The sequence below is a fragment of the Corvus moneduloides genome, chromosome 7 (assembly GCF_009650955.1).
Source record: "Corvus moneduloides isolate bCorMon1 chromosome 7, bCorMon1.pri, whole genome shotgun sequence".
In the NCBI taxonomy this organism is placed as follows: domain Eukaryota; kingdom Metazoa; phylum Chordata; class Aves; order Passeriformes; family Corvidae; genus Corvus; species Corvus moneduloides.
In genome coordinates this window covers 34,083,903-34,155,991 of record NC_045482.1, presented here as the reverse complement: position 1 = coordinate 34,155,991, position 72,089 = coordinate 34,083,903, and the positions used below count along the sequence as shown (strand labels likewise).

The 72,089-nt window shown below is 41.7% G+C and overlaps 1 protein-coding gene across 1 annotated transcript; it reads left to right on the top strand.

Annotated features, from left to right (window-relative positions):
• Positions 1-25,030: 25,030 nt before the first annotated feature.
• On the top strand, positions 25,031-60,439 carry NXPH2 (neurexophilin 2). The gene is made up of 2 exons (XM_032114756.1): positions 25,031-25,296; positions 57,641-60,439. Exons 1-2 carry the CDS (start codon positions 25,243-25,245, stop codon positions 58,382-58,384), a joined length of 798 nt encoding a protein of 265 aa, XP_031970647.1. The 5' UTR covers positions 25,031-25,242; the 3' UTR covers positions 58,385-60,439.
• Positions 60,440-72,089: the final 11,650 nt, after the last annotated feature.

Below are 72,089 nucleotides of genomic sequence, written 5' to 3'. Positions count from 1 at the left end.
CGTGAACCACACAAGAGGAGCAGGAACAGAGGGATCATCTTTGTGTATTCCAAATTGAGAAAATTATCAAAGTAATGCAGAATAATTTATAGGGGTGAACATCAGCTAAGAAGTGATGAACAGAGAATATGTTTTTTCTACCAGCTTACTTCCATAAAGACACTGACACTACTGCATCCCTGCTGAACGAGACCAGCCATGCACAGGGAGGAGGAGCTGGGAAAGAAGACTCTCTGCTCAGTGTGTTTGTTCCTTTTTCCACTCCCAAGACACAAAATTGAAATGCACATTTCACTAACTTAGCTGAAAACAGCACGTTCTGCAATTTCCACCAAGCGGGTCCCCAACGCACAACTGCTGCTCCACAACCAAATGTCAGCAGAGCAGCTGAGCCACACGCAGGCCTGGGAGGGAAAGGGAGAGCTCAGGAGCCTGGAAAGAGAAGGGAAATCTCAGCGCAGAGAAAATAACAAAAACCCTTCTGTTTGGCTACTTGATGACATGTGGTTTGAGCTTCCTTGTGAATCCCTGTCAGGTCAACTACCAAGCAGAATTGGAATATCACACCAGCTAATGTCTCAATCCCAATACTTTTTTCAGGAGTGGTACTCCATTATTCTCCCATTTTAGGCAGAAAGGAAGCCTACAGCCCAGTTTGCCTCAATATGTAAGGATATGTTTCTAATAACTCTATGTCACCTTGGAAAATTAAAATAGTACCTCTTGTTCTGATTGTATATGAAAGTATAGCTAAAACAAATTTCACGGCACTGATTAAGTGTCGTGTTCACTAAACTTTCCAATCCCATTATGGATCTTTCTATATTGGTGTTTGCGTAGGCTGCACGGTGAGTAAGAAAAATCAGATTTCAGGTGCTCACAAGCATGACAAATAGGCACTGAAGTGGCCTTGAGCACTGTGATGTAGTAACAGAGAGGAAATTGAAGCATTCAATATTCTGAGGTGCCTGAGCCCTCTGCAGATGGCTCTTGGATAGCTGTTTGTAATCTAGCAGGAAGAAATCATCTGGTTTTGTGAGGGCTTTTTTTTGTTTGTTTTGCTTTGACGCTGCCAAAATAAATAATTCTAATGCAGGCAGCACAACGTGCGTAACAATAAGACACACACTAACTTGCAGCTCTTACTTTAGGCGCTCATCTCCAAATGAAATCAGTGCAAGATTTAGCAAGTCCTTTGTACAGCAACAAATCTCCAGTTCCAAGAGACTACTGTACATTTCTGTGTTAATTAGGAGCTTTGTGGAATTTAATTCAAGGTTGCTGACAGAAAGGCTTGTGATGAGGAGTATTTTAAACCTGTGACTGACAGTAACAGCAGTGCTGCAGTCTATTGCCTTAGTTGGACTATGTGTTCTGCCCATCTTCATATCCCACCATTTCATGAAATAACTTGATGCTTAATAGCTCATGAAAAAAATAAATATATTTCTGTACATTAATCTTTGTATTATTCTGCATTTTATATTTGGATATGTAATTAAAATGAAGAAATTGAATTATATGCTTTTATTTTGGGGCCTGTTTCTGTCTGGCAAGTAGACCTGTGGAAAGAGATGGATTCACAGATGAATAGATGATCTGAAAATATTTATATATTATATAATCCATTTAGACATTGTCTTTCAGTGAATGAAGACAATATCAGCAGGTATTTGATAATCAGATATCATTAGTTCATGCATAAATTTTAATCTGTTATACTGCACTGAAATTATGGAGGTTTAATAGTTTTAAATTAAGAGCGTCACTGTTTTAGATTTTCATATATATGGAGGTACTACAATTCTGAAATAAATTTTAGTATTAAAAAAGTCACAAAATAATAGAATAGTGATATTTCCTCTTAAAATTGTCAGGCACTTTTGAGTCCCAGCAAAAATTTCTGATTTGTTAACACAAGCCTCCCTGATCTTCCAGCAAAAATAGTTCTGTATCTTCAAATAAAATTAACTCAGATTAGGTTGCAGGTTTAATCAAACATGTAGAACACATAACAGATCAGAGCAACAAATTGGCTATTAGTCAGTAGTATGCACAGGTGTGACCCTACAAAGGTCAACAGCCAGGCACTTTGTTCAAGTATGGAAAGTTAAAAATAGCCTGTGCAAGTGGAGTTTATATAAATTGGTGATGTACAGTAGCCTTTGAAGGCGAGTAAGAGTGACAAAGTGTATTTAATTACCTAAAATTTAATTGACTTGTACAGGAGAAAAATATGAAATATGAACAACCCAGCAGCTTTATGAAAGAAGAGGTACTTTATAAGACTATTAGAATTTCTATTGATTTTGTGAATAATTGTGTCCTTGATTATTTTATCTCTCTTTCCACACATTCAGCCATCCCCTGCAAATGAAATTTAATTATTGTTTAGACAGAATCTGAGCACATCCTCAAGCAAAATAGTACAACCAGCAATGGCACAACAATTCGACAGCTCCCTGCAGCAGTACACAGAATCCATCCAAAATTGGATTGTGTCTCAGCGTGCTGCAAAACTACACATTGCTGGCTCTCCTTGTGCTATCAGACAAAGCCAAGTCAGCCAAAGGATGAAATTAGGTAGCTGATAGTTGAATTCCTGTTTCTCCCTCAAAGCCAGCACTCGCATACTTACAGTGCCTTAGGACCAAGCCTGCAGACCGTACCAGGGCAGTGACTCCCTACTGGTGGCCTGTCCTTCACAGAGGGAGGAGAGGTCTCTGTCCCTTGTCACCGAGGAAGAACTGAATTAAATGACAGAAGGAAAGCAGCATGTGGAGGATGTCTGGCTTGGTAGCAAGCAGGACACCCCAATATCACAGGGATTGTGCAATGCAGGTCACAACATCGAGCTGATGGTTCAGACTGGCTGAAGACTCAGGCCGATATCACAGCACCAGTTATGCCTGGTCCAGAGTGGAAAAATCCACTTAATTTTGAGATATTCTTCATGCCTCCTTTCAGAGGAAGAAGGGTTCTTTCAAAGTCACCAAACACTGTGCCCAGCCATGACATTTCTGCAAAGGTTGCAGGAGTACAAACAAGAGCTGGACTCAGCAGCTGCCTGTCATCTATGCCAGGCCTGGATGCCAGCATAGAAGACTGATTTAAAATTGCATGATGTGGTACATTTAAAATGTACATCAAAAACCTGAATTTATACAGGCTGGATTCATCCCTAATTTTATAAGTACATCTTGTCATATTTTCCAGGCAGCTTAACCTTTTGAAACTACTGCCTATTACCGGGCCAAAAACATCTTTTAGGTTTAGAAGGGGTTTAAATTCAAAATATACTTGTCACTTCTGCTTCAAGTAAAGATTAAAAGCTGGTAAAAAAGAGTCTCACACTGAGCTAAACCCACCCCAGGATGATGTTATAAATATGCAGAGACTATGGGGAATAAAAACAAAAAAAGACCTTTCTTTCAGCAAAGAAAGCTGCTTCCTCCTCAGGATCAAATGTGATCCAAGAGAAAATGGTGAAAACTATAAAAAATTACACAGAATGAGAGTCTGCAGCAAAATTTAGAAATATTCTTCAGTAATATGTAAGAGAACAAGGAAATAAGCATCAGTTTAGAGTTCTAGATTGAGTCACCCAAGTTAACCTCTGAATACTCACCAGCATGACCATACTCAAGGTCTGAGTAAAGCTATTGACCTGCAATGAGACTGAGGAATGGATGTTTCCAAAGGGAACGTAAAGCTTGATGTTCTCAAATTGAACATGTCTAATAGTCACCATTAATAAAGTCTGATAGCATGATTTCTCTAATAAATCTAATTCAGGCTTGAAAAGAGAAAACACACTGTGTGTGTTTTAAAAGGTTGAGTGGAATCACTTGGAAGCTACAAATTCATGAGTCTGACCTCAGTAGTCTGTGAATCTTTAGAACACACTTCGAAAGGTTTTATAAAATGCAGATATAATGCAGACAAATGGAGACAAAAAGGATGGTCCTGTACAATGGCCAGAAGAGCTTTTGCTTGTGCACTTTCTCAAGAGTGAAAATACAAAGGGAAAAAAATAAAGAACAAGAAGAAAAAAGGAAAAGCAGAACAAGACTCTACCCGTATTTGTAGGCAAAAGAGCATATGGAAATGGAAGATGGAGCCCTGGTGTTTTCTGTAATATTCCATGTGCAGCTGTGAATGCTCGCACTAATGCCAGTTAATCTGCAGAGCCATGGAGTGAGGGAAGGCAGTGTTGGCCACAGCACTGGAGTCATCTACTACTCTTCAAACACTGAAACTGAATCCTTCACATCCTCCTGGACTCCGCCAGAAGGGAGCAGATGGAGCCTCGCTAAGCTGCTCATTCAAACACAAATGCATAATAAAGCAGTAAACATTAGGGGTTTGACATGATACCAAAGCAGAGGAACAGCAATAGTTTTACTAAAAGTGCTTCTCACTTAAACCTTTCTCTGATGCTTCCAGTAGAGTGAAGACTTCATGGCTTAAATCAGGACTAGCAACAAAAAATTAAATCTGAGTAAACCTGGTTTATATTAGAAAACAATTAAAAATGAAGAAAATACTCTTTGCAATGGCACAGTCTGACTTTGCTTTTATGTGACACACCAGTTTCAAGCAGCTCTGCAATTTGCTGTTTGCATCCTTGCAATTAAGGCAGAGATCATCCCTGACATCCTGCACTAAGAGGATGCCTTTCAGCTTGCTTTCGGTTTTTTTTTTTTTTTGAAAGGTCTGACAATTTTCTCTTTCATTCCTACTCCAGCTGAAATATGGATTTTTTTTTCTCTTTCCAGCAGTCAAAGCTTTAGAGAACAAATAAAATAAGGATGAAAGTTCTTCTTGCTCAGCTTTTTAATTTAAAGGTTTTTCTGCTTTAATTTTCTTTCTTTCTTTCTTTTTTTATTTCATTGAAATCTTATGGTCGGTAGTAAATGTGCCATCCAAGTATCTCTTTTTCCTGAAACCGTGGCAGAAACCATCCATCCCTTTGGGATAAACAAGCTGAAAGAAGACTTTCTTTTGTTCTCTTTCCCATGACTGAAGTGAAATTGCTTGTACCACTGGATTAAAACTTCATTTAGAAGGGGTTTTCTTAATAAATGCAAAGTATTATTCATAGAAAGATAGACAGGACAGAAAAGAATAAGGGATCCACAAGAAGAATAAACTTCAAAAGAGTTTTCTCCTACTTTGTGGATATCTTACTTGAATTCTGACATCCTTCCTCCTCATAGAGCAATTCTGACTGCAAACCTTTTCAAACCATCTCTTTTGAGTTTAGGAACATTTTCAAATCATGTGTGATCTGATGCATTCCAGCCACTCACATGCGGCATTCTGTTTTGTCTGGATGCATTCCTGTCTCACTTTATTAAATACCTTGAGGACAATATTTGTTGCAATACCATTAGGCAAAGAAGAGAATGTGAAACAAAGTCTGGATTCTGAATTCCCTGACCAGTCTTGTCATTCAAATAGAAATAAAGAGTATGGAATAAATCCAAAGAGGAGAAGGAGAACACAGTTTTCTGTGCTTATTTGAAGGATAATGATGTCCTAGGGGAGACAATAAAAGAAAATGAAATTGTACAAAGGACACCTCCAGCACATCTAGTAAACCTTGTAGGAAAACACAACAACAAAATCAATAATAAAAAACTATTTGTGAGGATGCTAAATAAAGCAAGCAAGGAACAAGACCTTTGAAATGCATGTATTGTAAACTGAGTTGTAATACTTCAAAATAATTATTCATAATCCAGGCTGAGATTCAATAAGGATATTTACCCAGTGCTTGTCTCTTCTTTTGTGCAACCTGACTTCTTATAAACAATCAGGGAAAGAGAAACATGGCAAAGCTCTTCAGCATAGTGCACACCATGTACTGTTCTGCTCAAAACAATGCCTGCATTTGCCCAAAATGTGTGGTCATGTTTAAGGAAGAGAGTTCATGTGCTGTTGTGTTCCATTTGCATGGATGGTTACTCCCCTTAAACCTTGCTGATTCTTATGTAAGAGGAACAAAGTCTCATGCTGCACTGCTTCACAAATACAGCAGCTACACAAAGTCCAGCAGTATCCCAAAATCAACATTTTGTAGCAGGTATAACAGTGTATTTTATATATTCTACTAATTTAAAAGGGATAATCAGATTTTCATCTGATTATTACAATTATCTCTTTGTGCTGAAACTGAGCACTATAAAAATAGTCTAAATGGGTTTTGGGAAGAGTGGGATAAAGTCACTGAGTGAACTGGAGTAATGCTTGACAGAATGGCAGGGATGAATCTACAGGTGTGCTATAAAACATATGTATTAAAAAGAAAAGAAACCAACAAACCAACCAGAATACACATATACTTCTAGCCCAGTAGTTCTGCATATAAAACAACTTATATTCATTAATGATCACAAAGCACCTCTCTCTGTTTTAAGAGACAAGTTCCTAAATACTTATGCAGTGCTTTGAACACTGAAGGTCTTTTAATTGAAAGAGACCTGCACACTTCAGCAGTACTTAAATGTTTTCAGGGAATCCAAAATTCATCTGAAAGTTCAAAGAGATTCATACATTAAGTATTGGCATTTCGAGTGGCCAACTCTTAACCTGTCAAATGATATATCTTAAAAACTACAACAAAAATCTCTTTTTAGAATACTTTTGGTCCAGTCATGCATTGCAGTTTATCAGTAGCAGTAAAGTTTGGCAAACACAGAGGCTGTGGTTGAAGTTCATATCAATATAGCACAAGGTCCAGGAAAAAAAGCTTTTTTGTCTCACTAAAAGCTTTTCTAAAGATTTAACTAGAAAAATGCTAATGCTATTGTAAGGTTTCTCTGCACCCACATTCCCCCTGCAAGAGTTTCCCGCACATTGTCACAGATATTAAACATAAATGCAAGTAATGAATATAAAACAAAAAGTCCTTTTGCACTACTACAATAAGCACAGCATTTACATTTCAGGAACTACTGAATGATAACAATCATAACTCTGATATTATTTACTGCAAAATTTTGTTCACTAAAATAACTTACTCTAAATATGCAATTCTCAAGTACAGGAAAAGTTTAAGGAGAAAAACCCCAGGTTCTTATTTTTGCATCATATTTTATAAATCAGAAATTAGCTTTATCCAAGTCTTAGGACATTTAATAATTACATTTACACCTTCTATTTTTCCCTGGAGATGTGCTTCACTACACAGGTACACAAGGGAGTAGGGATGCTCTGACTGACCTCTCCCTTCTCTTAAAAGTCCAAGATGAATTCCCACTTACTATAAATGATCAAAGTTTTATGGAGTAATGACAGTTTAAAATACTTTTTTTCCCTACTTTTACTGCAGTCCTGTCATTAAGACTAACAATCTAAAGTAGCTAAGAGAATGAGTAAGCAAGATGATTTACACAGATGATCGTGCAATGGTAAGATCCTTTCTGATTTTTTTTGTAGCCGAAGCATTAAAAAGATTTACACCAAGGTCTTTAAGTGAAAAGAGAGCATTGCCAAAGAGGTCTGGCAAGCTCTTCTATCAATAAAACACTCTGCCCCATAAATTTAACCAAACCCTCAGCTTAAAACCTGATTAGCACTAGAAGGAGCTTGCCTTGTTACCAGAGAAGCCCACCAGGCCAGTATCCAAAGGTTCTGATAAAAATCAGACAAGATAGCAACACTTGTATAAAATTTTCACCACCATGGCATCTCTTATACTTTTCTTTTCTTTTTTTTCCCCATGAAGCCACATACAAAAGCTGAGAAAATATTTAGCATGAGAAAGCACAGGCTCTAATACAGAACAAAGTCATGTTGAAATCATTTAGGGCTGAGCACAGTAGTAAAACCTTACATGTTTCTATACCTGGCTGATCTGTACCTTTATAGCAAGACTTACAAAAATCATGGCATAGGGTTTAACTTCTTTCAAAATGTTCTTCAGTAAGAGGTCAATTTAGAACAAGCTTGTATCTTTTTCATAATCTAACTCTTACTATTTTGTTCATCAGAAATAGCCTGAATCAGACCTGAGTTCAGGTGTAGGGCAGGTTCAGATCAAGGCTTAATTTTATGACTGTACCAGTATATGCATTTGACATTTAAAAGCAGCAGTACTTGATACACCTCACAGCAAAATTCCAAGACAAAATCACAGAAAGAAAACAGAAGGTTTGCTGTTGCTCAGTATAACAGAACACTATTTGTTTGGTGCTAAAAATGGGCTTAAGGTTGTAAGCCATGAGTGTTTTGACAGTCCTTGCTTCCAGATCAGCTGTTCATGACATTTCCATCAACTATCAACTTGGATTGCAGCCCATCCAGATCTAGAAAACAGGTGCCACCCAATTTTGGACTTCACCCAAAAAGAGTAGGGAAGATACTCGTATGTCCTCACCCTCACCCTGAAAGTCTGAATAAAGTGATAAACTTTATATAGGCAGCTCCAACCTTCAGATTCTAGCAGGAAGAAAAGCAAGGGCCCAAAGGGGTGGACAAGCAAAAGGGTCTGTTGGTTGCTTGGTCTTTTTATGCCATAGCAATGCAGCCCTCTGCTGTCTGAGGGCAGCAGGTTGCCCCCATTCAGACATCTCTGAGCCAAATCCTTTAACCTCCAAACAGATACAAACAAATACATAGAAAGAAATGCACCTGGATGGCAGCCAGGTTTGCCTGCTGACCAGTCCACACGTCCTGTGCAATTCTGAAACTGAATCAGGACACAGCCTTGGATAACTGGTCCATCACAGCAGTGCTGAGTTTCTATGGAAAAGTTTGATAAGCAGCTGGATATCATTCAGGAATTATAGTGCTCCTTTAGCCAAACAAGGGTGGAAGAGAAAGCCACCGAAAAGGGAGGAACCTTCCATAACCAACACCTTTCCCAGATCACTGCTGTGATTTGGCAGTCTGTAGGCAGCCAGAAGTGTCAGGAATTTAAACAGCTCTGGTTACAAACCTTGCTGGCAGCATTTACAAACACAGAACCACAGAACACATCCCTCTTTCTGCTCAGCCTTTTCCCCAACCAAACTTGAGCACATGGAAGTCCAGTTTCCAATTCTCCAGCTTTTGCCCAGGTCTCAGGCTACACACTGGACACTATCAATACCCAGTTGTAAAGTAGTGTTACAAAATCCAGGTATTGACATGGTAAAATAACACCAAAAAAATTAATAGGGAGCCAACATGCATCAAAGGAAAGTCAGCCTACAAGTCTTATTCCTAATCTTTTATCTGCATCAAAGAATTTACTCCTCTATCCAACCACAGATATTACCTACTGCTGTCTAAAATATAGTTAGTGTTTCTAATGGTATTCTGATAGAGACAAGGAAAAAAAATACTGAAGGTTACCCATGAAAGTGCTTGCCAGTGTTCCTTGTTGGTCAGAATTGTAAGTTTTAGCAAATAAATTCACTATTTCAAATTATAGGAGAACCTGTGTCAGCATTGCATGAGTTCATTCAAAAACATGCATTCACACGTGCATAGGAAGCTCCAGAAATGGATATGTCCTAAACAAGAAACAGGACAGAATGTGACCTTCATGACCACAAATATTTAACTGAACACAGAGATTTTAAGCTGTTTTAGGAAAATGCTTGTTTCACATTCACCAGTTTGGAGAGAGATTCCTCTTCTGCAAATGCAACTACATCAGCTCTCCAATGGCAGATGGCAGCAGTGATCATAAACAGAAGGATTTTATTCTCTGGTCAACATCCAGTTGCCAGGATTTTTATATAGGTTCCTTTATCGTTGAAATGAAGGAAGACTTGCATCTTTTTCTTCATTCACATACAAAATATTTAGGAAAAATTAGCAGGAAACTGTCATAGAAACACAGCATCTTCCCCCCTGCTCCCTGCCTTAGCATCTTGTACAGCAGCCTGGGAAACCAAAACAGATCATGCATTGAAAAACAGTTTTCAGAACAATTCATTAAAAGAAGTGAAGAGTGCTTGTTGCTTTCATGCTCTCCCCAGATGATGTGTCAACTGCACATCATATATGCAAGCCCTCATTCCTTACAGACCTGGTCCCAAGAGAGAGTTAAAAGTGGGAAGACACATTACTCATCCAAGTATGAGAAGTTAAAAACGTTCAGAGGGGATTACAAATGTCATTTTTCCCACCGAACCCCTTCCAAGCTAAGTCCTGTTTACTGTACACGTTCTCACAACCGTCGCCTTTGGCTCCACTGTTGTAGAACCATCTCAACCTCAAGTACCTTCCTTGAGGGAAATGCAGAGTATTTCTCTTGTTTTTAGTGCACTAGGAGAGACACGAAACTTATTCATAAAGAAATTGTTTCTTCTCTCCCGTATATTTACTCCCACGTGAAATACAATTTTACATCCTGCATATTGAGGAGTTGTGTAGAATTGTGATTTACAGCACTTGTATCACCCACCTTCGTTGAAGTTTTTTTTATTCCAAACAATTTTTTTTTGTTCTGTTCGACTTTTTATTTCAATTACTGGGTTTTCTCCTGCAGCATATGAATTTAAAGAAGTTCTGGAATTCTGTGGCCAGTATCTGTTGCGGAGGCCTGCTGTCAGTAGATGGCAGCATGTGGCTGCTTAGCTCACAGGCTCTGCCAAAATTCATACAGGGGAAACAAACTTCCAGACAGAAACAGCTGGGTCTTTGTAAGCCCTTATCCCTACATGTCTTTCCCAGCAAAATACTGTACTGATGCCTCTTACAAAATCCTTCAGGGCCTGATTCAAACTGTGACGTTTTCCTTGGTTCCAGGTTTGGTGTTTGGTGGAGAATTTTCTTTTCCCAAACAAATGTGCAGCAGAAATTAAAAGATTTTTGTAAAGCGGAGATAATCTGGACAAAGTTTCTTGGTACAAATATTCAGAAAGGTTTGTAAATTTGGAATTCCAGCCCTGTATCTGAAGTTCAAGACATCAGTTCTACCAACAAAACCAATTCTTTTATCCCTGCCTGTTCACAGTTCTTGACTACACAAGGTGCTTTTTTCCTGCTATCAAATAATACACACGCATACACAATATTTTCTCACTTTCCTACCTGTATAAAAGGATGCAGCAGTGTTTCCAGGGGTTGAACCTAACAAAATTTAAAATAATGAATTCCAAAATGTCACTGCTCTCTCAAGTGGTTTTCATATGATAATTTAAAAGGAAACAAATTCCAAGTAAGTACCACGTACAGATTTCAGCCATTCTAAATTCCTAATTCTTTACATTCAGAAAACGAAAATGGGCTTGAGAAAATGTGCACTGCTATTTGCACTTGCAGTCTACAGTTTGCATCTCTGAGTAAGTATATTGGATGCTGTGGGCAACATAACAAAAGTGCATTTCTGTATGCAAGATTTATTTCAATTTATGTGATATGTTTCTTTCACGTTAGGAAGTTTAGGGTGTATTTATAACAGTTTTCACAGTGGATAGAAACCTCCTCTCTCCTACCTGGATACATCCCTTTCAGCTTCTGACAATATAGAAGTTTAACAGTGTATTTTTTCTGAAAATTTTATAAAACTGCAAAGAATCCACTAATAGCTCACTCATCCCCTGTGTCCTGTTGGTTGTACAGCCAGAATTACTTGGTCATTTCAAAATAAATGCTAAAGAAACAAGAACCTATTTTTGGTTTCTGGTGTGTTTTTCTTATCTGACTTGATTTCATTAGCCTTCTTCTGTCCCACAGAAGCAGCTAAAATTCCACTTTTCCCATGTTGCAAGTATGAGCTGCTTCAGCACTGTGGGGAAAGAAAACCCTTCTGTGAAGCAATGTCATGCTTTCAAATTACAATATATCACACAAGCGATCTTAATAAAACAAGGCCTCAAAAGGGCCTTGTGACAAGTGAGAGCTCATAGATGTTTTTAAAGCATCAAGTCCATCTGTTTTGAGCTTGTGAGGGTAGTGGACATGGCTCCCACGCCGGAGGCTGGGTAGCTGGAGTGCACAGCACTGATGGAAGCACTGCCTGGGAATCCTGTGCTCCTGGATGGGCTCATGTGCTTGAGCCACAGGGTCCTCCAAGCCTCTGAGCTCTGGGCACCCAGATCAGGGCCTCTCCCTACCCAGTCCTGCTGCCCCAGGACTCTCAGTGTCTGTCAGGAGGAGCATGTGCTCCCCCAAGCTTCCCCTGGCAGCTCCTCAGATTATTTAATCTCCAAAAGTCCATCTGTCAAGGAACAGAAGTTGAAACCAGCTGCTCATCCATGGAGAGCATCACTAGGCAATTATTGCCACAGATTATCTCAAAAAATCCAAATTTCAATAAGCCTTTGAAGTTCAGTGTGCTCTGAATTGCAACAGATGAACTACAAAGAAGGATGCAAAAATCCTTTGTATTGCTAAGCAGTATTAATGGAGTAAAATGATGATGGGATTTAAGGATCTCAAGGTAAAGACAATTTAAAAGGCATCAATTACAGTGAAGAATGGCAGTAAAAGGTCTGCATCAACCTGAAACTGTAACCACAGGAAAACACAGGACATTTTCCACTTCTCCAGGTTCCAATGCTGCCATAATATATCCTACTTACAACTATTGCTTTGCAGTTTCTGAGCACACCTTATACTCAACATGGCAACTGACAACACAATTCTTTATATCTTTGATAAATATTCTTCCCATCCTCTGATTTCTTTTTTATGACCTCTTTTTCCTTATTACCTTACCATCAATCTCTATTTCCCCCCAACTTCTCATTACAGGTGTTTTCTCCCCTGTTTCTTCAGGTCTTAATAAATTCAATGTATCATAACACTGGGGGGAGGGAAGAATCTTCTCTGAAGCAGCATTTAACAAAGAGAAGGTTAAAAGAGGGGCAACAGGATCTAGTGTCATTATATATTTAAATAGTGCTAATAGTGCCTGAGCAGGCATGCCAGAATTCACCAGCTGTCCCTAAAGGTACAAGCCAGCTTTCTGCCTCCTCACATTATAGCCCAGTTTAACCTCTGCTGGAACATATCTCAGCACAGATAGATTGTAAAACCTCCTTCACTAGAACCAGTCTAAATCATCTGCCCTCAGAAATGTTGAGAGGTTTTCTGTAGAGTTAGAAATTCAAAGATTAAACTCAGGGTTACAGAAAACTAACACAGCAGAAGTAGAGTTGATGAAGTTGCATAACAGAAGAAGGTTCTTCACAGATATCCATATGTATATGGAAGATATATCTGTATAGATATTTGTATGTATATATAATATACACATTATAGATATTTACATAGATACATATAAGTATGTATCTATATCATAAATCTGATATGTAACTAATATTTTCTGTATGGACAAACTATGATACCATCAAAATAAGCAGAATTTGGCATAAATTTGAATGGGAACCCCTAATGGGGAAATAGTTCTGGACCTAGAAACATGCAAGAAATTAAGGCACAATTTAGCAGAGGCAATAAGATAATCGTGCTGTCTCCAGTTAAAAGAACAGCCATTGAGTTGCAGGTAATGATATCTGATCTAGACAGTTTCAAATGTTTAGGTTAATTGTCACCTAAATGCAGCTAGAAAACAACAGATCAAAATTTATGAGGAGTCACATTCTCACTCTCTGACCTCACTGTTAAGAAGCAAAACTAGGATCTACAAATTAGAAAGAGAATGAATTTCTAGAGAAGTATGTGAATAGGAAGAATCTGTATATTTAATTTTGGCAATCTTCATATGGATGTGCAACTTCTAGTGTCTGAAATCAGCTTTTTTAGGCTACTACATGTAACATTTTTCTGAGTCTGTGTCTGGAAAGGATTTAGTCTTGTCTTGGATAACCTTCTGGGACAAAATCTCTGGCAGCCTGCTGTGCCTGTATCTCCCAGTTTTCCTTCAGACCTTCAGCAAAAGAAGCTTGGTATCATTAAAAAGTTCTCTTAAATTCTACTCAGACAAGCTGGTATTTAGTTACGGCTTTTTTCACTCAAGAGGCATTATATGACTGCTCCCTTACAAGCATCCTTTAGCTCCACAGTCCTCATAATTTGTTTAGGTTAATAACATATACAGTGTACCAGACCTTCAGCAAGCTTCCACAGTTGTGCCAGATGCCATCAGTGGAAGATTTTGGCAATGAAGCACCTTCAGTTCAGCAGTCCAACCAGACCCAGTAGTGAGTGCTGTCCAGATGAAGTCTCTGTTACAGACACAGAAACCTCAGGCAAGATTTAACTTTGGAAAATTGTTGGAAACCTGCTTTTTGTGGCAGTGCTGGAGGTGGAAATGCACTTTATACACCATATAATCAACATTACCACAGCTAGAAGGTTAGAACTGTTTCACATCAAGAACAAAATACTTCACTCTTCTGTTTAAGCCTTCCTAATTTTACTGTTAAATAAAACGTCTCAGGTTTCATCCAGTCTTTCACAGTGTACTATCTGACACTGCCTGCATTAGGCAGCCCTTGTCCTTATGCAAGTTCTTGTACCTACAAAACTATTTCATTTAACTGTTTATAAAGCAACTTCTCAGTCCTGACACTGCCAGAAAAGTTTCAAATACGGCATCTGTCCCTCTTGTACTTTCCCTGCATTCACCAATGCTTTGGAAATGAAGCCACACCTCAAAAATCAGGCCTGGCTTACAAAGAGGCAGCGCAGATGCAGAAGCCAGCGGTGATGCACCGAGCTTCAAAACCACAAAAGGTCTGAAGATTGTTTTTAATAACCTGGCCTCATCCTGAAGGAGAAGTAGGAATTAAAAAGGAGGAAAAAAGATGAGGCATGAGATAATCAGCTTAGATAAACCAAAGGCATGATTTGATTCAGTTTGCTCTGCAGTCAAATTATTGGGTACATAACGCACTCTGGGTCACTTTAGGCAACTTCTAACGGGCACAAAGAGATTTGGGAAGCAGGGGACACACCATGTAAAAGTACAAACCAGTTCCTTATTGTCTGATACACAAAAATGATTGCTAGGATTAATGAGCTACCAATCCAAGGCTTGAGAATCCAAGCCAGAGATGGCTTCAGATGTCTGCTGCAAGCAACATTTGCCAGCCAGGTAGATCATGTGAGGAGGCTTTTCTCTGTCCTTGGGACAGGTTGAACCTTGGTGCTGCAGAGCTGCCATCTTAGGTCTCCTTGTTTTCTTCTTAGAACTGTGTGGTTTTCCATGGTTTTTTATCTTTTGAATCCTTGAGCTGCCAATTATGCCCTTCTCACCAACCTTATCTCTGCAGTTTCACCTGTGTTTCTTTGCACAACTCTATTCTGTGTAGGCTTTTCCAGCTCTCGCCATCAGGTCAGCAGGTTTCTCAGAAGTCTGAACTGGGGCTGCCCAAACATTGCTGTGCGCATGCTGGATCTTGGATGACAGACAGCTGAACTGCTTGGAGGAGGGTTACAGGGACAACAGGCTATTCTAGAAAACTACTGACATTCTCTTATGAAGAGCCATCACTTTTATTGTCAGATCCCGTTGCGCGAGGGAGCAGAGAGCAGCAACACACGCTTAATAAAATAAAAGAACCTCTTCGCATCTCATTCAACTCTGACACAGCAGTGAGAGCAGCAGAGGATTCACTGCTTGGGAGCAGTGATCACACAAAAGCAGAGTGAAGTACGTAACAGACCTCTCCATTTGCACTAAGAAGTTAAGCAACAGTAAATCTACTTAGGCCTGCAGATGGTTCAGTGCCTATAATGCCTGGCTTGGGTTTTAATGCAGAAATATCAAAAGCTGTTAGTGGCAATGCTGAATGACCTCCTGCCTACAGTCAGTGATTCGCTTTTAATACTGAACACGATCTACAGAGCGGCTGATCACATTTTGAGTCTCATTAGGTAGTCACAAATGGAAGGGAAGAGGCACTAGCTAACTCTCTCTGCCCTGGTGAGCAATTGCAGGATAAAACACTGCCAGCCCTCGTGGATAAGAACCTGCACACTCTGGGAATGCAGCAGCAAGAAAAGTTTTGTGTGTGCCAACAGCCTAGGCAACATGTGTCAGATGTGACACTGCAGGAAAAGCACAGGAAATAAAAAAGTCATCATGGATATAACAACCTTATGTGTGACACTCTCTCTTGTGAGATGAAGAAATTTCCCTATCCTACCATGTAATCACATCTAACTGCATGACCCCACTGCTTTGTTCAGTTGCACAGCTAAAAAATTGTTTTCCACCTTTTCTTGGATGGAAAGCTCTAAAAACGTTCCAATATTTCAACACAGTAAATGTAAGCCAACTTCTAAATATAACTTCTATGTTATCCCAGCTATTCTTCTTGACCCCTGAAAAGAAATACATAAACCTCTGGACAACAGGTCAGACAAACAGAGCAGACATAAGCCTCCTCACCAAAACTATTTTTTCTCTTTTTAATGTCCCAGCACCCATCTACTCCTTACTGTAAGGTTTGTCTTGCAAAACCTATTCTGTTAAGCACTTGTATCAATTGATTTTATCCTGAATATTGGTTGTCACAGAAAATTAATTATGGCAAGTGTTTCTAGAAAACTGTCACAAACGCTGTCAGCTTGTGGAAATTGCAATTACTAAACAAGGATCCCTGGTAACTTCAAAGCTTTCTGACATAACCTTGAGGAAGTCGGTGTATGTCAGATTCCACCTGTCTATATTTATGTCCACTATTGCTCTGAAATGACTGGAGCATCACTACTGATGAGAAAGAACAGAGCACTACCTGTTTATACCAATGGGTTTGACTCCTATAAGGAATTTTGAAAACACTATTGAAAATTTCCACTTGCTACACCTAAATATTTGCAATCTGGCTACAAAGTGCTTTCTGTGATGTGAGAATCAGGAGGGAATTGCATGATTGCAAGAAATCCCAATCCTTTCTAAATAATTTAATCCCACAAAGTTTATTTCCCTTAATCCATTACTTTACTGATGACATTTGCTGGCTGAAAAGTTACAGTAGCTCTTGGCTCCACTCATCATCAGATCAAAGATGGATGTTATGGTTTTAATTTTGGTAACACTTCTGAAGATTGTCTTTTGATTTGAGCCTAACTTTTCTTATCCACCTAGATATTTTCTTGTCTTCTTCCCTCCTGATTCCACTCTCAAAAGAAAAGAAAAATTGATCTGTCAAATCTTTCTTTCTATAACTCTGAAACTTTTAAAATTGGCAGAGGCTTTCACAGGTCTTTTCAACTTAGTTTTACAACCATAAAAAATTGACAGATCTCTGCAAAAAAATGAGAGCATGATAGATTTGTCAAAGATTCAGTGGATAAAAATGAATGCAACAAGACATATATATGCCTCTTTCTGCTGTAAGTGAAAGAAAAGCTCTTCAGAGTCACCAGCAGGAACACTCTGTTCCTCATCCCCCTGTCACACCAAGTTTACAGCTTTGTCTCCAGTGAGCAGAGGGAGGATATGTCCTGTTCAGTCCAGCAGCATCAGGCCTGATGATATTGATGATACCCCATGATGCAATTTCGGACACCTGTAACCTCGAGGCCATCCTAGGCTGATTTCTACCACACTTTCCAGAACTGGGGAAACTTACTCTGCTCCAGTTCTCTCTCAGGTTATGTAACATTCCCTGCTGTATTACAATTTTCATACAGGTTGTCTGTGTACTCAGCTGGATGGTGAAGTCTGAGATCAACACAGAACTTCAGTGTGACCTTATACAGGAATTCCACAGGTCCCTCATAAATCACTGCTGTTTTCCTGAGATAACCCAGCTGGTCTCCCTATAACGTTTTTAGACATCTTGCCCTTATTGAGATGAGGTTCAGAGCAAAAGGCAAAGCAAAACAGCATTGACTGGAATATGGAATATGTGCCAAACTTTACTGCAAACCCACGGGCCTGCCCTGAGTTTCTGGTCAAATAAGAAACCAAAACAATTTCTCCAAGCCAGGTTTCCTTAAACCCCCATTTTTTTTAATTTCAACCACCTGGTCTCCAGAGATCATAGACTTTTTTAAAAATATCCCAGCAAATGAAAACCAAAAAAACAACAATATAAACTACCTTGTTTCAGGGAAGACTCCAGAGGCTCTCTGATTTATTCCAATGCTGAACAAACCTTTGCAGCATCTCTGCCAGTTCTCCAAAACAACTGTGCCAGAAACTAAAGTTTGCCTTTCTCGCACTCTTCATCCCTAGAGGGAAGCAGTTTCTCCAGAGGGTCAAAGCATTGCTTCATCCAAAGATCCTCAGTGGTTCTGCTCTGGATTCTAAACAAAATGAGGCTTGTATTGGATTCCCCACTCCTGAACAAACCTTCCAGAGTTCCCTCCTCCCCCAACAGCTCTGATCCCACCCGGGCCACAACTGAAAGGGAAGGTGGAAGGAATTGTGCTGACTCTCCACCTCAGCTGCCTAGATTACAGGCAGGATCTGGGAAACACAAATTCCTTCAAAGTGGCCTGACATGAGGAAATCTCAAAAAATTCCATTTCTCCGGCATACAAAAAATGTCTTGTGAATAATTGCTTTGGCTTTGTGGAAGATGATAAGGAAAATAAAGAATTTGTGTCAATTTTCAAAAATAACCAATTATGTACTTAGCCTAAGAGCTCCTGCATTTGTCAACCTGCTCTAATTGTTCTGATAACAGAAGGCACGTTCTGGATGTTTTATGAACAATTTTATCTCTCGAGGCATGAAAGGCCACTGGGACATGTGCTGTGCTCTAGCCTGGGTAGGTTTAGAACAATAAAAAAAGAGTAACACAATCTGACATCTGCTGATAAACAGTGTGAAAATAGATGCAGAGCACAATGTCTTCATCGGTGATTCAAGTCACTTATGTTGGAAATTATGTAAATAAAAGCATTCCTATTTTGGCCAATTTGGTTTAAAAACCACATGGGGTCTCTTTAAAGCATAATGTGATATGTTTTTCTCTATCTTTGAAAAAAATTAGTTGGGCATCTTATCATCCCTTTAAGCTATTTCTATCCCTTGCACAAATTATGTTAAAAATAGTATATTTGAGTTGTCTTTTATAACGAGCCGGTGTTCACCTTGATATTAGTAATTGTACATGTTTTATATCAATATTTTCTTATCACTCCTTATATGAAAGGTGCCAATAAAAAAAAAGCATCTTTTTATATAGAGATTATGACTTAGAAATGTAATAAAAATGAAAGGGAAGTGGATTTGGAAGCATCAACTGAAGAGTATTTTTTTCAATACTAAATGAATGCAATAGCAAATTTAATCTCTCAAGTCACAGACAAAATTTTAGCACAGCTCTGAGACTTTTTTTCCCCATATTATAAAGCTGTATTTTTTTTAATAGAATTACACAGCAAATATTTTTGTCATAATGCAGATTTGCATCCTTGATCTGTTGGGTTAAATATAAAACACATGGCACAGGTTTATGGTTTATCCATATTCTATGGGAAAAGAAATAGTTAAAAAATTAGATTCTCAAAAAAACCCTGAAAACAAAAACAAAACTTCAAAACTAAAGCAATTTTAGAACTTAGAACCTTAGAGATAAACTAAACAGGGTAGCCACAGCATAAATGAATCTCACATGAGGGTTCATTCTAAATGAGAAAATGTTCCTGTGCAAGAAATTAACTGATTAAATAATGTATCAATTTCTGATGAGCAAAACATATTACAAATTTTGAAGGTAGAGAAAAAGCCCTAAGGGTGTTAATGCAGTCACCCTGCCCTCAAATGCTGTGATTGCTTTCTGTGAATATTTAGCAATGCAATAACTCTAGCTAGTATGACTTTTAAAAACAATTTTATTTAATAGTTCTCTTTAACCAGTTACAGACAACCCATTCTCCGTGAAAGCAGATTTTTCATCATTACTTATTCTCTTTAATGTACCTTCCAAAATCTTTCCCATTTTCCTGTTCTGACATTTCTAGAATAGTTTATAAAACTTTGGAAGTTTAATTTGGGTTCTTAATGTCTCAGTGCCAAGTGCGCTGGGCCTAACTAGATAAAAAATAGCTTAGCATTTAAAGATAAGCACAGACCACCAAAGTAAGGCAAAATATTGACAATCAAAGTTAATGGATTTATTAGAGGTCAGAAAGTGTAATAAACTGAGAGTCATAAAAAATCACATGAAAAAGCAGCCAGGACTCTTCAGCCTCATCCAAAAGTACATGGAAAGGGAAAAACTCAAGGCATTCTCTCTTTGGAAGGAAATCAATCTCCCTCAAATTAATCTCCAACTTTAGTTTTCAACGTGAGTGAATATCCTGAATCTTAGGGCAAATATTACTAATCAAAGAGCAGGAGAAAATGGAAGTTACAACCCCCAGGTAAAATGGAATTCCAAAGGCTGATGTGCTCAGACAAGCAGAGATGTGGAAGTGGACAATCCTCACTCCTGAACTCTGAAATAACCAATGTAGGCATCTGCAAGTCAGACAGAGGAGATCAGTAATAAAGCTATGAAATCAGGAATGGTATAAATGTAGAACAGCAAATGCAAATCTAATCCCTAAGAATATGAGGAGAAACACAGTATCAGCAAACATGAGCTTTAGAAATATGCAAAGCTGTTGAAAGCAACCTGAAGGAGAAAAAAAGGCTTGGAAACACAGAAATAGAATATGGGATAGATTCATCTGGGTTTTGGGTTGTTTTAAGGGTGTTTTTTCAGAAAGGAAGATTATTCTAGGATGACAAATATTTCATTACCTGCCTTTGATTAGGTTACTAATTTTATAGAAAAAAGAAATAGAGTCATTTATCAGCACTTCAATCAAAACGTGATTGGATGTCATGAAGGGAAACAGATAGGCTGGAGAGAGGGTGATTAGGAAAAATTGTGAAGAGAGTAAGGTATGGTTTAACAGGTTGTGTTCGAGGTCTGGAAGGAAACAACTAATAGGGTTCTTCAAAGATTGTTCTTTGGGACCACTACTATTCAATAAATTAATTAGCTATTCAATAAATTCATTAGCAATTCCAGAATAAATGGTAGGACCTTGCTATTGAAATATGCTACTCACACAGAGGCAGCAGGCAGGCAGTAGTGTGAAGTAGAATGGATAACACATTGGAACAACTGGAATAATCAAGAGAAAATAAGATGGGGATGCATTCTAGACAAGGAAAATACAGCCACACCATGTATCAAACATTCTCTTTCCAACACAGAAAAATGAGGCATTAATGATGTTCCACAAGACTCCAGCATCTAAATCTGGATGCTCACCCACAACTAACACAGGAAATGGAGTGCTATTGCCTGAGAGAGACTGCCTGGCTCACATGATTAATAAATTTTGAGAGGGATTCTATACCTTATAAATTTTTTGGGTTACACATTGTCATAAGGAGGAAGAGGAGCTCATTAACATAAAGCCATTGACTGAGAGAGGAGACAGATATCAAACACAATATATTTGAAAACTAAAGGTTAGAAAAAGGTTTTCAAATGCCAGAGGTGTTAAATTTTTGGAGCATGAAACTCCCCTACTCCTAACTAGCTAATTTAGAGGTTGATCTTAAAGAGTTTCCAAAAAACCCCACACTTCACTGTCTGACATTAAGGAAGATGGACTGAATGACACAGGCAGCTCTTTCCAGTCCACTGTTCCCAATAGCTGGAAACAGAGTGAGGAGTCTTAGGACTAAGAGAAGTAAAATTTGATGTCAATGGTTTAAATTAACTCAGAGGAATGAGATCTGAGACTTGAATTGAGGTTGAAAACAGATGGGTTTGATGCTAACTAGAGGTTTAACTTGTTTGTGCAGACAAATTACTTCATAAAGGAATAAAAATTACTACTGACTTTTTGCACAAGCATTAGAGATCATGTGTTAATCAGATATTTTTCAATGTCTTGTAGCAGCCAAGATGGTTTAGCAAGATCCTGAGCTTGTAGTTTATTTTTTCCACAGCTGGCTCATCAATCCATTTCTAGAGAGGTTAGGATTACTTCCTGCAGTATGCAACCATTATTTCCTGAGATGAAACAACTATCAGTTATTGTGCCTTAAAATTAGACCAGAAAATTTGTCCATCCCCATTTAAATGATATTTGAAGATCATGCTAACACGGCAAAGCAGGGAATGCAAAGCACAGGCCTTACATTCTCTTCTTAGCCAGACTACTGTGACTTTTCTGCAAAGTAATGCAAATAACAATAATACTTAGCACTTACTGTGCATGATGCTTCTCATCTTCAAAGCGCTTTACAATTATTTATTGCTACTTAATCTGGAAAAAGTATGATTTCAGGCCGGCTTCTGGTAGCTTGTGTGACAAAGTTAATGTCATTTGAATCGACTCCGTTTGTATTTAATAGGATATAACTGCAGTACTTTAGTTTAAACACTATTGTTCCATTAAAAGCCAATTACAGAAACTCAGCTTTCCCTGAATTTATAGAGCGCAGATTTTCTTTCTTTTTTTTTTTTTTTAAAGACGAGATCTATCTAAATACTTCATCCGAATTTAGCCTTCACAATTCTGACTAATGGCTTAGGAGCCTTTTGAGCCGCTGCACAAAGCGATTCGCCACGAGCGGGGCCGCGGTACCGCCTGCGGGCGGCAGAGGGCGCCCGAGATGCGTCCATTCGCCACAGGACCCCGGGATCGAGTGCGAAAAACGCAATTTCGGCGCCACGGAAAAGTACCATTTCTCAGTGTTAAACATACGCTTAGCAGCGGTTTTATATTCTATACGGGTAAATCCTAACATGTTTTATTCTGATCAGTATGTATTAAACAGGGTATCGAATGGTGGCACAACAGATCGAAGACCGCTAAAATAACCTCGGGGCAACCCCACGCACAGGTACAGGCTGGGCGGAGAAAGGACCGAAAGCAGCCCCAAGGAGAAGGACTGGGGGGCGTTGGTTGATGCAAAGCTCAACATGACCCAGCAATGTGCTCTGGCAGCCCAGAAATTCTCCCGTGTCCTGTGCTGCCTCAAGAGCAGCGTGGGCAGCAGGTCGAGCAAGGGGATCCTCCCCCCTTCCACCCTGGTGACACCTCACCTGCAGTATCACATCGGCTCTGTGTTCAAAGGTACAAAGGACACGGACCTGTTGGAGCAAGTCCCGAGAAGGCCACAAAGATGCTCTGAGGACTGGAGCAGCTCTGCCCTGGAACCAGGCTGGGCGAGCTGAGGGTGCACGGTCTGGGGAAGAGAAGGTTCTGGGAAGACCTCAGAGCCCCTTTCAGTGCCTAAAGGGGCTCCAGGAGAGCTGAAGGGGGACTGGGGACAAGGGTCTGGAGTGACAGGACAAGGGGGAATGGCTTCAAACTAACAGAGAGCAGAGTTAGAGTAGAGATTAGGAATAAATTCTTCCCTGTGAGGGTGGTGAGGTCCTGGCACAGGTTGCCAAGAGAAAATGTGGCCGCCCCATTCCTGGAAGTGTTCAAGGCCAGGTTGGACGGGGCTCGGAGCAACCTGGAGTAGTGGGACACGTCCCTGCCTGTGGCAGGGGATGGAACAAGATGAACTTTAAGGTGCTGTCAAACCCAAACCATCCTGAGAGTCTATAATTCTATGAAAACAAACTTTTGAATACTGCTACAAAAAGTAACTACATTAATTCCATTATAATACATTGACTTGTGATCACAACTATTTCAGTTTTCACTAAATCTTTGAATCTACTGCAAATGAACTCATTTGAAGTTGTTCCCTTTATAGGTAGATTCCTTTGCTATAGATAAAGCATCTTGTCTAAACCCAAATGAGTGATTGTGACTTGTGGCTCAATCACACCCACATGATACATTTTACAAGACACTTTGCAGCAGAGCTAAGAAGGGAACCAGTGGGATATAACCAAACAACCACAATCACTATCTGGTAAAATCATGGCTGCTCTCAAGTGCCACAAGAGGGATTGCACAGCTGTTTCCACTGACAAGGATTTTAGCAGTTGAAAATACAAGGGTTGTCAAAATGTAACCTGAACACAGACCTAGTAAGATGAGGTTGAGAATTAAGAGGAAAGTAATCTGCAAATGACAGGCAGGGTTTGGAAACTGAAACTACTACCTGCACTTCAGCCCAGCGGCAGAGAGCTCACATATCACATCATGGAATTACTGACAAGCAAACAGGGCATTGCCAGACCTGACACAGGTGTACCTGCTGTGGTGGCACTGCTTCAGTCCAGGCTGTGTGCGTGGCACGTGTTCCAAACCTGCCTCCTGCCATCCCACCCAGCCTCCTGCGCCCAAAACTTTATTTCCCCTTTCGAGGTTGCCACCTTACAAAGGTTGTCATTCCTGCAGCTCAAAAACACAGGGACAAAGTGCTTCAGCCTGCTCATGGCTATCTCAACAACGGATCTGGCGAGTATTCGTTAAATTATGCTATTAAATGGAAGTAACCTCAGTGACTTCTCTGGAGACGGGTCCTGCAGCCCTCTGGGCTCCCCGCAAGCTCGGACACCATTACCCAGACCCCGCGGCCCTGCACAAGGAGCCCATTTGACCACGACCCTGTGCCTGTGCCCGCTCGAGGGAACGCCGGCCCCAGGTGACAGGTGTGTGCTGTCCCTAGGGCGGGCTCAGTGCCCCCAGGACAGGTTCAGTGTCCCCGGGGCAGCCTGAGTGTCCCCAGGCCGTCCCGCCGTGTCTACTCACATCTGGAAAGCAAGAACACGTCTGGCTTCCCCACAAGGACCGTGGCTGCCCAGCCGCCTGTGGGTGCCGGGGGGCAGATCCCTACAGAGGAAGGAGCTGTGACAGGAGTGCACTATAAAGCCGGGACCGGGGGTGGCCGTCGAGTGTCTCTTCAGCTGTGTCTGCTTCCCTACAGCGGCGGGGCCGGGCAGCTCAGGGCGGCTCCCAGAGGCGCACCCAGGCTCGGCTGGGCGGCCGCGGGCGGAGGAGGGGCCGCCGCCTCTTTAAACTTGCCGTGAGGGCCGGGCCGCCCCGCCCGGGGCAGCGGGGTCCGCTCGGGCGCCCCCCCCGCACCCCGGCACCGCTCCCCTCAGCTGCGGCCCGGGCGGGCGGGTCCCTCCCGCATGGAGGGCGGCGGGGTGGCGGGGCCCGGCCGCTGGCTGTGAGGGGGCCCCGCCGTGCCCCGCGGGGGGAGCCGGGCAGCGCCGCCGCCGCCTCCCGCCCGCCTCATCCCGCCTCCCGCCCGCCATGGCCGCCCGCGGAGCCGAGCAGCGCCGAGCCGAGCGCCGCGGCAGTGCCGGGGTCTGGCCGCTGCCTGGCAGCGCCCCGTGAGTGGGGACAGCGGGCGGCGTGTCCCTGCGCTCGGTCCTGCCCCCCGTCCTCCTCCCGGAGCGGCGATGAGCGAGACCCGCGCCGGGGGAGTCGCCGCCTAGACCGGCAGCCAGGATGGTGCCCCTGCAGCCCCTGCCCCTCGTCGTGGTCCAGGGCGTCCTCCAGCTCGTAAGTCTCTATCCCCGCGGCCCCCGACTCTCACGGGGGGCTTGGGGGACACCGGTGCTTTCCGCCGGGGAGCGCGGCGGGCGCGGTCCCCTCTGGAGCCCGGTTCCGAGCAGACCCCCCCAGACCTGCCTCCCACGGCCCCTAATATATTCTTGGTTTTCTCTTTATTTTTCCTTCCTTTCCTTCTTAAAAAAAAAAAAAAAAAAAAAAAAATCTTATTTTATTTTAATTAAGCGGGTTTGCTTCTGTTCGCCCCGTTTTGGGATGCGGGACATTCTCGTGCCCGAGCACTGCGCGGCCCCGGGGCCGGGATGCGCTGGGAGCCGCAGCGGCGCGGGATAATACCGCGGGCAGGGATGGGAGGGATGTGCGTGTGCCGAGCATCGCCGAGACTGCCCGCTCCCGAAAAGTTTTCTGCTGGCCTCAAGCGCCTTTTTTTTCGTGTGCAAGACATAGCTGGGTGTGCAGGTAGAGTCACCTGCGCTCGGGATGCTCCCCGGTTACTTTCGGCTTGCTGCAGCGCACCCCAGGCGTTTCCTTAGTTTTTATCAGAAACTATGGGACTTGCTGGTGTTATGCTGAGAATATTCCTCTGCATGCGGTGGGGGAATGCGGGGACTGACGTGGTGGCAAGGTGAGATGCAGACTGCGAAATTCGGAGATCTAAAGGGAGGGAGGCAAGGCAAGGTGCGTGGCTGGAGACGGGCGAGGAGCTCAACTTCTCCTACGCCAGCACAATGCCTCTCGTTCGTGGGGCACTGATGGTAGGAGACAAATGGATTGATGCTCGTGTTCATGAGGCGGGAGAGATCAAAAAGAGAAAAAAACGTATTTGCAAAAGAGTTTGGCCATCTTCACTTTTATTTCGAAAAGACATTTTAACTGCGCTTGCTGTTTTGAGGGGAGTTTTGGTGTTACTCTCATAAATACCTTTGCTGCAAAAGTTATGCCTTTCTTCTCCAGCTGCCTTGGAAGCGAAAGTTTGTCACGAAGTAGTCAATAGGGAGTGTGTAATAAACCTTGAAGGGATTAAACACCCTCCTTTAAGAACTGGAGTCTAGTATTACAGCGTGAGGTGATTGATTAGTTTTTGAGGAAGCTTATGTCAAATTCTAATCCGGTTTTGGATTGTGCTTGTCGTGTAATGTTTTTTGCTCCAGCACTTTATCATAGCAATGAAGTAGCGAGCTGCAGCCCTGCGATAAGGCGCACATTTCTTTCACACTCTCATCCTTTTGGACAATAAAAGGCTGTTTACATTCTTCAGATTCTTGCAGCCCCGTTTCCAACTAAACAACGCGCAGGGGTGAGAGATGGGAAAGGAGAGCAGCAAATGGATTACAAAGTTGCTGAGCAGAAGGGAACTAAATAAAAACTCCTTCCTCACACCTACAACCTCTCTCACTCACTCGCACCCTCCTTTTATCTTCTTCTCTCTCTCTTTTTTTTCTTTTTTTTTTTTTTTTTTTAGAGCTATCAAAGGGATCAATTGAAACTTGTACCATCAGGGATCGGATTTGTTATGCAACGTTTTATGGATGATGTTGGGAAGTTGCTTGCTGTAGTTTTACATGCTGTGAGTGAAGGCTGACTGAAAGAAGCAAAGTTGCTGCCTTGAATCAAACAAAAATCATAAATAGCCACTGCAGGTTCTCAGGTGAACGTGGCACTCAGCTCACCCAGAAGGATTCATTTTTTTCTGCATTCTTTAGATACAAACCAACAAGGCTTTGGAGTAAATTAGTTTTATAGTTTATATAAGTTAGTTTAAATGATAAAGTAAAATGAGAATGTGTGAGATTTTTGAGGCATTTTAGGTGTACCTTTTAATGCTAACCTACTACTGAAAAGTTGTGTAAATGCATTTTGGCATGGTCTTGCCAGAATATCTAGTTAAAGTTACAGCTTATTATAAACTAAGAAATATTTGATGTTTGTGGTAATGCACTGAATGCAAGTCTGTGCTATTCTTTGTTCTCTGGCCAGAATTTGGAGGTACTGGTGGCTTCCTGGAATCTGATTAGCAGGTTTAGAAATGAGGCATTGGTTATTACTGATTCTTGACTTTTTCTTTTTTTTTTAATCAAAAATCAATATGGATAATATTAATACTACAGTGAAGGCTCAGCATTTCAGCCAAGAAAAAAAAAATCCCAGATTTCAGTGTTGCAATACAGCAGCATTTTAGTAAGCCAGAAATGCTACCATCAAACCCTTCCTGATGGGACAATCTAATTTTTTATAAAATCAGAGGTATTGGAATGGGAAATATTTTGGCACTGCATTTCAGTGAAGAGAGAAGTGCTTTTTATTTTAATACATTGAACTTCAAATGCTTGCCTTTCAAATACTGAAGTGTGCTGTCTACTTACCTGCTTCTTAAAGATGTATAAATTAGGATGAAATCCATATGAAACCTCACAAATTTGAGGAGATTATGTCAGAGTGTCTCACTGAATTTCTGAAAGCAATGTTAGTGATTCTTTGTATGTTGTATCTAATGTTCAGTCAGAAGTTCATGTTTAGTACTTTTAATACAGCATAGATGTATTTTTGTAGGATGCTTCTAGATTATTATTTTGATCATTAGATGGGGTACCAGAATGCATGCAACAATAGCACATACATATTTCCTAAAATATTTTGCATATCTAGATATATTAAGCAGTAAGGAAAGCTGCTGTTGAGTCAGGTTAAGATGCTAACTTGCTCCTGTATAAATACATTCATTTTTAAAGTCAAGTTTACCTTCTGTTGACAATATGGAGCAAAACAACAATTTGCAATGCACAGTCAATGCATGTCTGGGCTGTTATTGATAAGAAGATGAAAAATTGCTGTGTTGTGTTATCATTAATAGGTACTCTTGCTTTACTATTAATTTTCAGTAAGCTTTTCCAATTGTCACATAATTGCTGAATGCCCTGTTAGTTATCTTTTCAGAAGTAATGGAGTTCTACATGTTGAGAATTGAAGTGAGTGAAGCATTAGGATAGTGCAGTTTATAAAATGCCTGCTAGTGTTTTGTTAAGTCAGCTTTAAATACCTCTAAGGAAGGGGGGCTGCTTCTATTTCCCTGGGAATATTACTTGTCATTTAAAACAATTCTTGTTGGGAAAAAAAATAAGCTGTCACTATCCCTGTGTCTAGGCAAGGTGTAGTTACAGACACACACACTCCCAGGCAGGACCTGTGGTTCTGTAGGGTAATCAGGCACTGTAACTATTGGTTTATTCTTGCTTCTCTGTGGTCTGAAATTAAGAAAGGATCACAGCAGCATTTTCCAGTACCTATAATCAAAGTTGCTTCAGCATTCTATCAATAAACTCTATTCTAACATTAGTGTTGGGCAGAGTTGTTGCTGCATTAGAAACCTAGGAATCAATCATTTTACAAACCCTTCAATGCAGTTGATTTTTTTTTCCCCAACAGATGAGAAATAATTAGGAAAAAAAAAAAAAAAACCCAAAGGTTGTTAATTTAGGATTTTTCTCCCCAGGTTTGAAGTATAGCATTTGACAAGAGTGAAATTGAATGACAAGTTGTTTGCCTTGGAATTTCAAGGGCTGAAATTAACTATAACCAAAACAGTTTTTGACAATGAAACAAAATTTTTGCAGAGTTTTGTTGGGTTTTTTTTTTTTAACAGAATTTAAGGTTCTGCTACAACTTGAGCTGAAAGAATATTTGCTATAGTACAAGGTACCACTTCATAAGAAGAAATATCTTAGAAGCTGAGCTAAAGCTGCCTTTGCATTTAAAATAGGCGCACCCTGTGAGGTGTAGAAACACAGAGATATGTTCCTTCTGGCTACTTTAATTTTGTCTCCATAACCTTGCAAATGTGGTCCAGGTAGCATGCCCTTGCAGTGAGAATCAGAAATAGGCACCATGCAAGACTCTCAGCTCCATTTCAGAAAGGTAAATGCTTCCCTCTGGTCATCTTGAAATGCACAGATGAAATTCCATCCCCCCTTAATTTCAGGGAGAACTTTGTCATAAAATGTATTGGACCCAACCTTTCATTTGGCTTACTTTGGTAATTTCTTTTTGGTGCTGTAGGCATTGTAAGCCTATGTCTCTTTCTTGGGTAATAAAGTAATGTAGGTAACCCAAGAATTGCAGGTAATTTGCAGCTGGAGACAGATCAACAATTGCTGGTTTCAGCAGATTGGGAATTTATTATCCTGAACGAGGAGTTGTGTCTTAAGGTGGATGGAGCCAGGTTTAGTTTACATAGGAGTTTCACAAGTCAACCTGTCCTTACATCACATCTTTTGACCTAGTTCTGTGAAACTGGTAGCTGATATTTTTCAGTTTGTTTGTAGGTTGACCGGGGCACAGGAAAATTACAGATCCTGTGTAAAATCTGTACAGCAAGACTTGTTTGACTCATGTCCAGTAGGCCACAGGATACCCCAGACTTCCCCAGCACAGGGCTCATAAAATCCAAGTCTCAATCTTTCCATTTGTAACACGCAAGGAATTTTTCTGCCATTGTAAAGCACTTTGAGAGATATCAGAGCTGTGTTGTAAGTGTAACAGACAGGGAAGTGAAACGGAAAGATTGATGAAGCCCCAGTGCTAAAATAGGATGCTCTCATCACTCCCACCTTTCTGGTTTTCCTCCTGCGCTTTGGTTTCTGCAAGAAGGGAACTCAGGAATGGGAGTTGAAAGGGGGCAGCAGAAACCAGTCGCTGACCTGGACATTAAGAGCATCAGGGAAGTGCAACTCTGTCCCAGGTACACCGAATTCCTCCTGCATTGTTAAAATTTTTACCTTTAATCAACACTTTGCAAACAAAACTGTACAAGGAGAAGCAAGAGCTGCTCCACATGACACAGGAAATTTGCACTGGGGAGCCAGCAAGTTGTTTGTGGTCTGCGGGTGAGGTGTTGACCTTTATTTGGTCCAAGTGTTGAATAAGGCGTGGTAATTCTTGGGCGCTTCTGGTAAAGAGCTGCAGTAAGGGAAGATCAGTGCTACTCTGTGCTGAATGGTTTCAAGACAAAAGCTGTGATTCCATAGGTGGGGATTGCGTCTTGGTCAGAAACAGAGTGAGCTGTTCTGGTGCTCAGGGAAAGCCTGTCGCTTTGGATCTTTCACACCTACTTCTCAATGAATCAAAACCAGAGGCAGTGGCAAAAAAAGGAAGGGGGTTTTTGGGGTTTGTGCTCCGCCCTTCACAGGACAGTGCATTTGCTCTGCTAATCTGTCGTCTTGTCCTGATTTTTGCCCACGTTAACACACCACTTCACTGTAGCCGTTATAAAGCACAAACACCGGCTGTAAAATCTTCCCTAGATCATATCTTGGAGAACTGGATCAAATCTAGCAGAACTGGAAAACAGGAAGGTGAAAGTTCCCATTCACATGGCTGTTATAAATTCATCCTGAACGTGACTTCCAAACACCCTATTTTGAGGCAGCTTTGGCCTTTCACTTCGAATCTTAAATATGTTTGTTTATTTCCCCAACCCCATTCATCGTTCCCATTATGTTTCCATTTGCTCAATTTCCCACTGTGTTTGTAGCTATAGTTTGTGTAGTGTGTTTAGGTACTTAATGAATCAGAATTAAAGAAAATAAGGGGCAGACCTGCTAGGCAGTTTTAGCTTCCAGCAGAGCATCACTACTGTGTATTAAGTCCACTCTGCAGGTCAGGACTTGGAAAACAATGCTAATTCCTTTCCTGTAGGGAATCTCTTTGCGGGCTGGAGTTCTGTGTCGGCTGGAAGCTCAGTTGCACCTAACAAAGAGATTCAAGGAAAAAAGTTAGGAGTGGGGAGGAAATGAACAGCTATGAAGTTGGGTCAGCAGTTAAGACCGAGTTGTTTTGTCTTTGCAGCAGGGATTTCAGTGCTGGTGTGATGCTCTGCTCTCCCTGGAATGGCTTACTGTAAATATAGAATTGGAACGAGTGATTATAATTTAAGGTAGATTTAAAGAGCTGTAAGAGCTGTAGTTCTTGAGATAGGTTTTCTCTTTGTTCCAAATGACTGGTAGTAATAGAAGCTATTACTAGCTGGGAAGTGAAAATGAAAGAATAGGGAGAAATAAAAAAATAAAGCGAAGAATCTAATGTCTCTAAAATCAGGTTTTATGTGCATTGGGGCCAATTATGGTTATTGTATCATTACAGTGCAGATTTGAGGCTACTCCAAAAGCCCTCATTCTGCTTCTCCAGATCCAGCATGTTTGGTTTATGTTTATGATCAGTTGCGAATTTCTTGACCTTTTAGTACTTGTTTTAGGTGATGACCAGATATTTCTAATATCATCAATCACCACTATAAACACAACCTTAATTTCATCTTACTTCACCCATTATCTAGGAAAATAAAACACTGTGCATAGAAGTGCTTCTGTATTTGTTCTGCTATTAAGTAGATTTAAGAGGTTTTAATGGAGAAGGAGCTGGCTGTGCTTGAGGCTGACCTGGGGGGAAAAACGCCCTGGGACTTTGCTGAGGGAATAAGAGGTGCATATGAGAGAGAAAGATGATGAATGTAAAAGAGCCCTGTGGGCAGGTGGAGTGAGCCTGAGAAGTTACTGCAGGATGAGAAGGACTGACAGACTGACAGTAACCAGGAATATTCCCACAATAGCAGAGAGCGTGTGAAACCCAGGAGGGTGAAATATGGGACCTTGAAGTTTTTTGTCCTTTAATGCTGCCTGTTTCTCTTTTCCTTCAAGCACTTGCTGGTTGATTCTGTTGTTCATAACATGTGTTTACAAAGTTGGAGTTCCTGTTCCCAGTGGGAATTTCAGGGTCTCATTGCCAGTGGTTTGTTCTCAATCCCGTAGCTGTAGCTGTTACTAGTGAGTGTATTTCTCTGCCATTGGGAGTCTAAACCCAGACAAGGTGTTCCCAAGTTGAATTTTCTCCTTACTCCAGGCAATTGGGTGGTTCCTAGAAGAAAACCTATGAAATTGTACTACAGGAATAGGCACATAACTAACGTTATAATGCAATGTAATGTTCATGGCACTTTACAGTCAAGATGTGTTACATGTTTGTCATCATTGTTTTGGGAAACCAAAGAAACAAAATCGAGCCTAGAGGAAAATTTCTTAATCTTCACCCCAGTAGACCAGAAGAATATTCTGCATACCGACTCTCTCCTTCCCTGGCCCATCTCGGTACAAAGGCAAAGAGCTGCTGAATCTGATCTTAGCTCGCTGACAACAGGAGCATTTTTGGAGTGACATAACGTGGATCAAGGCAGGAATGAAGCCCAGTCCTTCAGTTTCTGGACCAACAGAAACTGTGTGGCAGGGAGAGGGCTAAAGCCTGTGTTGTTTTCTGCTCATTAACAAAATGCTAATCAGCTTTGTGGAAAGATTCGCAGTAGATGATGTTACTGTGGCACCACTGACTTACCGGGTGTGTTAGCCTAGGGCACTTCAAATTAGGTGATTGAAAAACATCTGACTCTTTTGAAACCAATTCAGTTTTGCCCATTGACTACTTTCAATTCTGTCACCATTTAAGGCAAGGAAAAGAGCGATGCTAACTCCTTGTGGGGCTGGGACAAATCCTGTGGTACAGCCGCTGCTGTGTGCCAGCCCCTGCTGCCTCCCTCTGCTGAGCCGCTGTGTCGATTTCCAGGCATCGAATTAGTCTTCCAGTGCTGGAAACATCCATTTTTGAGTTACTTCTGAATCAATCTGCACTGTCTTCTGTGCTGAATGACAAATCCATCAGTCTTCTTCGCATTCCCCTGGCTTGGGTCTGCTCACTGCTGTGAAGAAGTTTCTGGCCCTCCAGGGAGCTTTTCTAAGCTGCATTCTGCTGTGAGCTTGCTCCCTCTGTTTCTCTCTCCCTCCGTGCTCCATCTTCCCAAAGTTTTTTTTTCCGTGCAGAGGATGCTCAGTTCCTCTGGGAGAACCAGCAGCTTCCTTGCTTTCCTTTTCCTCCTGGAGATTGCCCCCTGATCCAAAGTACAGCAGCCCAGGAGCAGGTAGAAAGACTGCCTTTCTACTACTCACCTTCAATTTTTAAAAATTTAAGTATTTTTTAAAATATATTTTAAAACATTTTATTTAATTTTTTTTGCAGGAAACAAGTAGTTAGAGCTACCTTTCCAGAATCAATAAGTGGTCATCCGTTCACCCCTCGCTGATGGCTTCTGTCCAAGCTCTCTGGTAGCAGTTCAATCCAAAGGTTTATCAGCTTTGGGTCCTAGGTTGTATAATGTATTTCCAGAGTGTTTCCATTTCAAATTGCTCATTTTTTAACTCATTTGTCGCGATTCCAAGTCTGAGTGGATATCCACTTTTAAAGCACATGACTGGAATATGATGTGGGGATTGGTTTTTAAGGAGCAAGTTTTATAGAACTGTAGATGTTGTAGATTCTGCCCTAAGAAGCATTTGTCTCTAAAGGGCATCTTTTTCCCCTCTGTGTAGGGACGCCCTCTCCCTGTGAAGGTCATCTTGTGACAGTGAGCTGTGGTGTGTAGAACTTAGATCCAGACCAAGAGATGCAACAAACTGCATTTCTACCACGTGACCATCGTGGGGGCACAGAAGGTTTTTTGTTTCTTTATGCTTTTTCTTCTTCCCTCTAGAACCCATAATCCCAGATTTTTTTTTTTTTTTTACATCAGTTTTGGTGAAATCACAGTTAATGCATTTCCTTAAAGCTCTTAAAGAGTGGGAAAGCCATTCTCATCCATCTCACTCTTCAAGTCTCTTCTTGTTTTTCTTCTCACTAGAATTCAATGTCCTGTTCCTGGCACCAAGCTAGGATAGCTTAAAATAATACCAATGTGTTGAGTGTCTGACAGGAGAATAAATGCATTGTTGAGTTAGGACCTATTTGATTTAAATTAAATAAAATGCCTCTAAATGTAAGAATGAAAAAACATGACATACCTCATTCTCAGATCCATTTTATGGTGTTCACCCCATAATCCTTTTATTCAGACACGCGTGACATATGCGTTATCAGCAATGGGCAGCCTAACGCTGCAGTAACCAGGGAATTTAAACTCCATATTTTATTTAACAAAACCTTTTTGTGGGTGTTGGATGGGATCTGTTACTCTGCTTGCTTAGACTGAGGGTTCAGTGTTGCTGTTTTTAATACTTTATGTTGAACAATGAGGGAAGGAATGAATTTAAAGCAGCAAACTTTGTATTTATGATGACTAAGGGCACCATTCTGCAGAAATTTGCCTTCTAGTGAGTTTGCAATGTTCTTTTAATGAACAGCACAGTTATATTTTTTGTGGAATAATAAGATTAATATGGGGACAAATACAAATATAATGGTTATTGTATCTTCCTTGTGTTTTGATGGATTGGATTATCCTGTCCAGTCCAGAGTAACTACTAGATTTATTTTTAATTATTTTCAATAATGCTGGTAACTGTGAGGGAGCTGGAACTTTGTTCTGTTTAGATGTTGAAACTGTAGTCCCGATAATACAACTCAGTAGTCATTGACTGACTTGTCCCACACCAGTGATATCCTTCCATGCTTTCAGGGAGTGTTGAGATTAAACTCAGTCTGTGATCAGTTATTAATAAAGCCTGCTGAACATGTGCCCTACGTCCCTATTTCTGACTCATCCACTACAATTATTTAACAGAAATTTAATTATCCTTGGATCGTCAGCTCTGATCCAACCGAAGTGTGCAGAATGGCTGAACAGTTATTTCAGTGATGGGCAACAGCATCACAGGAAGCTTGATTTTCCTAGGAAGTGGGCTAAAATAATATTTGAAATAGAAACAAGTCTGAAAGCCAAAATATACCTCCATTGCAATCAGAAGTTCACCAGGACTTCCTGGGGTGGCCACATTTTGGTGTTTCGGGCAGACATGTAGAGGCTGCAGAAGAGCTTTTAATCTTTCCTTGGCTGTAATGGAAACACAGGCTGTTATATAATTCATTTGGTTCAGACTCCTCCTCAAAATACCTCGAAAAGGAGTGGTGATCAATTTTAGTGGGGCAAAGAAAACCTACATAAATTAAGTTGGTTTGGGTTCTTTTCCTTGTTTCTTCAATTTGAGAATAACATCTTTAATAAATGTGGTCAGGAGTTTTCTACACATGCTTCTGGAAAATTCAGTCATTAAAAGATAACACAGAGGTTATCGATATCATGACTTTGAATTAAACACCTGCAGTTTGTGTATGGTGCCAGAGAATGAAGTTCAGCCAGCTCCCCACAAAGAAGGAAAGGTCCAGAATGTGGATTGGAGGGATGCCTGCTTTCACTTGGACTAGCAGACTTTTTAAAGGTAGTTGGGTGGCTTAAGGTAGAACAGCTTTTAATGGCTAATGAATAAACAGGTGGTATCTCCATTCTCTCTGTGCAGATAAGTCGGTGCTCATCCCCTAATTAGGATGGCAGAAGGGAAAGTGAGCCTGGATGTCTCAAGACAGTATCAAATTTATCAGGAGAGACAGTATTGTACAGCAGGTGCTCAGTCCCTGCCCTCAACAGAACTGAAACCTGCTTGGATCTACCTTTTGAAAAGACACAATAGGTACAAATTTGTTCATTTGTTTTGGTGGGAGGTGGAATATATACAAATTCAGTGAGAGCAGGAAAGTGACTTTTGCTCGCCTACCTGAGGATGTTCTTGCTCCTGCAAAGAGACACTAGAAAATAAAAAGTGGTGGGAGCATCACTGCAAGCGTTTTTGTCCTCATTTTGCAACCTTAGCCAAAAGTGTGTGAAAACCGCATCCTGGATTGGATCCTTCCACAGAAATCAAGGAAGGAATGCCTGGGCTTGTGTCCTGGGAGAGCCCATACATGGATTAGAAGCTTGGGTGCTTGGTGAGGTCTGCCCTTAAACCAAAGGGAATTTACAGTCTTAAAATGTAAGGACTACTTGGGTCATGTGTCTTACTGTGTGATTTTAGAGATTATAGGTTTAGGCACCAGTTATGAAACTGGGGAGGAGCTGCATCTGCTGTCTGTCAAACTCTCCCTGCTTTTGTTGTTCTCCTTATCAGATGGATACCTGGAAAAGCTACCCAGTATCTTCCTGTGATGTAGGATTGCTGATCGTGAACACTTCCTAGTATATTTTCTTAGTGTTTTTTTTAGAAGGTCCCATGATAATTCCTAGGAAATATCACAGCTGATGGTATCATATTGTTTAGTTTTTCCTAATACTATGCACAAAGTTTTCTTAGTTCCTTCCCTTTATGCTTAGCTGTCTTCTTTTCTGTCACTCTTGAGACACTTTGTTCAGGCTGCATTATTTGCCTGTTCCTGGGGACCTTTTCCTCAAAGAACTGCAACATTAGCACTGTGAGTCACCGCAAGTTTTGCCTCTTTATTGATCTTTTCTACTGATTCTGACTGTTTGGAGTAATTTACTTTTTTTTTTTTTCTTCTTGCCTCTTTACTGTTGGTTTTCACAGAATATCTTACTGGAAAGATATGTGCTGACCCAATTTGCTTAGACAGTATCTTTTAACCCTAACACAGAAGAGTCTTGGAGATTTGGCAATTTCTCAGGTTAAGAAAATGGGCTAGATTCAGGAGGAAGGCATTATATTCTGACTAATTCTCTTGGAATATTTTTTCTACTTCAAATTGTGATGCTTTTACTGCCAAATTTTTTTTTATGGTCCTGTGATGTGCACAGGTTGGGTTTTTCCTGGACATCTGCAGCCAGCCCATGAGAATGGGACACTGTGTGTGCTCTCTGGATATTCTGAAGATGTGAACTTACGTGACTGTATTAGCACCATGCATGAGCTCACAAGCACAAGCCCAAAAAGCAGGATGAATACAGCTGGGAGGTTTTGGTCAGCTCAGAGCTCAGGGACAACATTACCAGTCTCTCCAATGAATTATTTCCATTGCAAGCTCTTCAGGGGTATCAGTGCTCTGAGTAAAATTGATGGTGTCTGAAAAGAAAAATAACAGCAGGAAATACAGATAAACAGACTGTACACCTAAATGTTTTGCTCAGTCTCTAATTTCCTATTGAAGAAATACCCCACATATTCCCAAGGGAGACGTTTCTTTGCAAGCAGTGACAACCTTTGTAGCTGTCAGTGTGTAAGAAAAGCTGTTGAAATATGCTATTAAAGAATCACATGTTCTGTTGATATAAACCTGATATTGCTTCAAATTTCCTATTACTGAAAGAAATACATTTAGAGTAGTCTGTAAAATAGTGCTTTTGCCTGGAACCACCACCTTTTCTCATATAAGTCATCATCCTTAATAGATAAGCTTTCCATTAAGAGCTGGAGAAGGTGCTAGTTTTTCTTTCAGCAGTTAGAAATAAGAACAATAAATGTGTGGGGGAAATGCACCAATTTGGTTAGGAACATCAAAGTGTGTTCCTATCTGAAATATAGACAAATCAGTTCAGAGAAGGCTCCAAGTATAGAATTATTGACCCTGGAGGATAAGATACAGAATAACCTTCCTAGGCCGTACTTAGTCAATTTTAAGTAGTGTTTGCAAGGTGAGTGGTTGAACAGTCTCATCCCCCTCAGCAAAATATTAATAGTAGATTGCATCACAGCTTTTCCTAAAAGTTTTTTTTCCCCTTTATAAATTACACTGCCGTAAAAGTATATTAATGTTCTATATATCTATTAATCTTTTGTAAGACAATATGAATACATCCAGATGATTGATGTAACTCATAAAAAGTCATAATTGTCTCTCTTTTTCTGATCTGGTTGCTAATTTTGTGATGTGGTCTCAGTTCTGGGGCCAACTGGTTGAGCCCTCTCTGTGGTGTGTCATAATCCTGGAAGCAATGAGGTCTGCACGTGCTACATCCAAGTGTAGGGTGAAAGATTAACCCAGGAGATCACAGGGTTAAAATAATTTTTAATCTTTTAAAATATAAATACAAATCTCATAAGTTAACCTTTGAGATTCAATTCTTCTTTCACATGGGGCTAATTGTATGTCTGCTCTGTGACATTTTGAAACCTACCAGGCAAGAAAATATTCTGTTTTATTCAAAATGCTTTTGAGCCATCTATTCCAGAAGTGCACTGTCCTCCTGACAACTCAAATAGGAAGCAGTCCTGGCTGTGTTGCCAAGCAAGGAAGAACATCTCATCCTGTGACATATTCAGTATGTATATGTAGGACACATCCTGGGAAGTTAGCAGGTGAACGCTGTCCTTTAAATTTACCACGCAGTACAAGTATGACTTGTGTCAAGGAATGTGTACATTAGAAACAAGGGGAAAAAATTGCTAAATTTAATTATATGCTGCCAGTCAAAGCCTATAGTTCATATAATCACCTTTGGTCCAACATCAACAACTGTCAACAATATATTTTGAAAATAACTTCTTAACGAAATCGGAAGCAAACAAGATTGTTTAAATCTTCTTTGGGAAGATTAGTTTCCAGGGGGAGTTATTCTGTTATACTGTGATTTCCAGTAACTACGTCAAATCTTTTCAGTAGTGATAGTGATTATGAGCAGTGATTCAAAGTCCATCTGTGAATTCAGTCCGCAGTCTTACAGAAGAACAGGACCCCCTTTCCTCCTGATGTCTGCTTAGAGTGTGACTCATTAACCACTGCCTTCTGAGCCTCAGGCCAGCTGCTTTTCACTCAGTCATCCCCTCATGAAGGCAGCAACATCCCAACTTGGCGGCAGAAGTGCTTAGGAGGCTGTGTCAAAAACCCAGACAAAGTAGGCGACATTCCTCTGCTCTCTCCTCATCCACAGATTTTTTTGATAAATATTTGGCAACCAGTTTAGTCAATCACAGTAAATTTAGTAAATCTGTGGTAAATCTATGCTGTTTATTCCCAGTCATCATCTTCCCCTTTCTTACCACATAGGACTTTAGAAAGGATGTGCTCCCTGATTTCCCACGGGGCTGAAGCGAGTCTGAGCAGCTGGTAATCTCCCTGATTGTTTTTAGCCTTTTTGAAAACAGTCACTGTATTTGGGGTCTTTCCTGGCTGTCAGGGCCCTCTCCCATACTTCAAAACCTTTCAAACCTGATAGTGAACAGCCCCACAATCACGTCAACTGATTCTTTGGGCACATTTGAATGACACCCAGCCATCCCTCCCTGCCATGTTTGGGTTCAGATTGCTCAGGGGACCCCAATTCCCTGCTCTCTCTGATAGTAAGAATCGCGTAGGGAATAGAATAAAACTTAAGAGGACTTGAATTAGTTGTGCAAGAGCCAAATGGATTCCTTGGAGTTCAATATGATATCACTGAGACAGGCACCGTTGGTTTTGTTTAGTAATGGATGCTAAATGATCATCAAGCCAAAATTTAAATAATCATATGCAAAGGAATAGTTTTCATTCAAAATTTTGTCTCTTAATTTAGCTAGAAGGACATGGATGGTTCACTTCATGTCTCTTTAGGAAATCTGAGCTTTACTTAGAGAGTAGGTCTTGAGTTTGGTCTTCCAATATCAACAGGGAATTGCCCCACAGAGGCAGAAGGAAATGTTCCTTGTGGACAAGGGTGCCCAGGGTGGGGCAGCAATGTGCACTTGCTTGATGACTCTGGGGTAGTGCTGTAAGAGCTGCTTCATTCCCCACCTTTCTGTACAGTTTGAATGTGGGATACTGTTCTATGTTAGCAGTGTATAAGCTTCAACAAACATTTCAAGAACAGCATTAGTGTGGGTTAGCCCCATTTTTTTTTCTGAGTAAAAACTCAAGAATGGTTTTCTTAAAATACTGATTATTAAATTCTTTTCTATGTTACATTTTAGCAGTGCCCACAGATAAAGAAATAATATATGCGTAAGGCAGACCTGGGAAGAAGATTTGTAATTCTTTGTAAGTCACATCCTTCTGAATTCACTCAGAGTTTTATGGAGAGCAAGCACAGAGGTAAAACTCCAGCCTGTTTTTCGACTCAGACTAACAACTTTTGCTCCTGCAAAAATGATTCACATTTTTGGTCTGTTAGTTTGTGTCTTACACATTGAGGGCTTGTAGAAAAATAATTTGAGATGAACCTCAAAGCAGTTACAACACCTGAAAACTTATCAAATGTAGGGATATTTTTCAGCTATGGAAAGAAATTATCATTAACCACAGTCATCGAGCGCTTGCAGTTTTCTGCCATACAGGAACTTTGTTCTCCCCTCAGTCTGTGAGCTGATGTAGTGACAAGCTGCAGAGAGATGACAGATTTTGCTAAGGATTTGGAGTCTGAACACCTGTGCAGTGTCATGCATTTAAAAATAGAATGTGACAGCAAAACACATCAACCTTCTAATGTCCAAATGGAAACCACGGGGGTTTTTTCTTCAGCTTTTATCCAGAGAAATCACTTTCAATCATCACTGGCCAAGTGAAAATACCAAGCCAAGGCTGTTTTGTTGTGGTCCAAAATAAACAGGAACAAATCAGAATGGTAAGCACAGGTGCACAGAAGATATTCAGTAATCCCCATTTCTTTCCCGTCAGTGCTGTTGTGCATCTCTGAGGGGGCAGGTTATTAATGGTCCAGAGCAATTTCTTCAGGAAACCCTCAGAGGTGGGTTAAGAGAGGGCTGCCACCAAAGCTGCTTTGCATACCTTGACTTCTGTGTGACTCACTCAACCCTCCAATGAATGTATCAGAAAAACAACCAACACTTTTTTTTTTTTTGTTTCCTATAATCTCTCTGGGAGAAAAAGAAGCATTAACCAAGGGCAAAAAGATAAAAAGAGGCTTGCTTGATTACCAGGTTGGATGTGTGCATTCTGCTCTCCTCGGGAGGAGCCTGCCTCACTGGCAGTGTTGGAAGGGAACATCTCTGCTGCCCGTCTCCCTTAATAGTATCCTTGAAATGTTAATCAAATCGAAAGCACATAATTTTTTTTTTTTTTTTTACAGAGGGAATGAGGTTTCCCAGTCTGCCAGAGCCTCTGAGCCCTCTGCCAGGCTGCTCTGCTCTGTTCTGCTCTAAGGTTGAACGTAATTCCTGGGCACACCATGGGCTTCCCAGGAACCCAATCCATCCCTTTTTTCCCATTACACAGTGCTAATGTTTCAGCAAGTGCTCTTTCTTCAGCAAAACCTTTGTTTTCCGAGATCAGATGTTTTTTCTTCATGTTGGGTGCAATAATTTTGAGAAGTGGTTTTGGCCTCTTTTCTATCGCAGTTCTATTAGCTGTGTTTAAAAGGACATTTATTCAGTGTTTTGGGACAAGATTTTTATGTGATTGTATGAGGCGTAATTAAAGAGGGTCCATATTTAGCTCTTCTGTGCTCTCATTTATGGATGAGAAAGGCAGAAATACACTTTAAACTCAGACAAGAATTAGCATTTTGGATGACAAAAGCTATCACACATGAATGGGTTGCTTCTTAAAATCAACAAAATAAATTAGACTCCCTGTTTAGGAGCATCTGGCACCCTTAAAACCTAGTTCATATAATGATGTCTCTGTTTGTTAAAAAGAATTATGTAACAATATGGTTGATTTATTTCAAGATGATTGGCTTAGCAACTTAATTGGACTATGCAGTATACCAGAGCACAAAAAAAAAAAATTTAATTAGCTCATTTGTTTGTGGATGACTGCAAGCACTGCATGTCAGGCTCGGCTCCCTTAGAGGTGAGCAGCCATTTGATCCTGTGAGGAACCAAATCTTGTCAGATACCACAGAAGCCACGCTCACACCCAGGGAACAACTGCACCACGCTGCTGTTCAGGTGTTGTCAAAGCCCACAGAAACCTTTCTTGGAATCCAAAGAGTGCTCTGTGACTCCTGGCAGACACAGGAACCTTTCTGGAGGAACAGTAAGGCAAAAATGTCCCTTGAAGAAAAAAACTAATTTTCTCCCTCTGTGGCCTCTCTTTTCCCTTGGGCTGATATTCCACCTTCCAGCTCCCAAATACTATTAACATCCCAGAAAATTAGCATGCTGGATCCAGGTCTTGTATTCACCCTGGTGCAAAGTTTTATGTCCTTTATTTCCAGGATGGCTACTCACACATGAAAAACGTGCATTTGCAACATCATTTGACTCCTTCATGAGGTCACCACCTCTCAGCTGAGACAGAACAGTATTATTATTATTATTATTATCATTGTCATTATGATATTATTTGTTATGTCATTGATATTTTTGTTATTATAATAATATAATAAGAATAATAATAAACTTCTTAGTACCATAAGAGTAACATTTATTGTAATTACTTAATATCCAAGTAGTATTTTCAGAATAGCGCTTGACAGTGGTTCAAATATCTGTCAAGATCTCTCCATTTTATTTCAGTTCCAGATGCAGCTTGTGTCAGCCAAGGGACTGCTGACTTGTGGGCAAATTCCACTTAAGTGGAGTTAATCACAACAGCTTAAGTTGTTTCTATACTCTTAATTTTACACCAATTTAAATAAAATTAGAGGTGTGGATGTTGATTTTATTGTGTTGTTGAGTTAAAATACTGAGTCCCGCATGATTCCTTTTTCCATTTCTATAATTGAACATCAAACTCCCCACTTCTCTCCCACCCCACAAAGCACACAAAAAACAAGAAAACCTAAATTAAAATCAGTATAAGGATTTGACTTAAAACATAAAAGAAGAAATAGGGCTGAAATTCCATACTTACCACACCCTGTATTTCCTAGATACAAGTGCACATCTGGTGTGTGAGATAATGCGCTGTTTAGAGACCATGGTAGAACACAGAAAATTGGAAATGAGTCTCAAGTCTTAACACTACATTTCTTCACCACTGGGAGCAAGTAAGGCCCTGCTTGCCACTCTTTTTGTAGGTTGTGTGATTTGATTCCCTCTGGTTTTTTGCTCTGTAAATAACATAGGCATGAAGGGAATTGGGAAAGGACTGGTTCTGTAAGAAGTATTTTGTGGGGAACAGCTGAGAAGGGTTTTTTATCAATTCTCAGACCATATACCAAAGTTAACTGTAATATTAGCCACAGGATAAAAAAAAAAGAAGAGATGCTCTGTTGGAGCCATAAGTAGAGCAATAAAAACATGTATCTTGTTCATTCACTTATCACATGTTATAAACCATTAAAGCCAAAGGCAGTGGTTTGCCATTCTCTGCAACAGAGGATATTCTCTCAGGCCTCCCTGGTGCTACAATTCACTTTTGCCACATCCACACCCCTCAGTTATTTGTGTGTTCCTAACCTGTAGCTGTCAGACAGGGGAAGTTAAACCTGCAGCCGCTGTGCTTCCCTGTTACTTCCTACTGAAACTCATGGGTGTCTGCATGGGTCTGACTTCTGGTAGGGAATATTTTCCATGTACAGTCATGCAAAATGCAAGACTTTTTTACAGAAAAATGACATGGGTATAGTGTGTTTAGCTTTGGACTTATTGTACAGGAAATTAACTACTTCTCTAAACGTAGACCATCAGACCTGATCTGACCTTTTAGTACTTCCACACTTCCACACAGTGGTGGGAGCATCACAGCCTGGCTACGAGGCCAGGGAAGTGGCATCCCAAACCGGAGAGAGGAGCAAACCAGCAGCATAGTGACCCTTCCTCCCCACTCCAACCTGTTTATCCCATGTACTGACCATGGAGATGAGGAAAAGCAGCGAAGTGAAGCATGTAGTTGTCACTCCAGAGAAGACATCTCATCACAAGGATTGAGCAGCAATGAACTGCACATCAGAAGGTTTTGGACATTTTGATCCATATGCAGCTGTCTGAATTTTTGCAGAATTTCAAGCAAAGTTGAACCAGAGCTCATCTTATAGGACATACAACTTATCTGCACTAATGAGGTGTTGCACTTTGCTGGCTGGAAGGAGATCTGCTGAGATCCTTTTCTGGACCGGGATCTGGAAATACTAACTCTGTTCAGTGAAGTAACATAATTGAGCTCCTTGTTCCCTGAAGGTAGGTGATAGCAATCCTCGTTTCTCACTGAGCACAGCCATCCTGCTCTCCTCCACACATGGCTTGTGGACAGGAGAAGCTGCAACGCCTCAAACAGGAGCTGGAACGTTCCCAGCCTCAAACCCAGCTAAGTAGAACAGGGAAACCAATATTTACCAATTTCTGAGCCAAAATCTGTAGCAGACTACTTTGCTTATACTCTGGTGAATTTGATGGTCGTGATTGGTCCAGATGAGGTTTGCACCAGTGGCTGATCCAGGCACACAGGGAAGTGGCACAGGGCTGTGCTCCATTTATCCTTATCCCTGCAGCATTGCAGGCAGGTAGGACAGACAAGCCCTTCCTGAAATGGTTCATCACAAGAACTGGCACTTCTGTAGCTATCAGAAGGTGCAATGTAATTTGATGTAACAAGTTTATTGGCCTGATCATGGAGACTCAGAGACTTATAAAATCACACTTTTATTACTGATTCAGTCACGCACATACATATTTATAGCTTTGTAATTGATCACATAGGGCAACACATTAAATTTTAATACAGGGAATTACCTCCTGTCCCTGTAGAACCACCTTTTGTATCCACAGGAGACAGTTTAAAACATTTACAGCAGAGTTGCTTTTATGTCTGTCATACACTTATTACCAGCTTTGGTCTAGGCAGTTACATTTAGATTTGTTTCCTTCTTTGATCTCCACAATCTGTGGGAAAACACACATTAGACACAGGAAGGATTGCGTGACTTTTGAAGCCTGGCATCACTTACACATCACCGGTTCTTGTAGCTTCTCTTTATCAGCTCGCATCTCACATCTCTCGTTCTAAAAACCTGCTCTTCCTAACCCCTGTATGTTTGGGGTTTGAGATTACTCAGGGCACTTGTTAACACTCATTCCCAAACCTGTGCATGACCAGTGCTTTGGTTTCTTATACAGACTCAGAATGTGACAATTTAGTGAAAAACACCTCGCCTTGTCCTGTTCAGTCAATGTGTGAATTAAGCGGTGACCGTAAGTCTTATTAGCAATTATGGGTCCTTCTGAACTGGTTTATTCAGCTTTTTAAATAGTAGTGAGAACTGACTGCTACAGAGAGGTAGTTTTCCGAGTAAATCTTAAATTAGCAAAGTCTGTTTTGGAAGCAAATTCATTATTTGCCAGGGAGGGCAAGACTGTGGTCAACTGAAAAAAAGAATAGCCGCAAAAGAAAGGAACACTTTGGTTTTGTGCATGGTCAAGTCCTGGAGCAGGGAACAGTCAAAGGGGTTGTTAGGGAATGTGGACAGGAGTATCCATGGAACCTTCCTGGCTGAAGGTGTCCCTGCCCATGGCAGGGGGTTGGAACAAGATGATCTTTAACGTCCCTTCCAATCCAAACCATTTTGTGATTCTGTGATTAGCTAAACTTTGGGGGGAAAAAAGTCTGCTGTAAGTGAAGCTAAACAAGCCAACAGAGCTGAGATTTCTCACTTGAGTGCTTACCTAAACTGACCTCAGGTTCAGCCCTTTGGGGATTTTTCAGGTTTGGGATCCAGCTGGCTGGATCCACTGATATTTGCATTCCAGTTTGCATTATTTGTGCTAACACAGGGAAGACTTTCTCAGGTTATGCTTTTATACAGCCTTTCCTGTAAAACACCTTAGTGTGCCTCCGAAGAGAACACTTCCTCCTGCCCTGTTTCTGGGGCTGTACATTTTTGGGGGTGTATGTTTCAGACACGAGTGCTGTAAAAGCAACATGCTAAAGTGCCATTGCCCTCGCCCCCAGCCCCCCCAGATGATTTATCTGCTGTCAGGGCTTGTTTCACCAACTGCCAGCACCCTGCTAGTGCAGTTCTTTTACACAACCTGGAAATGTTATTCTTTATATGCCAGTTGGAATACATCAAATGCGTCATGGAATGAGACCAAATTAATACTTGGGGTTATGTGCAATGTAATTCACAGTGAAAGATTGGAAGATGTAAAGATGTGTTGAATATGCTCTCTTCTTGTTTGATACAGATGTGGAGCAAATAGGTTTGAAATTATATTTCTGCATGCAAATTACAGCAATTTGTATTAACTCCTATTGTGCTAGAATATAACATTTTCATCTGATCTAAGCCCTTCTGTCTTCAGATCCTCTTTGTGTTCTTACAGTGCATTTACAAAGATCTTAGATATTAATTATCTTGGTAAATTCCTGCAAGGGAACAAACCAAGCACATGTTGTGACATTCTTCCAGGCGAACTAGGTGTCAAACTCATCTCCCTTTGTTAAACACAACTCATGGATTTATTGTATCGGGGCAGATGACTGACCAACTTCTAATTAAGCCCTGTTAAAACTTACATGGTGTGACTGGATTTCAGATTTGAACCTTGTCATTTTCAAAGTGTCTCAAACCTGTCATTCTGTTTTTTCCGAAAAGGAATTCTGATTTTCCTCTTCTTGTGGACAAAAAAAAAATGGCTGAATGAATTAAAAAGGATTAAAATTGTGTTTCAATAGGACCTTACAGTATGAAGTCACTGTTATGAAGAACACAATGGCTGCAGGCGTGGCTGGCTCCTGCCAGGCAAAAGCTAATATTGTTTCACCTTAAAACTTAATAATCGGGCAGCCTCGGTCAATGATTTTCTCTTCTTTAAGAGAGTAATTCATTTAGGAAAGCAGCATGCATGCGTGTGTGTAGGCAGCAGTGAAATACCTCCAAGTGCCCCAGTGTGCTACCTCATGCTAAGTGGTTTGAAAAGGAAAAAGAATTTTAATTTAATTTAGAAAACTGCTGTGGCCTTCCATGCATTCAGTGGGGAGGACACAAGCTGTGAGCAGGCGTGGAAACAGGCAGCTCCAGCACAGCTCCAGCTTCCACACTGGCTGCGTGGTGGGCAGGAGGACAACCCTCAGCCTGGTCTTCATCCCAAACTTGTGCTGCCGTCTGGAGCAGGTGGGGGAAGGCTTGCCCAGCAAGGGTTTTGGTGCAGTCCTGGGGTGGTGCTCACCTCCAGGCTTTTCCTGGGCCTCCATCTTACTGAAAAGATGTGGAGGAGCTTCTCCCCCATGTGTGACCCTCGCACTCCTGGGCTGCATTTCCAAAGCAGCCTTGGCCCCGTGGTTTGCTCTGCTGCGCGCCCTGGGCAGCCTGATCCGCATCACCAGGCGCTGTTTGAGCAGCAGTGGGTCTCCCTGTTCCTCTGTGTCAGTACCAATCCAGCCTGCTCCTGCACTTCCCACGTGTTTCTGTCACAAAGCTTTTAAGCAGAAATATTTTTCTTAGGGAGATGCCACGAATGCACAGAGCAGCTCCCAGAGAGCTCGGGTCTGACTGTGCCGCTCAGGGTGCATTAACGAAAGCACACGTGGGCAGCAGGATTTCCAGCAAGAAACATCATCCCTGAAGAAAAGAACAAAAGTGTTCTCTGGAAGAGAGCTTTTAACCTATTAGTCAATCTCCTCTGCTCAGCTGATGGACTCTTGGATACACCCACACACTTCCTTCAAACAGCAGGAGGACTCAGGAGGAATTCAAGAGTCACTGGATAACCCCTGTTAACTGGTTCTTTAGCAGGAGCTTGCCCAGGAACTTGGGGTGACCACAGCTTTCCTGGGATGTCAGTGCTGAAAGCACTTAGGGCAGCTCTTTTCCACTGGGAGCTTTCCATGCTGGGCTCTGTGGTGACCCTGCCTGAGCCAAGAGTGGTGCCAGAAAAATACCTTTTCATGCTTTAAACCGAGCATTTCCTCCCTAACCCTCAGCTGGGTTAGGGAGGAAATGCACCCTCTGACAATACACACTGTGAAAGCTGAGGCAAAGGCCAGAAACTTGGGATTTGTTTCTGGTCACTCTCCCCTGGCTACAGTCATCTCTCTTTAAAGGCAGTGGAGTTTGGAAGCACACAGGCTGTTCTCCCGGAATGGGATCTTTATCTCCATCACGTCACTGGCAGGTTGTTAGAAAATGCAGCCTGCAGTGAAGCAACACAAAAATCTTGTGCTTGATTTAAATAATGGTGTTCATTACCTATTAAAATGTAACTTCTTGCTTTAAAAAAAGATTAATTAAAATGTACAAAAATGCCATTCAGTTACATTTTATGCTTCATCACTCATTCCCAGAAGTAGTATTCAGGGAAGCACGGCATTCTCAGTTCTGCCATTAAAAGCACAAATGACTATCAAACCTGTTCTTTTCAAAAGCCTGGCTCAAGTATCACCATTGTTAGATTTTTCATAACATATTAATTTGGTCATTACTGTTTTGCAAGATAATTGTATCAGTGATCTAACTTTTGACAGAATCCAAAGTGGCTGAAAATAGTTCACTGCAGCACCTTTGTCTTTTAAAGGCCATTTGGGGCTTGTTATTTTAATCCTTGTGCAGCCTGATTTATCACTTCAAACATCTGTCAGCTGTGCTTTGTCTTGAAATTGATAGTGATAGTGTTACTGATTTTTCAAGAGCAGCTGGTAGAGGTTCATTAGTTAAGCTCTCAAAGGGAGTAGATAACTGTAATATTTTTCTTTGTTAATCATCTCTTACGCGTTGTAATAATACAGAGCTTGAAATCTGTTAGAAATGCACAGCTTCTCTCTGTTTCTAACTCGTCAGAAGCATCCTTTCATTCTTTTAATCTGGCTCGATTATTAAAACTCTCCTTTTCATAATGCAGTAAAAAATTGAATAATGGCACATGAGTGGGGAGAGAGAAAAAACAGCCTTTGCTGTGTCGCATTTAGCACTGAGGGAGGTCATCGGGGTCTCAGAGTTCGCATCCAAACATGAATCAACTCCAGAGAGGAGATTAAGGGCTCTTCCATAATTGATTTTTAATTTAAACTTTACAAGGCATACAAAATCTCATGACAACTTCAGTAAAGTCAGGTTCATTTCTAACAGATACAGCAGTTTTCTGTTCACGCACTTGCCCTGCCACGCAAAACAGCCTTCAGAGTTAACTGTAATTCTTAAAACATTTTCCCCTGCCAAAATCCCTGCCAGCCAGCCTCCAGCTGAGCACCACGGTGACTCCTGCCCGGAGCTTCCAGGGACCTGAGCATCTGTGAAGTCTCCTGCAGCTGAGAGCGTATCAGCGCTAGCAGCGGTTCCACCAGCAGCGCTCGCACACAGATAATTACCGCTTGAAATTAGTATTTTAATGAACTGATCCCGGCAAACATAAAGCGAAGTCTCCCAGGCATTAAGGAAATAAGCAGGAGGGAAATTATTAACTGTAAAGTTCAGCAGACGGCTGGTGGGCAGGTGCCGGCATGGCAGAGGGGCTGCGTGTTCCTGCTTCCCTTTGTGGGAAGAGGACGCTGGGTTGGGGTTTGGTCCTGCAAGCTCACCTGGTTTTTAGGGACAGGGTTTAGTGGGACTTGGCAGTGCTGGATCAATGGTTGGACTCGATGATCTTTACAGTCTTTTCCAACCTAAATGACTCCATGAGCTGCACCTGCAAGCAGCACAACTTCAGTGTAGATTGAAAACACCTGGCCCATCTCACAGGGTTTCCAGGTGAATAGGATCATCTTTTAAATGTCTGCTAAAAATAACTAAATGCCAGATCTCCCCCTTAAAAGAACAAGTCTCAGCCCCATAAGAAAATACATGTGGCCATCGCACCAGTGAAGTTCAGTGTGAAATAGATTATGAGAATTCAGCCTGAATTTCAAGAAAATGCCCAGAGTGACTGAAAAAAACCACTTGAGAATCAGCGGGGTTATATGGTGCTAATATAATAATAATCTAAGCTTTATCTACTGTATCTCAATGAGATATTTTTATACAAGATTTTTCAGACCCTTCACAGAAAGGTTTACATTTCTGTTACTTCCCCACCCTTCAAGAATGGATGGTTCATATATAGTGAAGAACTAAAACTATTTAGTGATATTTAAGAAAAAACTTTAAGCGTTGTTCCCCTACAAACGTACAAATAAGAGACCTAATTTTTATCTCAAAGATCTCTAATTTAGATTTAATGGGGGGAAAAAACACAGAGTTGAAGTCTTCAAGATGAGAATTGCTGCACATTTTTTGGCAAGAAACATTTCTCAGAACAAATTTTCTGTTCTCTCAGCAAAAAGGTAGATCAATTCAATGCATGGATGTAATTTAAAAGCTATCTATGCTCTAAGCAATTTATCCAATTGCGGCTGGAGGGAACACTTCAGATAACCTAAAACTACTTGTCAGGGTTGTGAAAAAGGCATATTTTTGAAATAGGAAATCTTTGCAGGCTTTATTTTTAATTTTCACTCTTTTCTTCTGCTGCTTCTTCCTCCCAGTTTTGTTTCTTTACCAAAGTGCTGTTATAGTAAAACACTATTTTGTTTGCTTGCACAAATTGGAGAATTTTAAAGTGGGGATTTTTTTCCCTGTAAAATATGATACACTGAGTTTGAAGTATCAATTTTGTTTAAAAAACATGCAATGAAATTGTATCAGGTATTGAAAATTTCTCCCAACATACCCCTTTTAGTTTTGTATTTTTGTCTGTGGGTTATTTGGATGTTATCCCCTCATATTCTCATTCAACTAAATATTTCTATCTGTACCTTCCCTGGCCTTTAGGTAGATGCAGGTGTAGACGGAGACCTTTCTCCCTCAGATGGTTTGAGGAGGAATAGCAAAGCCCCTTTCAGTGGTCCTGTCTGGCTGAACATGAGTCCAGGTGTGTCCAGGTGGCCAATAGCACCTGGCATGTGACAGGAATGGTGTGGCCAGCAGGACCAGGGCAGTGCTTCTGCCTCTGGACTGGGCACTGGTGAGGCCAGACCTTGAGTGCTGTGTCCATTTCTGGGCCCCTCAATTCAGGAAGGACAGTGAGGGGCTGGAGTGTGTCCAGGGAAGGGAACAGAGCTACAGAAAAGGAGGCTCTGGGGGTCAGGCTCTGCTCCCTGGGAACACGGGACAGGACAAGAGGACACAGTCTTAAGCTGTGCCAGGGGAGGTTAAGGTTGGACATTTGGAGGAATTTCTTCACAGAAATGGTGATTAGACACCGGAGTGGGCTGCCCAGAGAGGTGGTGTAGTCACCATCCTTGGAGGTGTTTAAGGAAAGCCTGGACGTGGCACTCAGTGCCATGGTCTGCTTGACAAGGTGATGTTCGGTCATAGGTTGTATTCAATGATCTCAGAGGTCTTTTCCAACCTTAATGATTCAATGATTCTATTTACAAGCAGAAAATGTAATGGGGCTGCAAGGTTCAGTCATGAAGGCTTTCTTTCCTGCTGAAACGTCTTATCATTGTAGTTTTAACTACACAAGGCAGGGTAAAATGGTTAAAATCATCCAAGTCTATTAGTTATTGAACAGGGGATTTCTGACCACCTTTTACGAGTGAAAGAAAGTTGCAATAGCCTTTAAAACTTTTCCCCCTAACTTGTCTGGGGGACTTTGAGCAGTCTGAGTACTCTGCTACTGTCCAGCTAGAGATCAGTATCCCCGACTCCCTGCTCTGCATTTTCCCCCCATAATGGATATCTTTGCTGGATTTGGCATGCTGAACTCCACAGTCCCTCTTTCTCATCTGTTTCAAAATGAGACAGAAATCAAGCAAGTGAACTCTGAATTTCTGACTTAATTTCATCTTTGCACCAGAGTGTTTTAAAGAGTCAATCATTGCCCCAGGAGAGAGAAAACCAGGCACAAGAACCTGCTGGTGTTTATTTATTTACAGTTTAGCAAGGGGCAGGCTGTAGAACCTAGAAAGGCATTTTGGGTGCCTGAGGAGTGGGGGCACCCTCAGTTACAAGGTTCAGCCTCTCTTCTGGATATTCACATCCCACCACCCACCAGCAGCTCAGTGCTCTGTGGATTATAGAATCACAGAAGGGTTTGGATGGGAAGGGACCTTAAAGCTCATCTCATTCCAACCCCCTGCCATGGATGGGCAGGGATGCCTTCCACCAGACCAGATTGCTCCAAGCCACATCCAACTTGGCCTTTTTGCTTCATTGCAAAGCAACTCCACAACATCCTGGAAAATAAGGCTGTGCCTGGATGGAACAAATATGGCACTCTTTTACAGTCCTGCTGACAGATGTTGCTTAACTCCCAAATTCCTCGCAGCATTCCTGACAGCAATCACATCTGCAGCCATAAAACCCTCCACAGCCTCTATCTTTGAAAAAAAAATTTATGAATCAGTAAAGTTCAAGTTCAGCTTGTTGTGATGAATTATTAGAACTTACCATCATTTTCTTGGGGGAAAAAAAGACTAAAAGACTATAATGGAATACAATTTTATGGTTTTTTTTCCATTTAATTGATGATGGGCTGAGTTTTTATTAATATTTCTGGGCTCCAGTGTAAGATGCTGAAAAAGCTAATATGAGATCATTGTATCTGGTTAATGTGTGTGCTTTGCAAAATTGATAAGCCTTGTCAAGACATAAATTATTTAAAATGTGATAAATGTGTTGAAATCACTGAATTTTCAAACAGAAAAAGCAGAGTTATTTCTCTTCCCCACCACACACCCCCCCTCAAACTGGGGCTTTTGTGCAGCCACTCAATGGGGCCACGTTATCTCACAGCCTGTGAGGTTCCCACATCAGCACAGGAAACCCAGAAAAGTGTCCTGTGCTGCTGCAGAGGGGGTACGAGTGTAAACACATGGGACACTTGGGCATGGAAGCAGCAGGGAATGAGGAGACCACTGGAATCCTCCCCCAGTATGAGTTTTTCACTGGTAAAACTGGAGGCTAGAGGAGTGATGGTACCCCTCCTCTCCAGCAGTGGGATAAAAAGCTCCCAGTGAGCAGCAGAATGGTGCTTCAGAGTTGTTTATTCCAACAGACCAATTCATCCCAGCTAATTGCTGAGAGTTTTTAAATGATTCCTGGCAGGGGTGAAGCTAAAGGAATGATTGCTGGTGATTGATGAATAACCTGGATAAAATTCCCAAAGCACCAGAACTATTAACTCTTGCATGGGGACACCTGCTTTTATTTAGTGCCTTGCCCCAACAGAGAAAGGCACGGGAGTGAGTTCCAAATGAACCCAAATTTGGGCAAATGAGGAAAATAGAGCATTTACTGATACCAGTGTCTCATCAGTGTAAGCTCATTTCTCAGAAGCAGCTCACAGGGAATGTTATTTAACCCTGTGCTGCTCTGCCATGGTCAGGATCGTGCATGGAAGGGGGAGATTTTGAAGAGCAATCACCATCTGTCAGAGGAGGGCACAGGAAGAACCGAGGGTTTGAAGTTTAGAACTCCATAAATATAAACCACACCGCACTGATTGGAGCTGTTCTCGCCGTTTATGCCGCGAAACAAAACATCAAGATGCTGTGGATGGGGCCAAGATTGTGTTTCTTCCTGGAAAATATCTACAGGCTAATTTTAGGGTAAAACTGGGTGCCATTTTACAGCCTCTGTAACAGGGAAAAAGGTTAGGTGATTTCTGTCTGGAAATTGATGGTTTGGAGGGAATGGGAAAACACCGGTGCAGCGAAGGAGAACTCCAGCAATAGCCATCTGTTTAAATGGATACTCTGTTTAAATGGATACACTAGGTTCCCTAAGCTGGTATTTTTCAAATACCCTACCAGCAATATTTTTCACTATAAAGATGCATTATAGTGAAATGGAAAGATGCTGAAGAAGTAGTTTTTTCCAGCATGTGCTGCATTCTTTTAATACAGATTTTTTATTGCCCGGAAATTGCTAAGCAATGTGAATAAACAGCTGAACAAAGCCATCGGCCCTTCCTCACTAATGGCAAAATGCAGCCAGCAAGGGAAGGGCATTGGGAAAACCAAGTGTTGGAGTTGGGTTCTCTTATATTGCAGAAAGCTTTGTTCAAAAGAGGAAAAAAATCTGCATGCCACAAAGGTTTTACATTACAAAAGCACCAATATTACTCACATCTCTGAACAATGCCCCCTCGCTCCTGCTGCTGCAGCAGGCACTGAGCAGAAGCAGGCAGTTCTTTGTTAAACACCTTTTTAGTGAATATTTGCAAAACACAACCAATTTACCACCCTGAGCCACGAGGTCCCTTCCCCGCAGCCGTCTGAGCTGATAGCTCTGTCAGCTCCTGAATCTCGTCCCTGTATTGAAATCAGTGAAACAAGGCAGCACTAGGATGGAGCAGTCAAGAATTAAGGCTGTGCAAGACTGGAGAATCCCACAGCCTTGCAAAATACTTCAAAAAAAGAGGTGGAAAAAAATACTCAAGCAAAGTGTAAGGTACAGCTGTCTGCAGTGCCTAGGGATTGCTGTCTGGGCATTAAACAGGAGTATTGCATCCTTATAATTCAATTTATCAATGATTTCACGTTCCTGTGTTATGAAAGCTGTTTTGTTGCCACATGAAATAGCCCAGGTCACTGTAGCCTCAGCGTTGTATTTCATTATCCCATGAGTAAACCTCATTTGGTGTAACACATACATAAATAAAAGTAGCAGTAGTCTAGCAAGGTGCAACTCTGCGATTTCACCATCATAGCCTTGAAATACTCATGCCCTGATACGTTACTGATGTGGCAAACCCTCCTGGCTTTAGCATGTGTAATGTTTCCCACCCTTCAGCCATCCCCAACCTTATACCCACATATTTTTTCTTTTCCTATCAGAGCCTTCAGCAAGGCACCGCTGGGAAAGCAGCGCTCTGCCATCTCATCTGGTGTGAGAGCCCCCAGAAGAGACATACACTGAGCACATGACTCAATGTCCCCTGGATCTCTTTGTAAAAGGCGAGGGGAGAAAAGCCAAAGTGCCATTGCACAGATTTCAATAAACATTGCAGAAGACAAGTAGCCCAGGAGGACAATTGAGGGTGTTCCTGTGTCCTTGCCAGAGGACAGTCAGAGCTGGGTGCAGGCACCAGCAAAGCCAGAATCTCCTGTGAACCAAGCAGCTTCCTTTCTATGTATTTCACCTTAAAATTTCCAACCACTTTTCCCTCTGAGTCAGTTACTAACAGCAATACCAGCTGTAGGTGCCCATGGTTTGAGTGGTTATTAGCATTTTAAACAGCACTTCATTTAGTCATGCAAATGAGGAAAGTTTCTGGTATTCCAGCACTGCCAGGCCCCTGGGCCCAGCTGTAATCTAGAAAGGCAGCAGAAAAGCCTCTTTTTGGTGCTTCTTAAGGCCTCAGGTCAGATTTGGGGTGGGTGACCGTATGCAGCTCCTCTTGCTTCATGTGAGCAGAGTCACTTCTCTGCACCAAGGGAGTGATTTCCCTGGCAGTGGGGATGTCCAGCATTCTCAGCATCACACAGCTGATCCTGGGCTGGTGACAGGCTTAAGAGTGGCTGAAGAACCACACATAAACATGACAGAGCTTCACCAGGAGCTTTCCATCACAGCAGAAGTGATGTTTCCCCCAGCATCATTATGACAGCGCAATTTGGGCTGGTACAGATCAGCATCTGTCACTGTTTCCATTAGAATCTCCTCTTTCCCCGGGTTCGTAGCTCAACCATAAAAAAAAAATATAAGATAGAGGCAGGAAGTTGACATACAAGGTCTCTGGCTGAGAGTGATCACTGTTGTCTTTTCTTCCCCTGCTTTTAATCTGAAGAATGAAATAAGGTATTTCTGCAGAGACACACCTGGCCACTGCTTTTCCACACCGCCATGGATTTATTTATAGTGAAAAATAAGTGATGGGACAAGTGGAATGGCCTTAAGCTGAAGGAGGGCAGGTTTAGATTAGTTATTGGGAAGAAATTCTTTACTGTGAGGGCAATGAGGCACTGGAACAGGTTCCTGGGAGTGTTCAAGTCCAGGCTGGAAGGTGTCCCTGCCCATGGCAGGGGATTTGGAACTGGATGATCTTGAAGATCCCTTACAACCCAAACTATTCTGTGATTTTGTGATTAGCAATTGTGATGGTCACCTTTCAACATTCAAGCTGTGAATGTTGCTGCTGTTCCACATTTCATCTTAATTACTGCATTGGGGGTGATCAGGAAGGGCATGTGGCTGTGGATTGGGGCTCTAGTTTGGAGCCTATTGCTGCAGAACAGGCCCCAGTGAAGATTAAGGGCTTTGGAGTTTCTAATCTTCGCCAGATGATGAAATGAAAAATTGCAATTTATAGAAATAACAACTGAATATTGTAAAAACAGAACCCTGTGAGGAACCAGAGGCATAGGAGACCCTTTGGGATCAGGAGCAGAGGGAAAAGCAAGCCCAGCATTGCAGTTTTCCCTCATGAGACAGGAAGCACAAAATCCCACCCCACGCATTCCATGTCTGCACTCCATGTTTTGGCTGCTTTAGGCAAACTTCCACCCCGCAATGTTGCTGCTGGAGAGTGGAAACCCCATCCCTGCATTAGTTATACTGGGATCCACCACCTGGATCCTGACACTGTAGGATCGGTGATGAAGCGAGAGCAGCATTTTGCCAGGAGGAAGGGCCAGCAGCCGTTGGTCACCGGGGACACAGGCAGGACAACAGCGTTCTTTTTTCTCCCCATTTGAAGCATCTCTTCGTTCTCCTCACACACTTTGTAGGAATAGTTGCAGCTGAAAAAGTTTTTCTTTTGTACATTAGGGTGATGGTGTAAGGCAGTCCTGAGCAGAACAAACCCTGAAAATGCATTCTCCAAAGCTTCTACTCAAGATTTAAAGGACCTGAAAAGTCAGATGATCATTTCTAGCCTGTTGAAACACAGATCTTGCTTCTGATCTCTGGATCATGCCCTCGGGTTCCGCATTTCCAGCAGGACTTCTCTGGCAGAAAGAACACACCAGGGAAATGTGTGTCTGCACTGAGTTGGGAATTTTTCTGAGACCTGTGTATTTGACTCTGAAATCTTAAGGCCATTCTGTCGCTACCAAAATGAGGTTTTGCTTTCTGATTGCAGACTCAGCTTGGCCTTGTCATGGATCTTAAAACTGAGCTGTGCTCTGTGGCTGGGAGTGCTCAGCACTTCTGGAAGGCTGGGCCTTGCTTAGCACAGGCAGCTGAGCAGCTGAAACCAGCACACCAAAAATAGGGCCATGTTCATTGAGTCAAACTACGGGCACAAACGTGCAGACTTAAGTTTGGATCAAATGGAAAAAGCAACACCAGGAAAGACAAATGTACTATGAACAGTTTAGGACACAATTACACCAACAGAACAGGATTTTAAGCCTAAATCAGCTGGAAGGTTAAGTGGGGAGAAAAAGAAAGGGACTGGAAAATCATCCTGTTCTATTTCACTCCATCTTTTAGCAGAGGGGCCACTTTGGTCTTTGGGGTTTCCACATTCCTCAGTCATGTTTTCATCTAACAAATCTGTGAACATGGGGCACCTGCCTGCTCTTGTACATCACAGCCATCAGCCTGTCCAGAAGTTTATCCATTTGTCCCCATGGATGGCTCTTACTGAGATTTTTTGCATCTTCCATAAGCTATTTTGTGTAAAATCCTTGAGCTTCCATAGGGCAGTAGAAATTACTCATTACAGTGGTCCAGGCGACTGATTCAGACCCTGCTGGTATAAAAATAAGTATTAATGGCTCCTTCTGTGTTTTGGCCATTTTATTTCCACCCTTTACACAGCTCTCCCTTTCTGTTTTGGAGCAGGTGTTCTGTGACGCCACTCGGGTTGTACAAGCCGCGGATGTGCTGGACTGGGAAGACAAGGATGCTGCAGAGACACTGGTTGACAACGTGGTCCATTCCAGGATCATCAACCCTCTACGCCTCTTTGTTAAGCCATCTCCAGTGCTGAAACACGGCCAGGTGTCCTACTCGGACAGCATAGAAAACTTCTGGGATTGGTTGTCCAACATCACGGAGGTTCAGGAATCTCTGGCACGAACTAAACGCAGACCTATAGTAAAAACTGGGAAATTCAAGAAAATGTTTGGATGGGGAGACTTCCACTCCAACATCAAAACTGTAAAGCTGAACCTCCTGATCACGGGGAAAATCGTCGATCACGGCAATGGGACCTTCAGCGTTTATTTCCGACATAACTCCACGGGTCTGGGGAATGTTTCTGTCAGCCTGGTGCCACCTTCCAAAGTGGTCGAGTTTGAACCATCTCCTCAGTCCACGCTGGAGACCAAGGAGTCCAAGTCCTTCAACTGCCGCATCGAGTACGAGAAAACAGACCGCGCTAAAAAAACTGCCTTGTGCAACTTTGACCCTTCCAAGATTTGCTACCAAGAGCAGACCCAAAGCCATGTCTCCTGGTTGTGTTCCAAACCCTTCAAAGTCATCTGCATTTACATCGCTTTCTACAGCGTCGATTACAAACTGGTGCAGAAGGTCTGTCCCGACTACAACTACCACAGCGAGACGCCATACCTGTCCTCCGGCTGATCCAGCCTGGGGCTGGGGGAGCACTGATAAAAACGAGCGTTCCCATTAACCTTTTGGAGAAGAATATGTTTTCCTATCAGGTTAAAAAGTCTCTAAAAACTGTAGCTGTGTTTGTGCTGTATCGTAACTAATCCGGCTGTTTATGTAACAATCGTTTTCGTTCGAGACCGTTGCATTTTAGCTCTCTCGTCATTCGTAAGGGAACTGCCAGGCAGGCACGTGACAAAAATCAAACAAAATTATGTTTTTAATGAACATTGATCTTGAAAATCACTTTTTTAAATGACTCCGTGGCAGAGAGGTTGTCTTCTACTTGCACTGGACAGCATGTAGCAGGTCCTGTTTCTCATTGGGAACTTTAGGTGACAATAGAAAAAACAAATGATGAAGCAGCCTCAAAGCTGCTCATACTCAAACTCCAAATAAACAGCTCTCCCACTGATTTCATAAAGAATGTTACACAGAGGGCTCAAGTAGTCAAGTCCAAATACTGAGAGGAAGTGCTAATTCTATGAAAAAAAAGGAAAGAAATCTGCATTTTTATGAGTTGTAGCAGCTGTAGGTGTTCATTGAAGTGAAGAGTGAGCAGTTCTTCCTTCAGACTTCCTACCCATGGATATGCAATGATGTAATTAGACCTCAATGAGCTTTAGTTTATTAGACCCCACAAGTGTGCACGTGTGGTGTACAATCCTTCCTCCCATGCCCACCAGTGGGTTTGATTCCTCTCACACATTCACACACACTCCCCAGTATTAGTTTTACAGCAACGGAGAATATATAAATACCCTGGAAAAAGATAATCTCTGGTTAGGTCAACCTGGTCTAGTGGAAGGTGTCCCTGCCCATGGCAGGGGTTGGAGCTGGATGATCTTTAAGATTCCAACCCAAATCATTCTGTGATTCTGTGAAGTCTGAACTGTTAACAGGAGCTGGCTTTCAGCCAAAGGAAACAACTATTTTGCTATCCAGCCTCTGAGCATTAAAGTGCAGCAAGGAAAACACATCACAGCACAAGGATGATACCTGAACAAGCAGCTTTCTCCCTCTTGGCACCAGTTGTTCCCTTAGCACTGCACTGCACACTTTAAGTCAAAGTATCAGCCACGACAAAGAGAGAGAACAACAAAAATCTATGCACCTTCACCTCATAAAGCAGGTTTGAAACTGTTAATATAAACACTCAGCCAGGCTTTCCCCTTGTGCAGAACCAGCTCCCTACACTGTAGTTAGAGCAAGGGAGGCTCCAGCTGTGGTTGTGCATCACCATGTGTTGTCCCACCACAGTCAGGAGTGGTTGGCTCTGGCCACGCAGCTTCCAGCATCATCCCCTGTGCTTTCGCTGGGTATTGATCTGCTGCTGCTGCTGCCAGTTTGCTCCCCTGGTCCTTTGTGACAGTTCGATATCACAGGTCCTCCAGTCAGCCTCACATACAGGGTTCAAGAAGTTACACACAGCTCAAATAATGCACTACTGAAATACTCTGTTTGGTGATGTGCACACAGACAAGTGACTAGGGCAGCTCGGAAGGACTCACTCATGAGATTAATTCTGATTTCCTTGGTAAAGACTCACACAAAAAAATTACTCTGTTAAAAATATACGAGTAACTGGGTGATTTGTTTTTCTCTTTAGGTGACAAATTAAAATGTGTGGTTTAGTTTGATCAATAATCTAAATGTTTTCCTTCATCTTATTTCATACAGTCTCTCCTGGTCTATAATGATGTTTTTAGTTTGCCTATTCCTGTCAATTCCTACAAGTTGGTCTACTTTGTATTCTGTATAGCGTGTCCTCACCCCAGCTGTACATAAGCTTGGATTTATTGCTACGAGTTCAGTGGTTGGTGCTTTTGTAACTTAGCTGTAAGCCATGATTTTATTGCCATGTATTTTTACTCAGCACTGTAGGCAATTAAAAGAAAACCCTACATGCTATTTATTGTAGAGTATGTGGAAACCATGTATGTATATACACTTAAATATGTGCACATATACAGAACATATGTGTACATGTATTTGTATGTAAATAAAGAAAGTTTATTAAATCTGGCACTTGCTTGTGGCCTATTTGATTTTTGGTTTTAAATGTTGCATGTATGAAGACACAAAGTAAAACTAAGGCACAGCAACATGTCACTGAACATTTTTGCCCAGCTGGAGTTTGTTTTTCTAGGAGATATTTAAATGTGTGCTGTAGTGAGCAGTGTACAAGCCTAGGCAGAGTAGGGTCAGCAGCATTCTATGATATTTGAGAAAAGAAGCGGCATGTTTTGACGAAGACTGTCATTAACTGCTTAATAATTGCACAAGGTACATTAAAAGTGGAGGAGAAAGTTAAAATTGGACAACATTCCCAAGCAGGAACACGCTGGCAGAGAGGGCAGCTCGCTGCTGATTCAGCCCTTGCTCAGTTCCTCATCAAAAGGGGAGCTGGATTCTCCTCCTCCCTGGCTGTGGCACCTCCCAGGCTGAGGTTTCCAGGCCTCAGGAAGACAAACCATGGGAGAAACCTGCCCCACTCTCCTCCCAGCCAGCCTGGTGCAAGGAGGCAGCCTGGCAGCTGGAGCACCAGGAGAGGGAGGGAGCTGATACCAAACTCCATCACACCCAAGAGGTCCTCACCACTCTTCTGCCAACCACAATACTTTACGAATGCGCTTAAAAGCAGGTGGCTGTTTTTTCTTTCAGATCAATTTTGAAAACATCAAAGCAAAAAAAAGGCACTTACATTCTTATTGCAGTCAAAGTCTGATTAAGAAGAAATTATTTACACCCAGCAGAGTAAGCAAAATACAATGCAAGGATGACAGGCTTGATTAGGTTAAATGTCACGCTGCCCATGTAAACAAAACTAAATGTGATTTCATTTCACACAGAACAGGCCGTATTTTTAAAAACATTTTCCTATGTAACAGGTGACTATTTCAGAAAAGTTTCAAATTGTCACTATTACGGCTCTTATTCAAAGGATTTTAAAACAAAAACTTGAATGATTAAATACCATTTTTAAAAAGTGTCTTGAGTGGGCAATGACAACTTACGACTGCAGTAAATTAACCCAGAAGTTTTTAATATATAGTCTTTATTTAATCCCAATCTCCACAGGATAGTTTTGCACACATTTATATCAATACAAATGTCATAGAATCATGGAATATCCTGAGGTGGAAGGGCCCCAGAGGGATCATGGAGTCCAGCTCCTGGCCCTGCACAGGACAGCCCCAAGAATCACACCCTGTGCCTGAAGCACTTCCTGAGCTCTGGCAGGTTTGGGGCCATGACCACTTCCCTGGGGAGTTCATATTAAATATATAAACTTCCTGCTACATACATTTCCTATTGTTCTGCCAATCCAATGGATATACATTAAAAAATTCCAATAAAAAGCTCATTCATGACAAACATAAAAAGCCTCAGCTTTTTTCTTTAGCCCACACTCTCTGCAGAGCTGCAGGAAGTGTGCACACCCACAGTTTTTTTAATCATTCCCACTTGAAGAAGGAAGTAACAATTTGGGGTTTTTCTTCTTTTCCCCCTGAAGAATTTTGACCTCTGGACCTTCAGATTCCTAATCTCCCTGTAGCCCTCACCAGTGGTCACATCCCACTGTGAGTTCTTCGGTGTCGTCTTCAGCTCCCCAGTGCCTGGGCACCACGTGGCAGTGCCAGGCCCTCACAAGGAGCAGCTGTGCCACAGGGACCAGCAGGGCAGAGAACAGCAGGGAGCTGAGCATGGTGTCCCAGAAAGCTCCCTGGGGTTGCACATGTGCTTTTTAGGGTGAATTTACCAAGTAATAGCGAATGAGCAAATCCCTGGATGATCCTGAGGCAACTGGAAAAACTCTCACAGCAACCAAGCAAGGGTGTTCCATGCAAAAAGCATCCTGTGCTGCTTTTCTTTTTAAATTGTAATTCAAGGACATTAGAATTTGCTATTTGTTTTATGCTCTGTTGACCAGCATAATCAGGATAATGTTTTATTTATAGTATAATAATGATTCGTCATTAGTACTGTCTCTATTCAAATTTGTACAGTCGAAAAGACAATAACAAGCTGCACTACACTAAGTAGCTCAATGAAACACACATCAATCAAGCAGATTTTTAGCTGTAGGGTGTCTAGTTTGAAAAACCAGACTTTGCCATTCCCATCTCTCCCTTGTTGAGCACCTCCTGCATGCGTCCGTCAGGAGCAGCATCCTTCTTTGTTAAAGAACTGGCAAATAAAGTGGGTTTACAGAAGAGTTGCATTATCATGAAATATCCTACCTCATGCCAAACCACACCTCCCTTGGGGGGTTGTTGAGCTTGGGGCTGCAAAACCTGTTCAGATCTGCAGCCAGGAGTGATGGGAACTGAACAGAGTCCGCTGGACACAGCCGAGTCTGCTGCCACCAGCTCCATGGCACAGCTCTCCAGCCCCAAGTACTGGGGGTTGTCAGTCAGAAGCAAGGCCAGAGCTGTTGGTACTCTCAAGCAAGATCCCCAGCCATCCTGACTGAATTTTAAAAAGAAAGAAAAAAAAAACCAAAAAAAAATGCTTTTCCAAAGATGTAATTCAGTCTCCAACTCAGCACAAATCCAGCACCAGCTGCAGCCCAATTAAAAAGCAATCACAGTCAAGGGAAAACAGTTTAGTCAGAGAAGAAAAAATCCTACCTGCATAAACAGTGGTGGGACTCAAAAACAGATGCCAAAAGAAATATCAGCACCTTCCCATTCAACAGTAATGGAACAGCCACCCTCGTCAAACAGAGTCTCTTGCACAGCTCTCTCAAGCCAGAACAGAGGAGGAAAAAAACTCCACTGCTTCAGGGACTTTTTAAATGTATCTTCTTCATTTTCTGGAAAACGCACACTGAGAGCAGCTCAGTTGGTCAGAGCACGGTGCTCTGATAACACCAAGGTTGTGGGTTAGACCCTTTATGGGCCGTCCACGTAGGAGTTAGTCTCAATGATCCTTCTGGCTCCCTTCCAACTCAGAATGTCCTGTGGTTCCTCACTCAGACATGAGAAGCTGAGCTATAGTGAGTGTTCAGAGGTGATGAGCATTCCCTTGCAAGTCAAGAGCTCAACCACCTTTCCCAGCTACCAGGAAAGGAGCAATGTGGGAAGCACAGAGCTGGCACATGGGGAGACCATGGTCTCTTTTGGCTTGTCAGGAGGCCAGACTGGGAGTTCCCATCCAGAGCTGGGCCATGGGAGTAGGGCAGGTGCACCCCAGGACACGGCCTGATAGCAGGAGTCAAGCATGGCCACGTTGGAGGAGCCACTGTGCAACAGCTGCCCCTGGAACACCTCCTCAGACACCCCAGTGCTTTCCTTGCCTCTCACGTTAGCCATCCTTGGAAAAAAAAGGCAAGCTTTTTTGCCAGCCTGATGGCAGACCAGCACCTCACACTCAGTCCTCATCCTGCTCATCTGCCCTTGGCAGCCCTACATTTCAGCCCCCTCGGATGCAAATCCCATTTTGTTGTTCTCTTGCCTCATTCCCAGACAGTTCGTGGCTCTTTCATGCTTACGAGCCAATTAAGCCTTGGCTACCTTATCTTAACAGCTCCAAATAAGCTGCTGATCTTCCTGAAAGGTGATCCATTGGTTCCAAACTGGCAGGAAAGAGAACAGTGACACATGAGACTTGGAGGTTATTTGAATTAGCCCTGAAGTTTAAAATGGCCAAAAAAGACACCCCCACCTAAAGCTATCAAGGTGTTTGCTTTGAACTTCTAGTCAGTGTTGCTTCCCGGGAAACAAGATTTGGCATCTTTTGTGCTAGAGATTCTGCTTGGAGCAACCTGGTCTAGGGCAGGTGTCCCTGCCCATGGCAGGGGGTGGAATGAAAGGATCTTGAAGGTCCCTTCCAACCCAAACCGTTCTATGACTGAAATGATAAACACCTAAACAGCCATGAGAGAAACATCCCAATTATGAGGTTGTAGATGGGTGCACAGCACTTACACCCCACCCTTCCACCCACATTTCAAAAGCCCCTGGTGAAATGCAACTCACCCTGAGCTGTTCTAGGGAATGACAAAAGTATCTCTGTAAAAAAATCAGTTCAGGTTTTCAAAACACATCAAGCTCATTTAACTTGGGCATAAGAACATGTTCTGGCTTAGCAGGAGAACTGCTCTGAGAGCAGCTGTCAGTCTCTTCTAAGCCAGTAGTTCTAACTCCTTAGAAGAAGAGGTGGTGGAAGAGTGTGTCTGAAGCAGGTGATGCTGAGCACTGCTAACCTGGGAGCACAGAATATTTAACACGGATTTCTGAGCAGGTAAACTAAAGGATTAAAAACCATTTCAAGTTGCCATATTGAAGATGATAAACAAGCCTATTTATTATATAGTACTTAGAGCTACTTAATTCCAATCCACTTCTCATGTCAGATATATTTAACTGAGGCATTTCTGACTTCAATCATGGAAGATTTGGATTAGCCAAAGTACCCGGGGAAAACAAGACGCCTGCTCACCCCAGCTTCTTGAAGGCAATGCCACACAGGGAGATTGATCTGCCCCGAGGGAATAACCTCTCTCTTCCACTTCCATCACTTGGTTTTAAAGTAAAAATACTACAAATACCAGGCCCACAGTCTTTTGTCACAGCCAAGCACAACCTGACTGCTCCAAGCAAAAGCAGCAGCACAGATGAATGGTGTGCAAGGCTGCTCAGGCTCGAGGCCAGCCAGGCTCATCAGTGTCCAGACATTAAAGGGATACTTATACTTGGCAAAAAGAGGGGAGAGAGAAATCTTATTTTGATCCACCACCCCAGTTATCTTTAAAACAAGTACAGTCCCTTATTTAAGATACGAGTATTGAATTGTGTTGCCAGAAGCAGATTAATTGCAGCTTCCAGGAAAAAACTCTGAGCTTATTTCACACTGACTTTATTCCCACTTGAATTAAGTTCCTTATGCTACACCAACTCATTTGAATTTTTTGAATTGGTTTTGCATAGTATCATTTACTGATGTACTATCTTTAATTACATAACACACATACACTCTCCAACTGCATTATTAATGAAAGTGTTTTTAATTAAATGGCTCTCAGCATAATATTCAGTCATTAATTTCACATGCTCAGGATGTGGAGAGATTCTGTTCTGATGGTCTGGGGAAGCTCTGTACTTTAGATGAGGGATACTTGCAAAGCAATAGTTTTTGGGAGAAGTTGGAATCATTATAGCACAGAATTACCTCCTCAGCAGCTGCTGCTGCAGTTCTGCTCTGCTGGGCATTATCTGTTCTTCAGCTCAAGTGCTGCTTTTGCTCTGCCACGCTTCACCACTGGTAATTTGAAAATGCCTCTCCCTGGATTTCAGGAAGATTCCAGGGTGAATAATCTCAGAGTCATCTTTTAGGAACAATTTACACTTAGACAATGGCACTAAGTCTGCACCCACTGCAATAAAGTTTTGCACCCTCCTCCCTAATTACGGTCACCCACCTGTCTCCACTCTTAACCTTTCAGTGCTCTCAGAAGTGACAAAGAGCATTCACACTCCTGGGCCTGGGACTTTTTTTTGCCCATCCACCACATGGAGACGCAGGCACACACAGGGCACATCCCACAGTCACTGCTGTGAGTGTCCTTTGTGCTCACCTGCTGCAGAAGTTGCCAGTTATGGCCAAGAGGCACAAGAACAGCATTTCTGCAGACTAGCACAAATTTACCATTGCTTCACGCAGAGATGGCAGAAGACCTCTTTTCCAGTCCAGCTTGGAAAAGAAAGCCCACCAAGGCAGTCCTGTACAAGCTTTTCTCTTCCTCAAAGTCTGCAGGAAGGATTAATTTTCACCTCGGTTTATGCTGTATATTTATTGATGAAAAGGAAATTCCATTTAAAAGAAAAATAATTTCTAGGATGGCATTTGTGATTATTTTTTCTTTTTTTAGAAGAACTCAAAGGGACTTCAGAGGAACAAGGCACACTATAGTACCTGTTTGATCCATGAATTTTTGGTGAGATTGTCCATCTTCCTCAAAGGCAACTGCATTTTCAACTGGTTTTGAGTAGGATTCTTCCTGGGACTAGTGTAGATAGTCCTGGAGTTTTGGGTTTGAGTAACAAAGTCCTTCTCAAAAAATCCTCTAATTTCTTAGGCTTAAAAGCCTTTTCCTCAGTGCTAATGCACATGAGGAGGGGAGCAGCTCTTGCCCATCCCATTCTCCCAAGAGAAGAACATCCTGGATCACGTCTCACTCACCAGTCCCCCTCTGCTTCAGCTCCATCTCCTGCTGTCAGTCACACTCTGGACTCCTCTCTCGGCTATGCTGCCCTACAGCCCTGCCCTCCCTGAGCTCCAGGGTGGCCCTTCCAGCCCTGCTCCTTCAAAAGAAAAAGGGGTGAACACAAAAAACTTTATTAAAGATCTACTCTGTCAGAAAGATACCAAACATGGACCTCCAGCACATTTACAGTGGATTTTTGAGAAGAGAAATTACTAATATTTTTATATGACAAGATTAATGATAATATATGCCCACATTGCCAGCACTTCATGCCTACATAAAACATTGTGCCATAATGAAGATAATTGAAAGTATGACTTCCATCAATATTTAATTAGCATTTGGTGCTAACTCATTATTTCAGTGCAATTAATTTGACATCTTGCTGTATGGCCTGCACAGATTTCCTCCTAGAGGGTTGTTTTATTGGTGGGACATAAGCAACATAAGACATGTGCACCTTCCCCGGGGATTTGAGGGGACTGTGAAATATGGAGACTATGACTGACATTTCAATCTACTGCAGGATACAAAAGCACATTAAAGCTCACAATATGCACAATATTTGGCTAAGGCATTTCTGCAATAAGGGCAATATTCTGCTAAACCAACATTTTCAGAAAACAAACTGTACCATCATCACACCAGGCTCTTCCACGTGTCTTTGTTCAAATCCCTTTTCCACGCTGCAGAAGGACACCCATCATGTCATCACACAGCTCTGGGGGCAAGGGCCAAAGAAAGATCCTGTTCCCTTCCAAATTACTGCTGCAGTTCTTCCCAGGAGCAGTGAGAGTAGCTCTGCCACCCACCCACTCAGGAACAGGTTACTGAGCCCAGCACCCACAGCACAGCCAGCAGCTCTTTCTCACTGTTGTTTCCCTTCACCTACTCCCAACAGCTGATACCCAGGAGTGGGGGACAAAATTAATTCCCCAAGGTAAGAATGGGAAGGAATGCTTCACCTACCATGTGAAAGCGGCATCAAGTCCCTCCAGCCCAAATTCACTGGAAATAAAAGCACTCATCACCCTCTGCTTATCGATTATTAAATGAATCTTCTGTACTGAATATTTGACAAAGACTTAAAAAAAAGAAATCACAACATAAGCAAACTGCAATTTCCCCATTTTTCCTCTGGCTGCTCAACTGCTCGTTCCTGCTGCCCTACCAGGAGGGCACTGGTGTGGGAAACACCAGTGCCCTCCTTCACTTAACTCCCAGCTTCACTATTTAAGCCAAACTTGCTGAATAAAGAGCTTTTGACAAGCACAAATACCAGCTGTGGGCAGGTGAGCAGTGGTGCCTCAGCTCAGCCCTTTGCCTCCCTCCAAGGCAGCATTTCCCTCCCAGCTGTGTAAACCCTGTGTAGCTGCAGGAATAGAAGCCAATTCTCACCACGTTTAGCCCCACAAGAAGTAAAGATTACAAAACTATGACAGCACTACTGATGGTTCTGTGGTAAGAATCTCTACATACAGCTAAATAAGCTTATTTTTATTACTGATGCTGTCCCAGTACAGCATCATTGCTGAGCCAGCCCCAGGTTGCATTCTTGCTTCTAAAGAATGAAGACTATTCAGGCTGGGAAAAACTTCTTTCCATCTTTGAAATTCATGCACAAACACAAACCAGGTTTATTGTTAAAGACAATCTCAGTGCAACAGCACCTTCCCCTACATATTTTTATCCAGAGGAATCAGGAACAAATGTTTCGTTTGCTCTCTGCAAGCAAGCAACAAGGAAAGATTTGGATTCTTTTGACAGCACTGACAAAGTAAATACAACAACTCCTCATAGCATGACTATGATCAAGAGTGTATATGTGAGTATTTGTTACACAAAATGGGCCCAACTTCAAAATGCTTTTAGTTTTATACCACATGGAGCACCCTCAACAGCTGATTATTAAAAAAAACCTGGCCCTTTAAACCTTTCTCCTTTAAAGTCATAAAATACCTGCACCTTTTTCCTCTGCTTCTTTTTCTAACTGCCCAGAATATTCCAATACCTTATTGGAAAACTGCAGCTCCCTGCTAAGTGTGTACCTTGGTTACCAAATCAACACATTCTGAACACCCATACTATTTTTTTTCAGGATAATTCTTCCATAAAGCCAGTTTTTATACTCTGCTTAAGTACTTCAATTACAATTTGTACAGAATATTCAGCGGTGAATCTAACTGGGGCACACTGCCCCAGTAAACACCACATATTTAACTGAGTGGCAAAACAACTGCAATGAAGTATTTATTGATTTAAAAAGTAGCTGAAACTGTCAACACTCCATGTCTTTGATGTGTATCTAAAGAAAAAGGATTTCTAGAGCTACCCAAAGAGATGATAATTCCAGACACAGAGATCCTGCCACTCTTGCAGGCTCCCAGAGCTGGGGCAGGTTTTGGGTTTTTTTAAATGAGTCAAACATTGGATACCCGCAGAGCAGCATTGAAAAGCTTGAGCTCCTATGCAAACAAAAAAACCCAGTGACTTTCAAAATCTCGTGCTACTGATTTTAAACACAAAATTCGTATGATTATACATTCGGATAAATCCCTCCATGTGCGCGTGTCAGGGGTAGAACAAAACTTAATGACAACGTAAAGGAGGAGGCATATAGAGACTCTAAAAATAAAATAAAATAAAATAAACAAACACAAACCGACCTCAGAAGAGCAGATGCCCTCCAGGGTTTACCCAGTTTTGCCAAATTGCAGATGTAAATATTTCCCAAAGCTGATGCAGCCTCAGGGATGAGCTGAGCTCCTGCCAATGCACCCCTACATTCCCTACCTATCCACTAAAGAGAGAACATCTTTACAGGAAGGATTGAAGACCTGGGTTAAGCCCAAATTATTTATGTGGCAAGACCATATTAAACTCCCTAATGCATCCACAATATTCTCCCTGTTCAACTGGAAATACAAAGCTGAAAATCTGAAAAACCCCAGCGCCCCAAAGAAGTAACAGACAAACCAGCCTCACCCACATACACAAATCTGTATTTTTTTAGAAACACTGGAGATTGAATATGCAAATTATAAGAATGCATTAATTATCATTAATCATTCTTTCACGAAGACTAGAACTAATTGGAGAAATAATTTGAGAAAATTGAAGTACATGACAGAAAGCATTAAGATTCATTAAGTTTCAATTCTCTGGTCTGTCAGCTTGTCAGAAGTAGATGCCTGATATTCTAGCACTACTGGTAAAATACTGCATATTTTCCTAACCTAGTACACAATTTAACCCCTGTTATAGTTTGTCCTGAGAGTAACTACATCTGACACCACACATTTTTTGCTAAAAGGACCTGTCACAAGGAAATTTGCATCTCCATTTCTTTAAATCAGCAAAATTGAACTTGCTGGAATTTCACTATAAAGCACTTGCAGGTCCACCAGATATCTAGTATTTATTTACAGTAGTTGAGAGGTGCCAGCACACATTCAAAAAACCCACAAGAGATGAACAGCAAGGCATTCGAAGGAAAAGCTGCATTCAAAAAATATCCACCCTGCTCCATACCTACACCTCAAATTCATCTTGACCAGAACAGCCAATAAATATGCAAATACTTTATGTCCCTTTATTTGTGGTCCTGGAATAATCTTCCCCCATTTGAGTTGAGTTGGTACAAACTCTTGACCCAGCACGATAACCCCCAGTCCTGCTGTGAGGGAGGAATGAGGGCTTGGTGGTGTAAGAACTCCCTCATGTGTGTGTCTGACAAGAGCAGCCCATCTGCAAGAGGTGACAGGGACAAGTTCCACCATTCAATTGACATTTTTTTCTCCATTTAAAAACATATGGTGTGGGCTTTACAAAGACCACCACAGCTCTTAATCTGGGGATGGCACAACTACCAGAGGCAAGATTAAGTCTTTGCTGGCCACAGAAGGCAAACATTTTAGCTGTACACTTCAGTAGCAAGTAGGTGGTTTGTTTTAAAATTTCAAGACTCAACAAACACAGCTGGGTTAGAAAACTGTATACATAATACATAAAATTAATTTCAAAGCTTAAGAAAAGTCACCAACTTAAAAATATGGAAAATATGAATAGTTTATGTGGCAATTAAGGTTATAGGTCAGCCTGGAGTTCGAGCTTCTATGCTTAAAGATTTCACCCTATTAGAATGTTTTTGCACACGCTTCAAAATTTACCTTTTTTAACTGAAATGGCTCAGTCAACTGCAGGGAGAAACGTGGGAAGTCAAAAACTGTAACTGTTTAAAATGCAGCACCAGTTGCCTCCATTCTGATCAGCAGCACCAGGTCTGACATGGTATAATTTATTTTCTGCATGACTATCACTGCCAACGCATGAAACATGCATAAGTTGGGCAAAGCAGAGATTTCCACTCATTATACACCTACCCCTGATTGAAACACAGCACCTGCACGAAAATACTGTTATGCTCCAAACTCTGCTAAGAATGCAAGACAAAAATGTTGGTGTCAGGTAACATTTTCAAAGAAGCCCCTGCTCCCTGCCTGATGGGATGATGATCACCAGGTACTGCTGCAGCTCTGAGGCTGCTTCAGAACACTTTAACCAAGAGCTCAAAACACTCCTGCTACTTTCTCTATAAGCCAAGGCCAAGCAAATTCTGCAAAGTTGTTTTTCCCTCCTGAGTCTCAAAACCACAAGCTCATTTCTGCTCTTTATACATGACTCATGAGAAACCTAGTTTTACACTTAGAGCACCAGCTTCACATACTGTTTAAAATATAACTTATTGACACCCCCTGGAATGCCATTCCAAAGCACTCAAGAATTCTCACTGAGCTGGGCCTGGGTCGGGTTTTTTTCCCTTGGTGCAGTGCTGGAAATGGAAAAAGCAACTCCTTTGCATCACACATCTGAAATGCTTCACTCAACTCCTTGTATTTTTTCCAGCTTTCTCTGAGAGTACAAAGAAGGAATCTTCAAAACTGACAATAAAAACCACGTTCTTCTAGTGGAAAATTGCCAAGAAGTTTGCAGAAAAATAAACTGTTCAAGACTAATTTTAAGTGGCAATTAAGAGCACTTCCTCTGTTAGCACACTATCACAATGTTAAGAGCAAAGTTATTTGTGTGTAATGGAAGCAGCTGGATCTTTAATCCAATTTACTTAATAAACCTGGCAAGTAAAATTTGTAGTGGAATGGGTAATATTCCACCTTGAATAGTAATTGTAACTGAAGTCACCTAAAACACAGAAAACCATTAATACTATGAAGTTTGGAATATGGCACAAAGACTCACTTTAATCAACTTTAATTTCTCACCTGACTGCTCAGGCTGCACTCTGAAATACTTCAACATAAAAGCACCTCTTCAGCACGTGGCAGGACAGGCAATTCTGTACAGCAAGAGATGGTTTTTATGCTATCAGCCTCTATCACCACTTGAGATTCAATATTTGAGCTTTTCCCTTTCAAAGAAAGAGAAGGACATACACAGGACTGGACCAAC

Excerpts from the sequence above, each read along its gene's own strand:
- NXPH2 (XM_032114756.1), top strand. The coding sequence starts at position 25,243 with ATGGTGCCCCTGCAGCCCCTGCCCCTCGTCGTGGTCCAGGGCGTCCTC. Across the intron at positions 25,297-57,640 it reads TCCAGGGCGTCCTCCAGCTC|GTGTTCTGTGACGCCACTCG; the intron begins GTAAGTCTCTAT and ends GTTTTGGAGCAG.